The sequence below is a fragment of the Eubalaena glacialis genome, chromosome 4, assembly GCF_028564815.1.
Source record: "Eubalaena glacialis isolate mEubGla1 chromosome 4, mEubGla1.1.hap2.+ XY, whole genome shotgun sequence".
In the NCBI taxonomy this organism is placed as follows: Eukaryota; Metazoa; Chordata; class Mammalia; order Artiodactyla; family Balaenidae; genus Eubalaena; species Eubalaena glacialis.
In genome coordinates, this window is record NC_083719.1 from 80,769,339 (window position 1) to 80,841,427 (window position 72,089).

General features: G+C 36.4%; 1 pseudogene; it reads left to right on the top strand.

Annotated features, from left to right (window-relative positions):
- The first annotated feature begins 32,396 nt into the window (after positions 1–32,396).
- On the top strand, positions 32,397–41,858 carry LOC133089519 (large ribosomal subunit protein eL19-like; annotated as a pseudogene).
- Positions 41,859–72,089: the final 30,231 nt, after the last annotated feature.

Sequence of the window (72,089 nt, forward strand, 5' to 3'; positions counted from 1 at the left end):
TTCTGAGTGTGGATATCCAGTTTTCCCAGGATCGTTTGTTGAAAAGACTGTCCTTTGTGTGTTCTTGGCACCATTGTCAAAGATGAGTTCACCATATATGCATGGATTGTTTTCTGGGCACTCTATTCTGTTCCATTGGTCTGTATGCTGGATTCTTTGCCCATTGCATATGGTTTTAATTACTGTAGCTTTATTGTTTTGTTGTACTATTGTACTAACACCACAGCCGTGACATTGCACAAAAATGTCAGAATTGCTCAGAAGGAATCATTGAACCATAAAAGAACTGATGACAATGGTATTGTAAATACTACAACTCTGGAAAAAAAAATACTACAACTCAGAATAACAGTTATAGTGAAAATAATGAACAGAGTTCTTTGGATGTAAAGATGTGAGTCTTTTTGCTAGGGGATTCAAATACAGTGTGAATATTTTGGTGTTATTTTTGCACAAACAGCCAAAAAGGAAAATGTCAGGTAGTTAATAAAATAATACATTTTTGACTATTAGGTTTTGTTAGCTTGCAGTCTACTTGTTCTAAGTCCTGAGAACACTGTACAAAATATTGTTTTAAAAAACCACCTTATGAGTTATTAAAACTTTGTATAATAGAAAGCACAGTGAGTTTTCTGGTAAACCCATTAACTTGTCATCTAGAACAAATACAAAATATTGCTTTCCTGTTCTAGACCTAAGCTGCCTTTCAAAGATTCACTCTATGTAAACACAGTCACAAGTTATACTATTTTCAAGAAGATTGTAAATATAGTTGCCAATAAATAAAATGACAAGCATTTTGGTCAGAGAGAAAGTAGAATGTTCTGGTTAATAAGAGAGCATATATTTATATAACTATCACGTGTCTCCTAGTTAGATATTTCACATTTAAGTTGACCACAATTGGTAGTGTGCAGAATGTGATTTTGTTCTTGGCATTTGATGAAAAAGAGCTTGTGACTCAACTAAGGGCTCTTTTCATGTTAAAGGAAAAGAGTATAATGGATTTTTTTGTTTTGTTTTTGTTTTTGGCTGTGTTGGGTCTTTGTTGTTGAACGCGGGCTTTCTCTAGTTGCAGCAAGCAGGGGGTTACTCTTTGCTGCGGTGTGCGGGCTTCTCATTGCAGTGGCTTCTCTTGTTGAGGAGCATGGGCTCTAGGCGCACGGGCTTCAGTAGTTGTGGTGCATGCACTCAGTAGTTGTGGCTCGCAGGCTGTAGAGCGCAGGCTCAGTAGTTGTGGCACACAGGCTTAGTTGCTCTGCAGCATGTGGCATCATCCTGGACCCGCGTCCCCTGCATTGGCAGGCAGATTCTTATCCACTGCGCCACCAGGGAACCCCGGTATAACGGATTTTGAGTAGACTTGAAGAAATACTATTGGGATTAGTGTTGATGGAGTGCAACTACATAGTTAATAGGAAAGTATAATGTTACAAAAATTAGGTTGTCAAACAATACTTTTTCCTTTTCTTTATAGAATGTAGTAGTCACCAGGTGTGAGAGCTATAGTTTATTTTGTGGGATGTATTTCTAGCCCACCAACCTGAAAAACAGACATGGTCAGCTTTGGTGGTCCAAATGTCTGAATGCCTTTTTCTCACAAACTTCCATTATTTCTCCACTGTTATAAAACAGAGAAAATGATGTGATAAAAATAATGTACTTCATGAACACAATTTTTAGGCCGTTTGTATTCACCCAAAGATAAAAGGATACTGTCATACTATCATACTATATGATAATATCATATTATTTATCTTTCACCTTGTATTTTGGAGTCTGCATCAAAGATTGGGGTCAGGTAGTGGGCCAGAAGACAGCTGTTAAGGTGTATAGTGTTGGGTGCAAAATGGGGCTACATGGCTTCTAAAAGCCATACATGATAGAATAGGTGTCATTCACAATATGTCTCTTGCTGATGATTCATTTTGGAAACAAATAGTGAAATTTGGATGTATGATTAGACTGCAATCCTTGAGTGGGTGTCCGTTCAGTATGTTTGTGGAGGAATGAGTACTGAGCGCATGGGCACTTTCCCATCTAGAAGAACACGGCCAAAGGTCAAGGTGTTCATGGAGTCGGTGGATTGGCAGATGATGTCTGATTTGCCAGACCTCAGAGCCATTAACCTTAACCACTATGCATTGGGGTAACAGCAATAAGACAAAAAAGGAGCAACAGAATAATTGTCATCTTGCCAGGGATACCAGAATTTAATTTTGGAGAAAAATAGAGGTTCACAACGTTTTAAAAATTGGTAAAGTTGTAGAATAACTTCTGCATCCAGCCTGGATTGTAATGATAAATACTAAGCCAAAGTAGAGCCTGGTCCGGCTATATGAAGAAAACTGACTATGCAACACTTCCCTTCTGATCCATCACTTATATTCCTTTTAATAGACTTTTTATAACAATGGAGATGTTACATATTACCTTGACATTTTCTGAGTTGCTTGTGAGTTTTCTCAATTGAATATGAATATTATTAATATGCAGCATTATGGTGATCTAGTAAAATAGTAACATTTAAATTACAATATTCTTTCAAGCAATGAAATAGTTTTGATTTTTTTCTATTTTTATTAAATAAACTTTTTTTTGCAATACTTAAGAAAGTAAATTCTAATTCCTAGGCATTTAATCAGGAAGTTGCATCCCATCAGATCCTTTATCAAAACTGCACATCTCAACCCTCTTACTCCCACCCTGGGAATCCTGATTTGATAGGTTTGGGGTAGGGCGTAAGCTGTTGTACATAGAAAAAAAATTCACTAAGATCTGTTTGCAGTTGTGAACGACTAGACAAGATGATTCCAAAATTTCATTATTGTTTTAGTACTATAATGCTCTCATTTTCAGACTAGATACAATTGTATAACTTCTCATCTTTTTGTGTTGGTAATGTATATTCAAACCTGTTCTTACTTCCTGTATCTATCCTCCAATTTTTCCATCTTTTTACCTAATGCTTCTACTTCTAATTGAATCATTTATTTATAGCCACGTGTATATATGAGAGCTTTTATAACAAGTATGTGTATATATCCACATATATACACATCAATATGAGTAGAATACACACATATGCACACACACACGTACTTGTGCAAGAAACCTTGCTTCTATCATCCACATTATCATATTATTTATCTTTGTCTCTTTTGAACAAAAATAACAAGGGGAAATGCTTATATGTTATGCTAGGCTGCTGTGGAATACACCAAAGTATTCCAAGTTACCAGTTGGGTAAACACAACCTTTTTTTTTTTTAACATCTTTATTGGAATATAATTGCTTTACAATGTTGTGTTAGTTTCTGCTGTATAACAAATTGAATCAGATATATGTATACATATATCCCCATATCCCCTCCCTCTTGCATCTCCCTCCCACCCTATTTCTCCAAAGAAGATATACAGATTGCCAACAAACACATGAAAGGTTGCTCAAAGTCACTAATCATAAGAGAAATGCAAATCAAAACTACAATGAGGTATCATAACACAACTTTTTAAGCACACATTCGAAACAGAAAATGTTATCAATGTCGAGGCTTAAATAGTGTGTACCTGAATTGAAATATGCCATCTTTATTAAGATCATTATTAAAATATTTTTCAACTGCCACACAGAATAGTATAGTTATTTCTTATTTTAGGACTATATTGTAAAAATTCTTTCATCACCAGTTTTTAATATTTGCTCTATTTTTTATTTTTTTAACTTTTTATGTTATATTTGAGTATAGCCGATTAACAATGTATTTGCTCTATTATTGACGCACTCTTTGAGTAAGGCATTGGTTGTACTTTCCCCAAATAATCTAGAATTCTAATAATACTCCAGAAGCATACTACTTTACTTCTATAATTTACTGCTGGTAGCTCAGTTCTTTACCCGTACATTTAAATGCAAAAATTACTCATTTTAGTGCTGTGTAGTAAAGCAGCTTAATAATGGCATAACTGGATATTTTTCATACAAAGCACTCGGGATCCTGAAGATTAGTTTATATTTTTCACCTTCTTCCTTGTGTATGTTCACCAGCAATGTTAAGTGTTTTCGAACAACTCTCTCTTATACAGTTTTCCTCTAATAATATCTTAAATGAAGATTTTGTAGAATAGTAGGCTATGGTGCAATTTTATCAGACATCTTAAAGACAACACCCTCACTAATAACTTTGTTTCTCATATTCCTCTTGGAATCCCAGAAGAAGAGGGAGAGAAGTTTGTGTAATCAAACGCATCCCATTTTCATATCATTAAACAATTTTAAGTCTCCATGAAATCTTGGTTGATAAAGTGAGAATGGGAGAAAAAGACAATTACATGCTATTTACAGGATATAAAAAGAACTTGAATTTATATTACTTCTTTCAAATGAGTTGCAGATTTTCTATTCAAAGTCATATCTGGCATTTTTAAAGGATGAATAAAATGTTGCATTTTAAAATAATATTAAAAAACTTAATTCATTTTGCTGAAATCTAATATAAATAATAATTTAGGTTGATAGTCTTTTTATTTGATAATAAATGGAACCAGTTTTATTTCATCTTAACCTCATCTAACTCAGAATTCTGTTCAAGGATAGTCAAGTATCATTTGTCATGTCCAGTTCGCTTATGTTCCCCAACTAGCTTAAATGATCAGTTTTAGAAACATTGTCAGAGGTTGCTTAAAACTTGCTGACTCACTTTTCAGTGCCTGATGATGCCTGAATTGTTGGTATTTTTATTCATTGTTTCACCTCTTCATGCATCACTATGTAAATCCTTATCATTGGAAGTTAAAACACTGAAATCAATGAAGTGTTTCTACTATCTCTTTTCTCTTACTATTAATAATATCTTTGTTTTCTAATGGACTTAAAATTATGTGTGGGACCATGTCCAAGAAGGCTTTTTCACTGTCATGTGTTTTTACCTTAGTAAATGGTTGTGTAAAATGAGTACAGTCTGCCTGGATTTGAATCCTGGTTCTCCCAGTTCCTTACTATGTAATGTTGGACAGGCATTTCCACCTCATTCTTTCTTTTTAAAAAAAATTTTTTTAATTGAAATATAGTTGATTAACAATGTTGTGTTAGTTTCAGGTGTACAGCAAAGTGATTTAGTTATATATATATGTGTGTGTTCTTTTTTATATCCTCTTCCATTATAGGTTATTATAAGATTGAGTATAGTTCCCTGTGCTATACAGTAGGAACTTGTTGGTTATCTGTTTTATATATAGTAGTGTGTCTCTTTTTATCCCAAATTCCTAATTTATCTCCCCCCTCCCCACTATCCCCTTTGGTAACCATAAGCTTGTTTTCCATGTCTGTGAGTCTATTTCTGTTTTGTAAATAAGTTCATTTGCATCATTTTTTTTAGATTCCACATAAGTGATATCATATGGTATTTATCTTTCTAGGTCTGACTTACTTCACTTAGTATGATAATCTCTAGATCCATCCATGTTACTGCAAATGCATTTTATTTCTTTCTTTTTCATGGCTGAGTAGTATTCCATTGTAGATATGTACCACATCTTCTTTATCCATTCATCTGTCGATGGACACTTACGTTGTTTTCATGTCTTGGCTATTGTAAATAGTGCTGCTATGAACATTGGGGTGCATATATCTTTTTGAATTATGTAACATAGAATAATGGGAATAATAGTGATACTAATCTCAAAGTGGGATTGTGAGAATTAAATGAATTATTATGTTTAGCAGTCTTAGAATAGTGCCTGACATAGCTCTCATGGTATACGCCTTTAAAATGGTTTACAAAACAAAACGAGATTTCTTTTTCCTTATTCAACAACATTTATGAAGCACCAAATGTGAGTGCTTCACAAGCACTGGCTAGTACTGGGAATGCAGCTGGAATGTAACACACATGGCCTTTGCAATATTAATATTTAGAGTCCAGTGAGAGGGCACAAACAACACAATAACCACCCAGCTGTGTGGTAAGTCTTCTAAAGGGGGAGGTATGAAGTGCTAGCTGGAGGGAATGGGATAGAGTGACAACTCCTTAATATTTTTGTTCTAAATGATCCAGTGATGTTTTTGAATAATTGTTAATATATTCAGTAAAATTTTTTATCACATTTTTTGGGTGATGAATATCATCCAGATTCCTGGAAAATGTAGTTTTTATTCTTGCATCATCAGATCAAATCACTCTCTACCCATTATTACCGCAGTTATCTGCCAACACTTGGGGCACTCTCCAATTTCTTGAAGATTATGATCCTTAACTCACTCTTTGTATATCTAATTCTATTTCTGTTATGTCGTATTGATCTTGATATTCCCCTATTCTGTCCTGGTCTCTCAGTTCCTTGGTGTCCTCTCCTTTAATGATCTTGTCTTTCACCATATCCCAGCCACTAACTTCCATGGTCAAAATATATGCCTTGCCATTACTAATGCAACCCCTAAATAATCTCATTCTAAAACTGTTTAAAGCAACAAACATTAATGATACCATAAGCTCTGATGGTCAGAAATCTGGGTGTCCTTTAGCTGGATGCCTCTGGCTAGAAGTCCCTCACAAAGCTGCACACAAGGTGTTGGTGACGGCTTCAATCTCCTGAGGTTTCAACAGGGAAGGATCTGTATCTAAGCTCACTCACACAATTGTTAGTAGGTCCAGATCCTTGCTGGCTGTTGGTGAGAGGTATCAGTGCCTTGCCATGTGGACCCTTCAAAGGCAGCTCAAAACATGGCAGCTTGTTTCTCCCAGAGTGAGGGCTGAGAGAGAGTCATTAAAATTACAGTCTTTTCAGACCCTAATTTCAGAAGTGACACCCTTTCACTTTTGCCATGTTCTCTTCGTTAGCACTAACTAGGTCCAGCTCACATTTAAAAGAAGGGGATTCCACAAACACATGGATAACAGGAAGCAGAGACCTTTGGCAGATACCTTAGAGGCAGTCTCCCACACCTTTCTTTCTCTCCTCAAATTTCAAAACCTTCCTTTTTCCATTCCCTGTTTCATCTGATGACCTTCAAGACCTCCACAGGTTGCCACCACTTTATATACCTATATTTATGTTATATTTTCTTTCTTCTTCCTATCACTATGGTCAAGTTGTCCTTCCACACCTAAGCTAAGGCCAGCCTCCCCACTTGTGCTCCAGAGCCTAAGCTATACTGCATAGTCAAGGATATTGCTCCAACAATTCTCACCTGTTTTCTGCATCATCAAATTTTCTTTCTTGGTTGGATTTCACATCATCATGTAATTTCTTATGTCTTCAAACCTCTCTTGATTTCATATCCCTTTATAGCCACTGCCCCATTTCTACGCTTGTCTATTTGAACATTACTTGAAAAATGCGTTTCTATTCTTTATCCCAATCCCTCTATTTCTGTACCTTCTACGATAATTGTATTGCACTAGGAATTTTACTTTCTTCTCGGTGGTATCCGTAATAGCAGAAACTCTTACGTCTTTATACAGGATAGAGAAAGCAGATGGATGTGGGCAGATTAAATAATTTTGAAGTAAATAATCAAGAGACCAGAGGTGTGTAATCTTCCTTCAGTGTGTATGGTTTCTGTAGAACAGTAAGTTTAGTTCCTGAACTGGAACATTTTTGGTTTACCAGTGACAGAATATTCTTTGGGTAGCAGTCAACCCTGCTCACTGGTAAATGCAGTAATTGTGTTCGATGACGTAATGACAGTTTCCTTTTTGAAATTTTCCTTATTCTCTTATTTCTAAAAAAGATTTAAAATTTCCAGCTGAAATTAGTTGGGGAAAAAGTCAGACCCCTTTCCACCCTGAAGTGATAAATGTGTGTTCATTCTTAAATAAAACTCTCTTATCAAGGGTGCTGCTGAATAATACATGCATAAAGCATCTATGTCCTGTTCTTTTTCACGTTGTGTTTACTAGGGATTGCCTGTAGGTTATATGAAGCTGGGAATTGGTCTGTTATGTTTTAAAGATGTTCAGATGGTTTCAATCCTCACAAGGCCAAAGCAGTCTTTCTATGGGTCAGACTGATGCTGTTTAGTCAATGTGTATAACCTCCTGGCATTTATATACCCCAAATGACCTTATAAATTATCATTTAAATAGGGTTCCAAGGCAGCAAAGGCAATTCCCATTACTGTCCTAGCTGCTAAATCTGGGTATTAACAATATAAATTTTGATTTATTACCCACTGTAAAATCAGAGTTCTTATTGTTTAACTTGCCAAAACATCCCTTATTTCCAAAAGGAACAAAACACACCTGAGAGAGTAAAATGGACAGTTGAAAAGGGGTGTTACTAACTCATCATTCACAATGATCCTCACTTTATAGCATTCCTCCATGCCAAATAATATCTTTCTAGAATTCTGATGCCTCACTGCAGCACTTTCAATCTTGACCCATATGCTATGGCTTGTGTTGCAGAACTGCTCAAGACTGCTGAGCTTTCAGTATCAAGAATTTAATCATTTTGAAAGGCTTAGGAGGATCTGTTCTCCATGGAGAGAAATACACACTGGAAGGAAAATCAAAATGCATGAAAATGTGGCAAATAGATGTAAAAAAAAGGCAGTAAAATAAATCTAGAATTTACTACCCTTTACAATGTCCTTTCAACTGATCTCTGAGGATTAGTAACATTGTCTGCATCTTGAAGGAATACTCTCTGTTTTTAGTGGAATTCCCAAAACATGAGGATTTGTTTACTGTACAATGACTCCAGGTAAGTGCACTTGTCCTGGTGCTTTTGGTGAATATTGATTTGCTCAGACATGGCTTCTAAACTCAACTGCCCTATTATATCCACTACGCGATTACTTAACGACCAGTCACTTTTAGTTTTTGGCATTGGAAACATTAATGCTGCAGTAACAGAAAAGGGCCGAGACAGGGCTGAATTAAAATCTTGTACTGTTAGTAGTTTGGTTACTTTTCCAGCTAAGCATTCAAATAAATTGAAAATGTTAGCAGGATTAATTTGAGTCTTCTTAAGAAAAGGGAGTTAATATGTTTTTCCTTCTGGTGTTCCATATTATTAAAGCAATAGTGCATTCCATAATTGTGATGGTCAGAAAAGAATTGCCTGTGTTGTCTGTATCAGACTGGTTTAACGTGACTAGTTTCTTAACAGGGTAAGGTTGAAAATATTGACTTAATAAACATTTGTTAAAAAGTCGTATTTTTTTTTTTTTTTAAACATCTTTATTGAAGTATAATTGCTTTACAATGGTGTGCTAGCTTCTGCTTTACAACAAAGTGAATCAGTTACACATATACATATGTTGCCATATCTCTTCCCTCTTGCATCTCCCTCCCTCCCACCCTCCCTATCCCACCCCTCTAGGTGGTCACAAAGCACCAAGCTGATCTCCCTGTGCTATGCGGCTGCTTCCCACTAGTTATCTATTTTACATTTGGTAGTGTATATATGTCCATGACACTCTCTCACCCTGTCACATCTCACCCCTCCCCCTCCCCATATCCTCAAGTCCATTCTCTAGTAGGTCTGTGTCTTTATTCCCATCTTGCCACTAGGTTCTTCATGACCTCTTTTTTTTTTTTCCCTTAGATTCCATATATATGTGTTAGCATACTGTATTTGTTTTTCTCTTTCTGACTTACTTCACTCTGTATGACAGACTCTAACTCCATCCACCTCATTACAAACACCTCCATTTCGTTTCTTTTTATGGCTGAGTAATATTCCATTGTATATATGTGCCACATCTTCTTTATCCATTCATCCGATGATGGACACCTAGGTTGCTTCCATGTCCTGGCTATTGTAAACAGAGCTGCAATGAATATTTTGGTACATGACTCTTTCTGAATTATGGTTTTCTCAGGGTATATGCCCAGTAGTGGGATTGCTGGGTCATATGGTAGTTCTATTTTTAGTTTTTTAAGGAACCTCCATACTGTTCTCCATAGTGGCTGTATCAATTTACATTCCCACCAACAGTGCAAGAGGGTTCCCTTTTCTCCACACCCTCTCCAGCATTTATTGTTTCTAGATTTTTTGATGATGGCCATTCTGACCGGTGTGAGATGATACCTCATTGTAGTTTTGACTTGCATTTCTCTGATGATTAATGATGTTGAGCATTCTTTCATGTGTCTGTTGGCAATCTGTATCTCTTCTTTGGAGAAATGTCTATTTAGGTCTTCTGCCCATTTTTGGATTGGGTTGTTTGTTTTTTTGTTATTGAGCTGCATGAGCTGCTTGTAAATCTTGGAGATTAATCCTTTGTCCGTTGCTTCATTTGCAAATATTTTCTCCCATTCTGAGGGTTGTCTTTTGGTCTTGTTTATGGTTTCCTTTGCTGTGCAAAAGCTTTTAAGTTTCATTAGGTCCCATTTGTTTATTTGTGTTTTTATTTCCATTTCTCTAGGACCTGGGTCAAAAAGGATCTTGCTGTGACTTATGTCATACAGTGTTCTGCCTATGTTTTCCTCTAAGAGTTTGATAGTGTCTGGCCTTACACTTAGGTCTTTAATCCATTTTGAGCTTACTTTTGTGTATGGTGTTAGGGAGTGTTCTAATTTCATACTTTTACATGTACCTGTCCAATTTTCCCAGCACCACTTATTGAAGAGGCTGTCTTTTCTCCACTGTATATGCTTGCCTCCTTTATCAAAGATAAGGTGACCATATGTGCGTGGGCTTATCTCTGGGCTTTCTATCCTGTTCCATTGATCTATATTTCTGTTTTTGTGCCAGTACCAAACTGTCTTGATTACTGTAGCTTTGTAATATAGTCTGAAGTCAGGGAGCCTGATTCCTCCAGCTCCATTTTTCGTTCTCAAGATTGCTTTGGCTATTCGGGGTCTTTTGTGTTTCCATACAAATTGTGAAATTTTTTGTTCTAGTTCTGTGAAAAATGCCAGTGGTAGTTTGATAGGGATTGCATTGAATCTGTAGATTGCTTTGGGTAGCAGAGTCATTTTCACAATGTTTATTCTTCCAATCCAAGAACATGGTATATCTCTCCATCTATTTGTATCATCTTTAATTTCTTTCATCAGTGTCCTATAATTTTCTGCATACAGGTCTTTTGTCTCCTTAGGTAGGTTTATTCCTAGGTATTTTATTCTTTTTGTTGCAATGGTAAACGGGAGTGTTTTCTTAATTTCACTTTCAGATTTTTCATCATTAGTATACAGGAATGCAAGAGATTTCTGTGCATTAATTTTGTATACTGCTACTTTACCAAATTCATTGATTAGCTCTAGTAGTTTTCTGGTAGCATCTTTTGGATTCTCTATGTATAGTATCATGTCATCTGCAAACAGTGACAGCTTTACTTCTTCTTTTCCGATTTGGATTCCTTTTATTTCTTTTTCGTCTCTGATTGCTGTGGCTAACACTTCCAAAACTATGTTGAATAATAGTGGTGAGAGTGGGCAACCTTGTCTTGTTCCTGATCTTAGTGGAAATGGTTTCAGTTTTTCACCATTGAGGACAATGTTGGCTGTGGGTTTGTCATATACGGCCTTTATTATGTTGAGGAAAGTTCCCTCTATGCCTACTTTCTGCAGGACTTTTATCATAAATGGGTGTTGAATTTTGTCAAAAGCTTTCTCTGCATCTATTGAGATGATCATATGGTTTTTCTCCTTCAATTTGTTAATATGATGTATCACGTTGATTGATTTGCGTATATTGAAGAATCCTTGCATTCCTGGAATAAACCCCACTTGATCATGGTGTATGATCCTTTTAATGTGCTGTTGGATTCTGTTTGCTAGTATTTTGTTGAGGATTTTTGCATCTATGTTCATCAGTGATATTGGCCTGTAGTTTTCTTTCTTTGTGACATCTTTGCCTGGTTTTGGTATCAGGGTGATGGTGGCCTCGTAGAATGAGTTGGGGAGTGATCCTCCCTCTGCAATATTTTGGAAGAGTTTGAGAAGGATAGGTGTTAGCTCTTCTCTAAATGTTTGATAGAATTCGCCTGTGAAGCCATCTGGTCCTGGGCTTTTGTGTGTTGGAAGATTTTTAATCACAGTTTCAATTTCAGTGCTTGTGATTGGTCTGTTCATATTTTCTATTTCTTCCTGGTTCAGTCTCGGCAGGTTGTGCATTTCTAAGAATCTGTCCATTTCTTCCAGGTTGTCCATTTTATTAGCATAGAGTTGCTTGTAGTAATCTCTTATGATCGTTTGTATTTCTGCAGTGTCAGTGGTTACTTCTCCTTTTTCATTTCTAATTCTATTAATTTGAGTCTTCTCCTTTTTTCTCTTGATGAGTCTGGCTAATGGTTTATCAATTTTGTTTATCTTCTCAAAGAACCAGCTTTTAGTTTCATTGATTTTTGCTATTGTTTCCTTCATTTCTTTTTCATTTATTTCTGATCTGATCTTTATGATTTCTTTCCTTCTGCTAGCTTTGGGGTTTTTTTGTTCTTCTTTCTCTAATTGCTTTAGGTGCAAGGTTAGGTTGTTTATTCGAGATGTTTCCTGTTTCTTGATGTAGGCTTGTATTGCTATAAACTTCCCTCTTAGAACTGCTTTTGCTGCATCCCATAGGTTTTGGATCGTCGTGTCTCCATTGTCATTTGTTTCTAGGTATTTTTTGATTTCCCCTTTGATTTCTTCAGTGATCACTTCGTTATTAAGTAGTGTATTGTGTAGCCTCCATGTGTTTGTATTTTTTACAGATCTTTTCCTGTAATTGATATCTAGTCTCATAGCGTTGTGGTCGGAAAAGATACTTGATACGATTTCAATTTTTTTAAATTTACCAAGGCTTGATTTGTGACCCAAGATATGATCTATCCTGGAGAATGTTCCATGAGCACTTGAGAAAAATGTGTATTCTGTTGTTTTTGGGTGGAATGTCCTATAAATATCAATTAAGTCCATCTTGTTTAATGTATCATTTAAAGCTTGTGTTTCCTTATTTATTTTCATTTTGGATGATCTGTCCATTGGTGAAAGTGGGGTGTTAAAGTCCCCTACTATGATTGTGTTACTGTCGATTTCCCCTTTTATGGCTGTTAGTATTTGCCTTATGTATTGAGGTGCTCCTATGTTGGGTGCATAAATATTTACAATTGTTATACCTTCCTCTTGGATCGATCCCTTGATCATTATATAGTGTCCGTCTTTGTCTCTTGTAATTGTCTTTATTTTAAAGTCTATTTTGTCTGATATGAGAATTGCTACTCCAGCTTTCTTTTGATTTCCATTTGCATGGAATATCTTTTTCCATCCCCTCACTTTCAGTCTGTATGTGTCTCTAGGTCTGAAGTGGGTCTCTTGTAGACAGCATATATATGGGTCTTGTTTTTGTATCCATTCAGCCAGTCTGTGTCTTTTGGTGGGAGCATTTAATCCATTTACATTTAAGGTAATTATCGATATGTATGTTCCTATTCCCATTTTCTTAAATGTTTTGGGTTTGTTATTGTAGGTGTTTTCCTTCTCTTGTGTTTCTTGCCTAGAGAAGTTCTTTTAGCATTTGTTGTAAAGCTGGTTTGGTGGTGCTGAACTCTCTCAGCTTTTGCTTGTCTGTAAAGGTTTTAATTTCTCCATCAAATCTGAATGAGATCCTTGCTGGGTAGAGTAATCTTGGTTGTAGGTTTTTCTCCTTCATCACTTTAAGTATATCCTGCCACTCCCTTCTGGCTTGCAGCGTTTCTGCTGAAAGATCAGCTGTTAACCTTATGGGGATGCCCTTGTGTGTTGTCTGTTGTTTTTCCCTTGCTGCTTTTAATATGTTTTCTTTATATTTAATTTTTGATAGTTTGATTAATATGTGTCTTGGTGTGTTTCTCCTTGGATTTATCCTGTATGGGACTCTCTGTGCTTCCAGGACTTGATTAACTATTTCCTTTCCCATATTAGGGAAGTTTTCAACTATAATCTCTTCAAATATTTTCTCAGTCCCTTTCTTTTTCTCTTCTTCTTCTGGGACCCCTATAATTCGAATGTTGGTGTGTTTAATGTTGTCCCAGAGGTCTCTGAGACTGTCCTCAGTTCTTTTCATTCTTTTTTCTTTATTCTGGTCTGCAGTAGTTATTTCCACCATTTTATCTTCCAGGTCACTTATCCGTTCTTCTGCCTCAGTTATTCTGCTATTGATCCCATCTAGAGTATTTTTAATTTCATTTATTGTGCTTGTCATCGTTTCTTGGTTCCTCTTTAGTTCTTCTACGTCCTTGTTAAATGTTTCTTGCATTTTGTCTATTCTATTTCCAAGACTTTGGATCATCCTTACTATCATTATTCTGAATTCTTTTTCAGGTAGACTACCTATTTCCTCTTCATTTGTTAGGTCTGGTGTGTTTTGACCCTGCTCCTTCATCTGCTGTGTGTTTTTCTGTCTTCTCATTTTGCTTATCTTACTGTGTTTGGGGTCTCCTTTTCACAGGCTGCAGGTTCGTAGTTCCCGTTGTTTTTGGTATCTGTCCCCAGTGGCTAAGGTTGGTTCAGTGGGTTGTGTAGGTTTCCTGGTGGAGGGAACTAGTGCCTGTGTTCTGGTGGATGAGGCTGGATGTTGTCTTTCTGGTGGGTTCGTCCACGTCTGGTGGTGTGTTTTGGGGTGTCTGTGGCCTTATTATGATTTTATGCAGCCTCTCTGTTAATGGATGGGGCTGTGTTCCTCTCTTGCTAGTTGTTTGGCATAGGGTGTCCAGCACTGTAGCTTGCTGGTCGTTGAGTGAAGCTGGGTCTTGATGTTGAGATGGAGATCTGTGAGAGATTTTCGCCGTTTGGTATTACTTGGAGCTGGGAGGTCTCTTGTGGACCAGTGTCCTGAAGTTGGCTCTCCCACCTCAGAGGCACAGCCCTGATGCCTGGCTGGAGCACCAAGAGCCTTTCATCCACACGGCTCAGAATAAAAGGGAGAAAAAATGGAAAGAAAGAAAAAAAGAGGATAAAATAAAATAAAATAAAGCAATTATAATAAAAAATAAGAAAAAAAATTATTAAGAGTAAATTTATTAAGAAAAAAAATTTTTTTTAATTTTTAAAAATAGATTTATTAATTTTTTATACTAAAAATAAGACAAAAATTATTTAGAAAAAATTTATTAAGAAAAAAAATTTTTTAAAATAAAAAATATGAAAAAACTTATTAAAAATTTTTTTAAAAATGGAAAATAAGGAAAAAATTATTAAGAAAACATTTATTAGGGAAAAGAAAAAAAAATTTTTTAAGCCAAAAAAAAAAACAAACAAACAAAAAAAAAAACGGACGGACCTAACCCTAGGACTAACGGTGAGAGCAAAGCTATACAGACAAAATCTCACCCAGAAGCATACACATATACACTCACAAAAAAAAGGAAAAGGGGAAAAGTTAATATATCCTGCTCCCAAAGTCCATCTCCTAAATTTGGGATGATTCGTTGTCTATTCAGGTATTCAACAGATGCAGGCACATCAAGTTGTTTGTGGAGCTTTAATCCGCTGCTTCTGAGGCTGCTGGGAGAGATTTCCCTTTCTCTTCTTTGTTCGTACAGCTCCCGTGGTTCATCTTTGGATTTGGACCCGCCTCTGCGTGTAGGTCCCCTGAGGGCGTCTGTTCCCCGCCCAGACAGAACGGGGTTAAAGGAGCAGCTGATTCGGGGGCTCCGGCTCAGTCAGGCCGGGGGGAGGGAGCGGTACGGAGGAGGCGGGGCGAGCCTGCGGCGGCAGAAGCCGGCGTGACGTTGCAGCAGCCTGAGGCGCGCCGTGCGCTCTCCCGGGGAAATTGTCCCCGGATTACGGGAGCCTGGCCGTGGCGGGCTGCACAGGCTCCCGGGAGGGGCGGTGTGGAGAATGACCTGTGCTCGCCCACAGGCTGTTTGGTGGCGGCAGCAGCAGCCTTAGCGTCTCATGCCCGTCTCTGGGGTCCGCGCTGATAGCCGCGGCTCGCGCCCGTCTCTGGAGTTCGTTTAAGTGGCGCTCTGAATCCCCTCTCCTTGCACGCCGCGAAACAAAGAGGCAAGAAAAAGTCTCCTGCCTCTTCGGCAGCTGCAGACTTTTTCTCGTGCACCCTCCCGGCTAGTTGTGGTGCGCTAGACCCTTCAGGCTGTGTTCACGCAGCCAACCCCAGTCCTCTCCCTGGGATCCGACCGAAGCCCGCGCCTCAGCTCCCAGCCCCCGCCCGCCCCGGAGGGTGAGCAGACAAGCCTCTCGGGCTGGTGAGTGCTGCTCGGCGCCGAGCCTCTGTGCGGGAATCTCTCCGTTTTTCCCTCTGCGTCCCTGTTGCTGTGGGATCCGCGCTGATAGCCGCGGCTCGCGCCCGTCTCTGGAGCTCGTTTAGGCGGCGCTCTGAATCCCCTCTCCTTGTGCGCCGCGAAACAAAGAGGCAAGAAAAATTCTCTTGCCTCTTTGGCAGCTGCAGTCTTTTTCCCGGACTCCCTCCCGGCTAGCACCGAAGCCCGAGCCCCAGCTCCCAGGCCCCGCCCGCCCCGGCGGCTGAGCAGACAAGCCTCTCGGGCTGGTGAGTGCTGGTCGGCACCGCTCCTCTGTGCGGGAATCTCCGCTTTGCTCTCCGCACCAATGTGGCTGCGCTCTCCTCCGTGGCTCCGAAGCTTCCCCCCTCTGCTACCCGCAGTCTCTGCCCACGAAGGGGCTTCCTAGTGTGTGGAAACCTTTCCTCCTTCACAGCTCCCTCCCACTGGTGCAGGTCCCGTCCCTATTCTTTTGTCTCTGTTATTTCTTTTTTCTTTTGCCCTACCCAAGTATGTGGGGATTTTCTTGCCTTTTGGGAGGTCTGACGTCTTCTGCCAGCGTTCAGTGGGTGTTCTGTAGGAGCAGTTCCACGTGTAGATGTATTTCTCATGTATCTGTGGGGAGGAAGGTGATCTCCGTGTCTTACTCTTCCGCCATCTTGCCCCTCCCCCCAAAAAGTCGTATTTTTGTGAAGGTGTATGTGAAGCACCATGGGGCATATACAGATAATCATGGGATCTTTCCTCAAAATGGTACAGACTTAAAAGGGTGACAAGAAATGTAAATTGATTTAAAAAAAAATTATACCAGGCAGGAAGTGATGTGTCATAGTGCATAAAAAAGGCTATTTCCTAAAGTGGTGCTCAGCGCAGGTTGTAAGGAGAGCAGTGGATAATTTTGAGCAGGGATAGATTTGTTTTGAACACATGGTTAGGAGGATGGGGAGGTGTGGGAAGACATTTCAGACATGGAGAGATATAAGAGAAAAAGCACAGGAGATACTAAGATGTAAACTTTGTGGCATACCTTCTTTATCTGGTTAGATTGTAAGGTGAGAAAAATTTTGAATAGTAGAAGATAATTTTGAAAAGATGAATTGAAGCTATATTTGGCCAGGCCCCGAATGCTAGACCAAGGTCTTGGATTTTAATTTTGAGCATTGAGGTCCTTGCCTTTCCCAGCTTCCCAAGGAAGTATCAATCGGTGGGCCTAACCTCGATCCAGATTCCACCCTGCTCAGAGCAGGAGGTATATGAGCTCTCTCTGCCCCACGGTTTGATAGGACTTGGGATCATAGTATGTTGCCCACTAGATGTGGTGTTTGACACGGAGTGTGTGTTCTGGGCCCCGTGGAGCCCCAGAGTTGTAGCAATTCCTATCTTTCCAGATTGGTCTTGTCCAGCTGAAGAGATAGAAGTGTGGGACAAAGCCTTAAGCCTCATCTGGAAGTCTTTTCAACTATATGGATAACTATTTCACTTTGCAATCAACACTGACATTCTTTTTTGCATTGCACTAGGCTTTTCTGGTATCCTCAAGCGCTCCTGAGTGCTGAAAAGTCCCCTCCTTTGGAGGAGTGGGTTACTGCATCCTGAACTTTGGGTAAGAGGCGGGAGACCTGCTATAAAAGCAAAGATTGCTAGAATCTGACTCCACCTTTTCACATCAAGGTGGAGTTAGATTATATTCCCATCCACCCCAGCCTGTCACATCCACCTAAACCTTGCTTGAGATTGACACACTAGGCCATTCTGCCTGGCACTTCCCAGGTATCTACGCTGTGGGCAGTTTCTGGAATTACCTTTCCCAGGTTCAGCTTTTGCTCTCTCCTAGGGTCTTGTGGCCCCAGCACACATCATGCTCAAGAGGGTGGGCGCTCCTAATCTGCATATCTGATTGTACCATGGTATCTGTACATGATTTTAAGCAAGATTTTTTTAGACTACTACTGAGAGATTTTAAGTATATAAACTGCAAAGATACACATATATAAATAAGTAAAGGAAACATATTTACAGATCTGAGAAAAAGGGATGGTTCTGGGCAAAGAGTAGCACCTGAAAATTGTCAACTACAGCAAGTCGTATGTAGCCTTCTAGGGTTTATATATCCCAGTGAGAAATACATTTTTAAAATTATGTGTAAGTGGGAAGAATTAAGCAAAAGATAGTTCAGCAGTTTTTATATGAGGCATAATTTACTTTGTGTGACAGGTTTCCTGACAGATGTGTCTATTGTTTGTATCTCTCTGCATTTTAATTATTTAGAATTTCCTATGGTGAATGCACATAATATTATAGTTTTACTTTTTATCAAGTAGGAATGTTTCATTTCACGGCAATGATCATTTTTCATATGCTTGTTGAGCAATTTCCGTAGAAATAATAGATCAGTCTAGGTAAAAATTTCATATGAAAAAATTACCTTTAAGTGAGATTCATTCATAAGATGTTAAAATCCCTTACATATTCTTTACCTTTAAAAAAAAAAAAATTATTTATTTATTTATTTTGGCTGCTCTGGGTCTTATTTGCGGCATGCAGGATCTAGTTCCCTGACCAGGGATCGAACCCTGGGCCCACTGCACTGGGAGCACGGAGTCTTACCCACTGGACCACCAGGGAAGTCCCTCTTTACCTTTTTTTTTTAACCTAAGATTCTTTATGGGCATCTGCAAATTATGAGATAATCTCTCTTTAACAGTCCTCAAAATTTTAAGTAATTGCTATTCCTAAGGTCTCCTGAGTAAATAAGGAGAACACAGATGAAATTTACATTGCTTTATTAGAAATCATTTAGGCTCTAGGTGAAAAATAGTTGATGCTTTGACATACAGCTTTTTTTTTTTTGGTTGTAGAGCCTTTATTACTACCTCCAGTGAAATAAACTGCTATAGTGCCACATCACTGTATAGGAGTGTCAACTTGATTTAATGCTGTCACTGAAATTCTCATTATTAATCAACTTGTAGTTGAGTTCTAGAAAAATAATCCATTTTGCTTAGGCAGTTTTAGAGCATTTGTTTTGTGTGTCTATGTACATTACAGTATATAGTGAACCACTGTCGTTTTAGTGGAATTGCTTTCTCACTACCACAACAGTTACATACTGGAACAAGAATTGGTAATAGCTGTGTGAATACAGCCTTATGGTGAGAATCTACCAAACAGTAAACCTGTAAAATGTGGGGTACATGAGAAACATAGTAGCTCCTGATTGGTGAGTAATGAGTGAATGACAAGTTCTAAAAAAAAAAAGTAATAATGTAGTAGATTCATAAACATATACTACATAAAAGTTATTTTTCAGACATGTAATCGTGTTCCATATTAGTGTATATGTTGTTGTATATGTTATATACAACATGTAATTGTTGTATATGTTTAACTGTCCTAAAGCTATTGTATAAATTAAAGGTTATACTGTTTTCTGTTATAGATTGAAAGTTTATGTCAACCCCCCGCCAAAAAATATTTGTATGTGAGAGCCTAATGCCTAATGTGATGGTCTTTGGAAGTGGAATCTTTGAGAGATGATTAGGTCATGAAGGGTAGAGCCCCCATGAATGGGATGAGTGCTTTTGTTAGAGATAACCCCAGAGAGCTCCCTTGCCCCGTCTACCATGTGAGGACATAGCTAGAAGATGGCCACCTCTGAACAAAGAAGCACATCCTCACCAGACAATCTGCTGGACTTGGACTTATCAGTCTCCAGACCTATAAGAAATAAATTTCTGTTGTTTATAAGCCGTGTAGTTGATGGTAGTTTGTTAGAGCAGCCCAAATGGACTAAGTTTGTGATGTACTCTGTCATTGTCTATTTTTTTTAAATCACAGTTTGAGATAGCAATTTGCTTATTAGGCTTTTTTTAAAAAATCAATTAATTAATTAATTTTATTTTTTTGGCTGTGTTGGGTCTTCATTTCTATGCGAGGGCTTTCTCTAGTTGTGGCAAGCGGGGGCCACTCTTCATCGCGGTGCGCGGGCCTCTCACTATCGTGGCCTCTCTTGTTGCGGAGCACAGGCTCCAGACGCTCAGGCTCAGTACTTGTGGCTCACGGGCCTAGTTGCTCCGCGGCATGTGGGATCTTCCCAGACCAGGGCTCGAACCCGTGTCCCCTGCATTGGCAGGCAGATTCTCAACCACTGCGCCACCAGGGAAGCCCCTGCTAATTAGGCTTTTAATGTGATTGCTATAGTCATCCAGCCAATATAATTTAGAACACGTAGAGGATTTGTTGGCGTAATTTATTTGTTCTGGCCATCCTCATAGAGCAAATTCAATATGTATTTTGATCGCTAATCTAATACAATATTGTCATGAGGGCATTTCAGCTTTTTGCACAAAATGAACAATGTTGCCTCAATGCTTAACATTTTTAATTATTTCTATGAAAATAACAGTGCACATAATAAAAATTTTAAGCAGCACAGACAAAAATGAGTCTGTCTCATTCTCAAAACATCCATCCTATTCCCCAGAAGTAATTCTGTGTATCCTTCCAGAATGTTTTCAGGCATATACACAAACATATGGATCCACCCTGTTTTATACCAGTGAGATAATATGTACAAGCTGTTCTGTTATTTGCTTTATATCTGGGAGAGTTTACCAGATTATCATAACAAATCTACTTTATTTTTAACAGATGTATATAGTTGCCCTTTCTATGGATGTTCTTATTTTATTTAACCAATTGCCTCCGAGAAACATTAAAGTTGTTTACAGGTCTTTCCCACACCCCTAATACAAATAATGCTGTAAAAATAATATTTTGTACGTATATGAGTTACACACAAATATATTTGTAGGGTAAGTATCTCAGAGCAGAATTACCGAGTCAAAGGGTTTGCACCTTTTATGTTTGGGTAAATTACTATCCAAAAGATTGTACCAATGAATACTCTCACCAACAGCATATGGAAATACATTTTTCTTCATATCCTCGATAATACTGCCTACTCTGACTACTTCATTTATTCAACAAATATTTGTTACTACCACTTTTTCTGTGCTTAATTTTCTCTCATAGCACTTATTACCATCTGGCATGATATGTTCACTAACTTATTTGTTTATGTGTTTTCTACTCATTGAAAAACTACATGGGGCAGAAGATTTTGTCTAATCTGTTCACTGCTGTATCCCTTACGTTTAGAAAAGTACCTGGAACATATTGTGTGCTCCATGCATACTTATTCAATGAAGGAATGAATGAATGAACGATCTGTTTCTAAGACATAAGGCCCATATAAGATGAAATGTTGCTGAAATGTATCAGAGCTTTCTTTTGTGACTGAGATTTATGCCTTCTTAGGAGGTAACTTGACTCCAGAATTACTTTTTACAACCAGTATTTTTTCTTTTAGTACTTTCACATTATTTTATAATAACACTTTTATGTTTATGTTTTAAATTTTTTGAAAATAAGAAATGAGGCAGATATCCAGCTTTATTTTCCCTTGGAGTTCTCTATAGTAATTTTAAAAGTATCTATTTTTTTGATTTAATTGCTATCTTTAGTATATACCAAATTTCTGTATGTCCTGAATCTATTTGGGCCTTCTATTTTGGCCCATTGATCTCTCAGTTTTGTGTCATGCCATATTATTCTACTTACTGGTACTCAACGATACATTTTATTACTAATTAAGTCTGTTTCTTCCTAAATGGTATACTTTCTTTGGGCCTTTGTTGACTAAATTTGCTGACTTCTTTCAGATTGAGTATCAAATTCCTTGTTGTGTTTTGACAAAAGTTATATTTTGACTGGGCTTGTAATTTGTGGGATAATTTTCAGGAAATTCAAATGGTATATACAATATTGAGTCTTCCCAGTCAAGAAAACTTTCCACTTATTAAAGTATTTTTAAAATTTTAAGTTTTTTACATATTTCTTAACTTTATTAGGAGGTGTTTAATGTTGCTTTTGTATATGAAGTTAGTTGTCACTATATTTTCTGACAGCTGCTTTCTGTGTGTACTCCTCTTACAGAACTCTCCCAGTTTCTTAGATGGTTTTTTTAGATTTATCATGTATAAAATCACTTCATCTGAAAACGGTGATGACTTTATCTCCTCTGCAATTATTTTATTTCTTTTAAAAAGTATTTTATTGTAGTGTATAGAAGTACTTAAAAAACTGAACCAGAAATTATATGAAAATCAAATTATCAGTTTTATCTGGACTCTAAGACAGATAATATTTGTGAAAAATCAGGATTGATATCATACCTTTTAACACTAAAACTATTCAAATATTTTTTAAGTCGGCGATAAAATTTCTGAATTTTCAGTAATCAAGAAAACATAATTAAAACTTCAAAGAAAATATTTGGAATTCTTGTAAAACAATAGCAGAAATAATCTCTAATAAAGATAGGATTTATAGTAGAAGCGTATCTTAATTTTAATAGCCAGGTGACTAAAAAAAAAATCTAAAAATAAAAAACAACTACAAAAGACATTTAATACACAATTATCTAAAAATCAAGTGCTAGTTACTATGCTTGTCTTTAGTATTTTCTACAAGAGATTCTTTGGTATAAAGGTTAGATCAATGGTGAGTACAAACCATATGCAAATTCTGGAATTTCAATTTGGAATTGGGAAAAATAACTCAAATTCTAATAATTTTGTAATCATTTATTTTGATAAAAATTGTCATTATAAAAGTGGTGGCGCAGTGGTTAAGAATCCGCCTGCCAATGCAGGGGACACGGGTTCGATCCGTGGCCCAGGAAGATCCCACATGCCGTGGAGCAACTAAGCCCGTGCGCCATAACTACTGAGCCTGCGCTCTAGACCCCGTGTGCCCCAACTACTGAAGCCCGTGCCCCTAGAGCCCGTGCTCCGCAACAAGAGAAGCCACCGCAGTGAGAAGCCCGCGCACCACAATGAAGAGTAGCCGCCGCTCACCGCAACTAGAGAAATCCCGTGCGCAGCCACAAAGACCCAACACAGCCAAAAAATTAAAAAAAAATAAATTAATTAATTTAAAAAAAAAAAGTAAGAAGGTAAACATTTCTGCAAGTAACATTTAGTTGTAGTAGTTTTTCTCGAATATTAATATCATTTACAATAGTTTTAACACAGGTCATTTAATTGTTCTGCATCTGAATTTTCATTTTCAAAGTTAGAATATTAAGTTCAAGTAACATTTTGATGAAACATTCAGAAGGTTTAATGCGTATATAAAAGTACAATCTGTACAAACTATAATTTTATCCAAATTAAAGTTTTTATATTCCATCAGTGTAAGGTCAAACAGATAACTGCAGGCCCATGAGGAGTTAAAACTCTTAGACTCTGGGCCATTTTACCAACTGAGAATACTGTGATGCACATTTTATATGTTATTTTAGCAATAAATGTAAAAGAAGACATGTTGCAAACAGATGGATCTCTATAGTAGATGTAATCAGAAAGCTTCAGTTTATTGATCCAATAGCAGGCACTTAAATTGTTTTTTACTTAAATATAACAAGTAAAATACTTACCTCACTTAACTGGCTGGAAACCTCATTTCCTATGCATGGGCGCAAGAAGAAGAAAATTTCATTTAAAATTGTTTAGATTTATTTGCAATATTGTAGATAGACTGTGGGGTGTGTGTGTATAGCAATTTTATTAAGAGACAAAGTCTTAATAGTTAATATCTTCAAATTTGGAGTCAAGTGGTTTTTCACACCTAAAATCTGTGTGGCTTTAGATAAATGACTCAGCTTCTTGAAGCCTTAGTTTTATCATATATAAATTAGATAAGAAAACCAGAATCTCTTTCTAGGGTTATTACCAAGGTCCAGAAAGGTAATACTTGCAAAATTTTGATCATTGTGTCTCAAATCCAATATATTATTCTTAGTGATAATAGTAGTAAGTATAGTTTTCACTTTGTACACAGTTGGCTTGTCAGTTACAACACAGAAGGAACTAGGTATATTTGCATGTGAAATACAGCTCTCTGTTGTATAAAATGAGAATTCTCATGGGAACTCTTTGTTCTCTCTCACACAGATGCACCTAGAGACACAACACACTCACTTTAAATGTGCAACAGAGTGGTTAGCAGAATGGGATTTCCTTAATAGCAGACATGACTTTCTATTACAGACGGTAATTGTAATTCTTAGTGTCAGTACAGTAAGAAGGAAAGCTGCTATTAATCTGTTTCCTGATATGGCTAAGCAACTTCTCCGTCTTAATCCAGGAAGTTGTAGCTAGACTGAGCACCAAATCTCTTAGGTTCTCTGATTTCACTAACACTTGCCTTTGTGTTCAGATATGTTGGAAACTGAAAAGAATAGGGCTCATTAGTTAATGAGGGTCAGACAGAGAAATGGGTTGAAGCCTGACAATGAATTGGGGAATCAATATAAAAACATTATTGCTCACAGGCAAAAAGAAAAAAGAGGGGCGGGATTAAAGGTTAAAGGAGTTAAGTGCAGAAACAAAAAGTTAGAAATTAGATAAGGTGTAAAGGGAAAGAGTGATAGTGACTTAAAAAGTTGCAAGAAAAGGAAAAAAAAAAAGTACAGGGTAAAAGTAAAAGACAGTAACAGAAAATGAGCTAAGGGAGCAGAACAAAGCAAACGAACAGATTCCTGGCAGAAGGATATTATTAATGGTTACGAGCCCTCACTTCACTGGTTATGATAGAAGTTCAAGCTTTTTTTTTTTCCCCCTACAGTTTTCATACTATAAACCGTGCTTTGATTTCATTTCTTCAAATCCCAGTTGAGGCCAGATGCATCCAGCAGTGACCACAGAGATGGTACAATGCAATCAAAAATTGTTAAGTGGACTCTGGGAATTGTAGATGTTTAGGATTAGAGTACATTGAAAAGGCAAGTTATTTTGCAGTCTTCAGATGCCTTTAGTTTAGAGCATTTCTTTTGTACTCAAGTAAACAAAGACTACTCTGCTTAGTATATAGAATTCCAAATTCTATATTCCAAATTCTATATTCTTAGTATATAGAATTCCAAATTCCAGACATAGGGTTTACTAAAATGATGTTTCATGCTAGAAATTGGAAAGCTTAGCATTCAACCAGTTAACCTTAGCAAGCAGAACTGCAGATGACTTCAGTGCTAGTACACTGCATTACATTTACTCTGCCCCCTGAGCATTGACTTTGGATATAAATTGAGTATGTTTGATCTTGAAGTCACTTAATTTTTCTGTTAAGAAATGGTCCTTTAGGTAATATTTCACTTAGTATCTGTTCTATAAAAATGTGTCATTAAAGAATTGGTGACATAGGTTTTTGAACCAAAGTCCCATCTTCTCACTTCCTGAAAAATCTTAGTTTTTAGCTTCAAACTGGAACCTTGAATAGGTTCTTGCCTGTGCTTTGTTGGTGCTTAACAGTTCTACTGGGTGTAATAGCTTCATAATTACAGCTCATGTTCCAACTCATCAGAAGTGTTATCTATGAGTAAAATGATATAAAGGGTAAGTAATGCTTCAATAAATAAACTATTCCCAAGTTTAAAATATAGATTATAATTAATAATAGTATTTTGATCTTTATGTCTATTCACATAAACCATTTTTTTGGTCATTTCCTAGTTCCTGAGTAATTTACAAGTATTCTTCATCATATATATTTGGTGTTTCTTCTGTGTAATGATTTAAAAAGCTTAAATTTTCTTTGAGTTCCTATAGAGTAGAAAACAATCATGTTTTTCTTTATGGATCTGTGAGGTTTTTTTAAAAATTGTTTTTATTGAAGTAGAGTTGATTTACAATGTTGTGTTAATTTCTGCTGTACAGCAAAGTAATTCAGATATATATATATATATATACACATTCTTTTTTTAAAATTCTTTTCCATTATGGTTTATCACAGGATACTGAATATAGTTCTCTGTGCTATACAGTAGGACTTGTTGTTTCTTCATTGCATATATAAAAGCTCACATCTGCTCACCCCAACCTCCCACTTCATCTCTCCCCCACTCACCTCCCCCTTGGCAACCACAAGTCTGTTCTCTATGTCTGTGAGTCTGTTTCTGTTTTGTAGATAGGTCCATTTGTGTCATATTTCAGATTCCACATATAAGTGACATCATATGGTATTTGTCTTTTTCTTTCTGACTTAACTTCACTTAGTATGATAATCTCTAGTTGCATCCATGTTGCTGCAAATGGCATTATTTTGTTCTTTTTTACTGCTGAGTAGTATTCCATTGTATATATGTACCACATCTTTTTTATCCATTCATCTGTCGATGGACATTTAAGTTGTTTCCATGTCTTGGCTATTGTGAATAGTGCTGCTATGAACATAGGGGTGCATGTCTTTTTGGATTAGAGTTTTGTCTGGATATATGCCCAGGAGTGGGATTGCTGGATCATATGGTAATTCTATTTTTAGTTTTCTGAGGAACCTCCATGCTGTTTTCCACAGTGGCTGTAACAACTTACATTCTCACCAACAGTGTAGGAGGGTTCCCTTTTCTCCACATCCTCTCCAGCATTTGTTATTTGTAGAGTTTTTTTTTTTTAAACATCTTTATTGGAGTATAATTGCTTTACAATGGTGTGTTAGTTTCTGCTGTATAACAAAGTGAATCAGTTATACATATACATATGTCCCCATATCTCTTCCCTCTTGTGTCTCCTTCCCTCCCACCCTCCCTATCCCACCCCTCTAGGTGGTCACAAAGCACCGAGCTGATCTCCCTGTGCTATGCGGCTGCTTCCCACTAGCTAGCTATTTTACATTTGGTAGTGTATATATGTCCATGCCACTCTCTCACTTTGTCACATTTTACCCTTCCCCCTCCCCGTATCCTCAAGTCCATTCTCTAGTAGGTCTGTGTCTTTATTCCCATCTTGCCCCTAGGTTCTTCATGACCATTTTTTTTGTTTTGTTTTTTAGATTCCATATATATGTGTTAGCATACAGTATTTGTTTTTCTCTTTCTGACTTACTTCACTCTGTATGACAGACTCTAGCTCCATCCACCTCACTACACATAACTCAATTTCGTTTCTTTTTATGGCTGAGTAATATTCCACTGTATATATGTGCCACGTCTTCTTTATCCATTCATCTGTCAATGGACACTTAGGTTGCTTCCATGTCCTGGCTATTGTAAATAGAGCTGTAATGAACATTGTGGTACATGACTCTTTTTGAATTATGGTTTTCTCAGGGTATATGCCCAGTAGTGGGATTGCTGGGTCGTATGGTAGTTCTATTTTTAGTTTTTTAAGGAACCTCCATACTGTTCTCCACAGTGGCTGTATCAATTTACATTCCCACCAACAGTGCAAGAGGGTTCCCTTTTCTCCACACCCTCTCCAGGACTTATTGTTTGTAGATTTTTTGATGATGCCATTCTGACTGGTGTGAGATGATACCTCATTGTAGTTTTGATTTGCATTTCTCTAATAGTTAGTGATGTTGAGCATCTTTTCCTGTGCCTATTGGCCATCTGTATTTCTTCTTGGATAAATGTCTATTCAGGTCTTCTGCCCATTTTTCAATTGTTTTGTTGTTGTTGTTGGGTAGTATGAGCTGTTTGTATATCTTGGAAATTAAGCCCTTTTCCGTCAGATCATTTGCAAATATTTTCTCCCATTCCATAGGCTGTCTTTTCGTTTTGTTTATGGTTTCCATTGCTGTGCAAAAGTTTATAAGTTTGATTAGGGCCCATTTGTTTTTATTTCTATTGCCTTGGGAGACCTAAGAAAACATTGGTACAATGTATGTCAGAGAACGTTTTGCCTATGATCTCTTCTAGCATTTTTATGGTGTCATGTCTTATGTTTAAGTCTTTGATCCTGTGTGAGTTTTAAATAAAAGAAAAATGGAAAAAATTTGAAACAAGTTCTAGTAATCTGATGTGTCTCATGGTTTAATCAAATTTGTTCAGTGCAGTTTTTTTTGTTTGTTTTTTTCAATGCAGTTTTTAATCGGAACATTTGTTTTGAGTGACCATATTCTTGTGTGGGACTAACCAGACAAATGTTTGTTTAGTAAAGAATAAACAAACATTTAATAATTAGAAATGAAGTGATCTGTCAGGACTGCTGCTTGTCCCTGGTTCTGTGCATGCCTGGCTCGTATGTGGATCAAGTGCTGTTCTGGTGACAGGTGTTAGTGTCCACTGTCTGCTCTACCATCTCTCAAATACCGTGTGTCTACAGGGACAAGTGAATTTCTGAATGGGTAATTAGAAAAAAACTGAGTTGCCCAACATCCTACAGAATTTTCGAGATACTAACATGATTTTATATGCAATTCTAACAAAAATTACAGTGAAATTTTTAGGACACATGATTATGAAACGTTTGAGTTCCTGAGAGAGAAGAATTTCCAAAAAAGCCACCAGAAGTTATCGTAGAAGATGGGGATGGGAAGATGAGGGGAGATGCGTAGAAGACTAAAAACTCTGCTTCTCTCTTGCTTTGGATTTCACCATATAATTTAAGACATTCTTGCAGGGTTGTTAGACTTAAAGTACTCCTGGAAATTCAATCTAATCTCAACGATTCATATTCTAAAAATTACTAATGAAATATCTTCAAATTTATTAGCATTTATTACATACTGGGTGTAGAACTGTTTTACATGTATTTTCTCATTCAGTCTTTTTAAAAGTCCAACAATATTGACCCCATTTTGCACATTAGGAAACCAGCAAAGAGAGGGGTGAGTATTTTGGCCAAGATCATCCAGCTAGTAATAATGGAAAAGAAATTTTAACCTAGATGTGCCTAGCTCCACTCAGACATAGATGCATGAAATTTACTGTGCAACTGATAAATTAAACCTAACCTTCCAAAACATTTCTCTCTTATTCAGTCCCACAGCCATGACTGGTATTATTATTAACCTGAGGGCTCTGCTTTCTAGAAATTTAATTGTGGATAATCATGGAAAATATAGCTGCCAAATATCTAATTCAAAACACTTGTTTATCCCACATAATTCTTCTTTTATTTTTCATGAATCATTGAAAATAGATGCTCCACATTCTAGAACCCCAAGTCTTTACCCAACAGTGTAAAAAGTGTCAGACACAGCTACCTTTTTTTCCCCCACATGACTATAGCTTCTTTCCCCTCAACTTTAGCCTACTGGTAATTGTATTATTTTATGCTGTCAAAAGTCTCCATGCTTCCTTTTCTAATGTGCCATGGTCACTTTCTCAATTATTTTTCTCAGTGGATCATGATTTAGCAAGCTCTACTCATATCATATGCAGCTAAAGTAATAGAAGGCCCTAATCCCCATTTATTCTAATTATATACAAATTTGGCTAGCTATAATGCTAAATGTGCCCTTTGACCTGAAGAAAATATTTCTGAGCTGTTTCGTTCACCTAGAACGATAAATGAGATGCATCAAAGTTCCTTAACTAATTGAGAAATGCTTGAATGATCTTGTCTATTTGACTTCTACCTACTGGGACACATTTTACTGATGGCTTGAAAGAAACTTTAGACTCTAATCAGTAAGGTGGAGCATTTTTAAGCAGAGTATTTTAAGATTAAAGAATAGCGTCATTGAAATGAACTTCAAAAAAGGAAGAACACAACATGATCAAAGATTTAAGCAAAAAGATACTTTTTAAAGCACAGAGATAAAATTTATTTAATTAGACCATGTTACTGAGGGAGATAAAATCTCTAGTCTGAAGCCAGAAGAAGGTAGGCTATTACTTTATCTTAGTTAAGCATTAAAGCATACATATTACAGATAATGGATGTTCTTTTGCCTGGTGACAGGGCAGGAAGAGGGCTTTGATTTCATGAAGTACATGTGGTACAAGTTTATAAGCGAGTTCATTTCAGCCATGTCCATAAAAAGCACTCTAACAACAATTCATGTGATCACTTCATTCTGGGGGCTCAGTGAGATGCGGAAGATCTAGGTTTTATAGGATGGTTAGTTAACTTAAATGGTTGCACTATCCTCTAAATAATGTCAGGGCCCATTTAGCTATGAATAGAGGACCCTGATCCATGGAAATAAATGCACCCATGACCTTGGCTAGCCATCTTACGGTGTCGGGTCATAATTACAGCTGGGCCCTTGAGTAAAACAACTCCAGAAGCAGCGACGGCTAGCAGTTCTCTTTAGCAACATTAAATGTTGTAGAACTTTATGTTGATTTATTTTGTATGCAAAGGGGAGCAAATAATTGGGGGCACCCAAACTTTGTTTTCCATAAATGCCTTGAGACTGGACTTTTTTCACTAAATCCTGAGTCAGGTCAAATAAAGACAAGCCCCAAACTTGTCAGGCATATGAATAATAGTCACATAAAGAATATTTGTGAACATAAAATAAAGATGCAACAGATAACTAAAATTAACAAATAATCTCCAATCATTTGATGCTCAAATCTTTCAGTGAGTCCTTATAAAGGAGAGAAGTGCTATGAGAGAAGGGGGAGGGGAGAGGGTGTCCCATCCTATCAAGTCAAGTGAGAGAGGTCTCTAAGAGAAATGTTCTTAGGGGCTCAGATAGCTAGCAGAATCTTGTTCTTCTGTTACACTACTGAGCTGCAATCCATGGGCTCTCTTGGTGCCATCCCTGGAGTGTAGCAAAGTGAGAAGTCCCTTTGGAGAACCTGAATTGTGTACCTGTGATTTTGGAGGCATGATAGAGGATGACAGTTCCAAATGCAGAGGACTGCAGATGGAGCACATGGGATGGCAAGCAGAATGGGGAGGTTTTGCACCACTCTGCCAAACTAGGTAAGGAGAGTATCAAGAAAATCACCCATAGAAATGAACGCATTCACGAAGGGGAGATTGGTATACCGTTTCTGGGTCCAATATCGTTTTATGGATCAGATTGCTGATAGCCTCTGTACAGATCTGAGCTGGGAGGAAGGTAATGCAACGTGATATCAGGGCAGAGAGAACTACTGTTGCAGCTTATTTTTTTCAGAAGGGGAATCTAAGATGCAGATTAGTATGCTGGCCACTTAGTAGGGATCATTCTTGGGAGTAACACTTACGGAAGAAAGAGGAAGGAGGCAGGGTTGGGCATTGCAAACCCGACAAAGGCCTCATCTCTAGAGCTGGGACAGATCATCAGAGTTGTCCTGAGTTGAGTTGAAGGGGCTGAGTCTTTATACCCCTGCACTGATCCATCATTGGGCAGGCTGCTCCTGGAAGGAGGTGAGAACTTGGGCAAGATAATTTTTTTCTCAAGTGAGTTAATCCCAAAAGACAGCTGACAGCTGAGGGCTGCTTTCTGGCTTTTTGCAGCTGCTGGGAGCATAAATTGTTGATTTTAGAACTGAGATCTGGACAGCACATTATGGTGTTCATCATAAAAAGCTTTTCTTTTTACAGCTTAGTAGTCCTCAGAGCTAAGGAGGGGTGTATTAGTCAGGGTCCTTCAGAGGAACAGAACAAACCAAATGTGTATATGTACACATATAACAGGATATAATTTATATAATATGTAATTATATATTAATATATGTTAGTATAATATATATTTTATATAATGTATGTTTTATATTATAAATGTATATATTGTGTTATATAATTATATATATTATTATATTATTTATATTATATATGTATTATATGCTATATATAACATACTTTATATCATATATATATAATATATATAGAGAGAGGGGTTGAGGAAGGATTGATTTTAAGGAACTGGCTTATGCAATTATTTAAGATCCATTAGCATAACATCTGATCTACAAGCTTAACGTTGGTTAGGATTCACCAACAGACTGTAGACTCAGGAAGAGTTTCAGTTCAAGTCCAAAGGCAACTTGCTGGCAGTATTCCTTCTTGTTCAAGAGAGATCAATCTTTATGCTAGTAAGGCTGTTGACTGATTAGGTGAGGCCCACCCATATCAGAGGATCATCTGCCTTACTCCAAGTCTGCAGATTTAAATGTTAATCTGACCCAAAAAACATCTTCACAGAAATATCCAGAATAATGTTTAAGCAAATATATGGTCACCATGTCCCAACCAAGCTGACATTTAAAATTAACCATTACAAGTGCTCTGTTTGTGGATCATGGTACATTAATTCTAATAATGTGGAACCTTTGACCTTAATAATGTAGTACAAGAGGTAAACATTTAAAATTAGTCATACTTAATATAAAATTCTTCAACATAACAAAAAAGTAGCCAAAATTAAGCCATATATTTGTCTGAAGTAAATCTTCATATTAATACATATACCACACCTACATATAATCTTTTAGAATATGGGAAAGAGGCTTTCTTTTTGCTGCTGCTGCAGCCATGAGTATACTCAGGCTTCAGAAGAGGTTTGCCTCCAATGTCTTGTGCTCTGGTAAAAATGTTGGTTGGGTCTCAGTAAGACCAATGAAATCTCCAGTGCCAACTCCCATCAGCAGATCTGGATGCTGATTAAGGGTGTGCTGAGCATCTGCAAGCATCTCCACTCCCAGGCTTGATGCAGAAAAACACCTTGGCCACCGGGAGAGCAGGCATATGGTCATGGATAGAGAAATGGTCCTGCCAGTGCTAGGATGCCTGAGAAGGTTCCCTGGATGAGGGGAATGAGAATTCTGCTGCTCAGAAGATACCGTGAATCTAAGATTTATCACTACCTGTGTCACAGTCTGTACTTAAAGGTGAAGGGAAATGCATTCAAAAACAAGTGAATTCTCTTGAACAACATGTCCAGAAGCTGAAGGCAGTAAAGGTCCAAAAGAAGCTCCTGGCTGACCAGGCTGAGGCCCTCAGGTCTCAGACCAAGGAAGCATACAAGTTCTGGGAAGAATAGCTCTAGACCAAGAAGGAAGAAATCATCAAAACTCTATTCAGGGCTTCCCTGGTGGCGCAGTGGTTGAGAATCTGCCTGCCAATGCAGGGGACACGGGTTCGAGCCCTGGTCTGGGAAGATCCCACATGCCGCGGAGCAACTAGGCCCGTGAGCCACAAGTACTGAGCCTGAGCGTCTGGAGCCTGTGCTCCGCAACAAGAGAGGCCACGATAGTGAGAGGCCCGCGCACCGCGATGAAGAGTGGCCCCCGCTTGCCGCAACTAGAGAAAGCCCTTGCACAGAAACGAAGACCCAACACAGCCGAAAATAAATAAATAAATAAATTAAAAAAAAAAAAACTCTATTCAATGAAGCAATGCCATTTGCAGCAGCATGGATGGACTTAGAGATTATCATACTAAGTGAAGTAAGCCAGACAGAGAAATATCATATGATATCACTTATATGTGGAATTTAAAAAACTGATACAAATGAACTTATTTATAAAACAGACTCACAGACATAGAAAACAGACTTATGGTTACCAAAGCGGAAAGAGGGGGGCGGGGATAAATTAGGAGTTTGGGATTAATAGATACACACTACTATATATAAACTAGATAATCAACAAGGACATACTGTATAGCACAGGGAATTATACTCAATAGCTTGTAATAACCTATAATGGAAAAGAATCTGGAAAAGAATATTTATACACATATATGTGTATATATATTTATAAATAATGTATAATTGAATCACTTTGCTGTACACCTGAAAGTAACACAACATTGTAAATCAACTATACTTCAATAAAAAAAAATCTATTCAAGGCAGAAAAGACCAAGAAATAAAGCTCCCCATCTTTCAGCAATTACTTAGATCAGTCATTCAACTAAAAATAAAACCCTTATCTACCCTTCCCACCAAAAAAAAAAAAAAATTAAAAGAAAGAAAATGCGGAAAGAAGGCCATAATGCTTTAACCTTAGAGGTTGTTTATAACAGTCCATTAGTTGCCTTACAGGTACTAATTCTTTCTCTCTGTGACAGATGCTTAGGCCATCACTGTGGATTGAATCCAGTATGAGAGCTCCAAAGAGAGCAAGGTCCAGGGCTTCTAGCCAGAGACTCATAGATATTATTAGTACACATGCTGTCTCTGCTATCCACACCCTTTTGGCTAAGGTTTCATGTATATGCAAATCGCACACCTCTAATATGTTGACACTGATGGAGCGCAGTGGTCCTCATTAGGAGCTCAGCAGCCCCCATGTGTAGGTGCTGATAAGGTGCTGTTGCCAAATGTGGGATTTTGAGTTCTAATTTACACACACATGAGCACATAGTAACTTTTTGAGTTTTCTGTATAGAAAGAACACAGGTAAAAGGGAACCAATTTTGAGCCATCTTGGTGATTTCAAGCCATTTTGAGACTCACTCAAGAAAGCTGTCTGCCAGCAAGGGCATTCTCGTAGCAAAAGGCAGAAGTTGTGAAGGGAATTAGAAGGGATCATTTGGAAGCTATCTTCTACATGAGGAAAATATGCATTTTTCAGAACCTGGCATGCATTTCATAAGGAAACACCCTATTTCCTAAATACCACTGAAAATATTAAGAAATATGGTAGGGAATGAACTCTTAATAGCCAAATCCAGGTCTAAACCCAAATTAGAGGGATTAATAAAGGACATTTTCAAGAAGAAAGAAGATTTTAGATAATACTTGATATGATCAAGAGGATACTTAATCTTAGTGTTCTGGTAAAGTCTTTACCAATAAAAATTTTTAAAAGGAGAAAAAACCCCCAACTCTTTACAAGAAAATTGTGATCAAAGTATAAAACAAAACGATAGTATGGTATTGCAAGATTATTTCAATACAAATAGTCTCTAAAAGGTCATTAGTTTGACATTTTCTTTTGAAGTAAACTGTTTTGACTCAGGCTTCCATTCCTCTCTGTGTTGAATTATACTAAACAGTTATGTGGAGAAAAATAATTGTGTAACCATAACTAAAATCACTGTTAAGTTTTTAAATTATCTAAGTAAAACTACTGAAAAAGTATAGAAGGTTTAATGAATGTTATGAAAATAATAAAAGGAGTTAGCTTATTTCTTGATTGTCCTTTTAGTCATTCATCTGCATCACTGAATCTGAGAGATCCCATGACTTAGGTATTTATAAATAGGAATATTGAACTAATCTTAAATTACATATTCTATAGAAAAATTATCCCCTTCCAATTCTGATATTTAGTGTTGTTTTCATCAGGAAAGTAACATTTCGAAGTTATTGAGGACGACTTTTTGTGTCCTGATTAGCTGAAAGAGTGAGAGAAAGGTATTGAAGATTTTATATCCTTTCGTTCTGGTACTGATGGAAAGCTAGAGGAGTAGTGTTTCCTTATTTTTGGTGAAATAGTTGAAATTGTAATATGTTGAGTCTTTAACCTTCAAATATTTATAGAGTGGAATGAATTTTTTTTTAAGATATCATCTTATTTTTTATTTTTATTTTTTAAACATCTTTATTGGAGTATAATTGCTTTACAGTGGTGTGTTAGTTTCTGCTGTATAACAAAGTGAATCAGTTATACATATACATATATCACCATATCTCCTCCCTCTTGCATTTCCCTCCCACCCTCCCTATCTCACCCCTCTAGGTGGTCACAAAGCACCGAGCTCATCTCCCTGTGCTATGTGGCTGCTTCCCACTAGCTATCTATTTTATGTTTGGTAGTGTATGTATGTCCATGACACTCTCTCACTTTGTCCCAGCTTACCCTTTCCCCTCCCCATATGGAATCTAAAAAAAAAAAGTCATGAAGAACCTAGGGGCAAGATGGGAATAAAGACACAGACCTACTAAAGATATCATTTTAAATGTATGATTCCTTCTCAATTTAGGTGACAAACGCCAGAGCCCTTGATTGCCTGGTCACTTGCCAAGGGATTCTAGAGTATTACCAGGTCCCAGTCTTTGGAGTAAAAGATAGCAATACGTTCCCTGGGTCAAGGAATTTTAGGTGGGGGAGATATTAGAATAATGGAAATAGATGAATCCCTTAAGCTCCTATTTATCAGCTCATTATTTTGAAAAACTAATTGTGCAGCGGCTGCAAATATTTCCCACATGATTAGGCATTAGCATAGGGTTTTGTTTACTTTGGGTAATACTAATCACATTTTCTTCATGGCCAGTGAAGTTGATTTACATACAGACTATGTAAACCTTGCCACCCTCTTCACAGTAAAACAAAGAAATCAAGTTAAAATGTCTTTATTTTTCAATTAAATAAGGTATGATTGATAACTTGAATCAATATTGGAATCAAAGTATAAAGAGTCCCAGACCTGTCAAATAGCATTGAAAGCAAGGAAATTTATGGGTACCATTCTAACTCACTATCAGGGTGGATTGCCAGTCTCTATTATAGAAGTAAATTAACAAGGATGTTTTGGCTGAAACAGTGAAGAGGGATGTTGAATTCTGTTGCGCAAAAAGTATCCCATTTAGTTGCAGTTGGATGTGTTTGGCAACTTCTCCTATGTGTGTTGGTTTAATACACTATACCACACATACCCATCTGATCTCTACCATGAGGAAAGAGAAAATTACCTACAATCTAAATAGGTTCATTCTTTGTTGTCAGCGAGAGATCTTTCTGGACTCCGATGACTCGAAATTCCTTTGCCCTTCTTTTTACCCTGAATCTCACATCCCCTCTTACAATTCAAGCTGTGTAAATGTGTATGTGTGTAAGTGTGTGTGTGTGCACGTGCTTTTTTGTGTATCTGTGAAGGACACTTGGGCTTATCTTTTTTAAGAAATGGAAATTTTATTTTGAAAGACCTAAGATTTTTCCAGTATAATATTGTCACACAGTGTTATGCACAAAATGTTTAAGTGAATTTTGCTTTTAACTGAGTGAATTTCAGACACTTTTCAATTTCCTCTTAAAATCCATCCTGTTTCAAAAAGAAACATTTCTGTAAAGCTTTTTATTTTTCATATTATATTATTTGGTTTATTAGACTTTTATCCTCCTTTCCTTCAGAATCAGAATTTCAAGGTTGGTTACAGAATTTTAGAATTTTAGATTTTACAAATGAGTAAAATCAAAGGCTTTGATTTTTTTTTTTTCAAATTTGGCCAGTTGAAGCTTTGCCTTGATGGTTTTAGGACAAATTGTGAGGGGCAACTTAAGACTCAAGGAGATACCACAGCTCTTGAATTGTTTACAGCTTTAGAAATGTAGGGCCTCAAATGGTTAACTGAATCATCTTTATACTTTATACTCCAAACTAGTAGAGTGGGTTGTGTAGGTCACGTTCAAAATTAAGGGTGAACTTTCCTAAGAAAAACAATTTGGTAATGTAATTGTATTGTATTTGTGATCTCACAAATACACTTTTTTTTAATATTTTAATTTTATTGGGGGTATAGTTGATTTACAATGTTGTTAGTTTCAAGTATACAGCAAAATGATTCAGTTGTACAAACACATATATTCATTCTTTTTTTAGATTCTTTTCTCATATAGATTATCACAGAATACTGAGTGGAGTTCTCTGTGCTATATGGTAGGTCCTTGTTAGTTATCTATCTTATATACAGTAGTGTGTGTGTGTTCATCCCAAGCTCCTGATTTATCCCTCCCTCCACATTTCCCCTTTGGTAACCATAAGTTTGTTTTTGATATCTGTAAGTCTGTTTCTGTTTGGTAAATAAGTTAATTTGTATCTCTTTTTTTGTAGAATTAGATTCCACATATGCTTGATATCATATGATCTCTGTCTTTCTCTGACTTACTTCACTTAGTGTGATAATCTCTAGGTCCATCCATGTTGCTGTAAATGGCATTATTTCATTCATTTTTTTATGGCTGAGTAATATGCCATTGTATACATGTACCGCATCTTCTTTATCCATTCCTCTGTCAGTGGACACTTAGGTTGCTTCCATGTCTTGGCTATTGTAAGTAGTGCTGCAGTGAATATTGGGGTGCATGTATCCTTTGGAATTATGGTTTTCTCCTGATGTATGCCCAGGAGTGGGATTGCTGGATCATATGGTAGCTCTATTTTTAGTTTTTTAAGGCATCTCCATACTGTTCTTCATAGTGGTTGTACCAATTTAGATTCCCACCAACAGTGTAGGAGGGTTCCCTTTTCTCCACACCCTCTCCAGCATTTATTGTTAGCAGATATTTTGATGATGGCCATTTCTGACCGGTGTGAGGTGATACCTCATTGTAGTTTTGATTTGCATTTCTCTGATAACTAGTGTTGTTGAGCATCTTTTCATGTACTTTTTGGCCACCTGTATGTCTTCTTTGGAGAAATGTCTATTTAGATCTTCTGCCAATTTTTTGATTGGGTTACTTGTTTCTTTTATTAACATAGAGCTGCATGAACTGTTTGTGTATTTTGGAGATTAATCCCTTGTCAGTCGCTTATTTTGCAACTATTTTCCCCCATTCCATGGGTTGTCTTTTCATTTGTTTATGGTTTCCTTTGCTGTGCAAAAGCTTTTAAGTTTAATTAGGTCCCATTTGTTTATTTTTGTTTTTGTTTTCATGACTCTAGGAGGTGGATCTAAAAAAATATTGCTGTAATTTATGTCAGAGTGTTTTGCCTATGTTTTCCTCTAAGGGTTTTATAGCATCTGGCCTTATATTTAGGTCTTTGATTCATTTTGAGTTTATTTTAGTGTATGGTGTTAGAGAATGTTCTAATTTCATTCTTTTATGTGTAGCTGTCCAGTTTTCCAAGCACCACTTAATGAAGAGACTGCCTTTTCTCCATTGTATATTCTTGCCTCCTTTGTCATAGATTAATTGACTGTAGGTGCATGGGTTTATTTCTGGGCTTTCCATTATGTTCCATTGAGCTATATTTCTGTTTCTGTGTCCGTACATACTGTTTTCTGTTTGTTTGTTTGTTTGCTTTTTTTTTTTTGGCCACACTGCACAGCATGTGGATCTTAGTTCCTGGACCAGGGATCGAACTCATGCCGCCTGTAGTGGAAGCACAGAGTCTTAACCACTGGACTGCCAGGGAAGTCCCAGTACCATACTGTTTTGATGACTGTAGCTTTGTAGTGTAATCTGAAGTCAGGAAGCCTGATTCCTCCAGCTTTGTTTTTCTTTCTCAGGATTGCTTTGACTGTTCGGGTCTTTTGTGTTTCCATATAAATTAAAAAAATTTTTTTCTCATTCTGTGAAAAACACCATTGGTAACTTGATAGGGATTGTATTGAATCTGTAGATTGACTTGAGTAGTATAATCATTTGATGTTGATTTTTCCACTCCAAGAACATGGTATATCCTTCCATCTGTTTATGTCATCTCTGATTTCTTTCTTCAGTGTCTTAAAGTTTTCAGAGTAGAGGTCTTTTGTCTCCTTAGGTAAGTTTATTCCTAGGTATTTTTATTCTTTTTGATACGATGGTAAATAGGATTGTTTCCTTAATTTCTCTTTCTGATCTTTTGTTGTTAGTGTATAGGAATGCAAGAGATTTCTGTGTATTAATTTTGTGTCCTGCAACTTTACCAAATTCATTGATGAGCTCTAGTAGTTTTCTGGTAGCATTTAAGATTTTCTATGTATAGTATCATGTCATCTGCAAACAGTGTCAATTTTACTTCTTCTTTTCCAATTTGGATTCCTTTTATTTGTTTTTCTTCTCTGATTGCCAAGGCTAGTACTTCCAAAACTTTGTTGAATAAAAGTGGTGAAAATGGACATCCTTGCCTTCTTCCTGATCTTAGAGGAAATGCTTTTAGCTTTTCACCATTGAAAATCATGTTAGCTATGGGTTTGTCATATATGGCCTCTTTATGTTGAGGTAAGTTCCTTCTATTCCCACTTTCTGGAGAGCTTTTATCATAAATGGGTGTTGAATTTTGTCAAAAGCTTTTTCTGCATCTTTTGAGATAATCATATGGTTTTTATTCTTCAGTTTGTTAATGTGGTGTATCACACTGATTTGCAGATATCAAAGAATCATTGTACCACTGGGATAAATCCCACTTGATCATGGTGTAGGATCCTTTTAATGTATTTTTGGATTTGGTTGGCTAGTATCTTGTTGAGTATTTTTGTGTCTATGTTCAGTAAAGCTTTTAAACTTAAAAATAAGTTTCTCATAATGTATGTCTAACACAAAATGACAAAAAGTTAAATATCAAAAGCTATAGAAAAATACATTTTTTTGATGGGTTAAATAGTTTTATATATTTTTGGTTTTACATATTCAAAGTGAGTTCTTGAGTTTTATGAGAAAAACTGAGAGGACAAGTCTTTCATATTTACCCACATATTTACCTTTACTGACACTCCTCATTCCTTTTGTGTGGATCCAGAGTTTTAATCATGTGTTATTTTCCTTCTACCTGAAGAACTTCCTTTAACATTTCCTACGGTGCAGGTCTGCTGATACCACCTAGTCTGAATACATCATTATTAACGTTACTTTTTTCAATGACTTGGAAAAATGTTTAATAAAAATTCATATACAGTGTATAATTCCATTTTCTTATTAAATCTATAAAGGTACAGAAAAATTTTTATGTCAAAACGTAACTAGTTTTCTTTAGATGAGGAGATTATAACTTATTTTTTGACTACTTTTGTTTATCAAAATTGTTTCATTTTGTCTTATTCTTCTTTTTATTATTGTGGTAAAATATATATAATGTAATATTTATCATTTTTGCTTTTTGTAAGTGTACAATTCATTGGCATTAAATACATTCACAGTGTTGTGTAACCCCCAGGACTATTTATATCCAAACCATTTTCATCATCTCCAACTAAAACTCTGTACTTAACAGACAGTAGCTCACCCTTCCTGCTTGCTGTTCTACTTTCTATATTTATGAATTTGCCTATTCTAGGAACTTCATATAAATGGAATCATATGATATTTGTCCTTCTGTGTTGGGCTTATTTCACTAAGAATAAAGTTCTCAAGTTCTATCCATATTATAGCATATATCAAAATTTCATTCTTTTTTATGACTAAGAAAATATTTTTATATTTTAATTTTTGAAACTTATATTCATAGACACTGCACTAATAAATGAAGGCTAAAATAACTAAAGATATTTTATTAGTAAAGGCTTTGCCTCTGAACACTATCAGTCATCATTCAATTTAAGGTGAATGCTTATGTATTTTTATGATTTAGTAAACAGTGTTCTATTTATGTGACTTTGTACAAAACAGACTCTGTCCTTGTATTCTCCTCCACCTTGAATGTATGCAATCTGAGGTAGCCATATGCTGGGAAATAGCTTTTTAAAATGCTGCGGTATTCTTACTAAATTCAGTAAATATGGGATTGTTTTTGCTTTCAACAAAAGGTTATTGTATTGCTGCTATATACTAGGCACTGACAGGTAAAAAGTATTATAAGGCTCAAGCCATACGCTCCACATGCTCACCGTAGAGGAGAGGGGGTAAATAAGCAATGTTAATATGAAGGAAAACCAGGGCTACAGAGGATTCAGAAAGTGCTGTGGAAATAGACAGTAGGGTCTACATTTTTCTGACTAAGGAAGAGAAACTATTTCCCAGAGAGGCAACCCACAAACTACATCAAGAAGGATAAATAGTATTTCTGAAGTTGAAGGAAACAGCAGAGCCATTCTAAGCAGAGAATCACACATACAAAGCTATAATGAAGAAATAATGGTCAGAAATTTAGCATATCAGGAGACAGAAGTATGTAGAAGAAAGGAATAATAGAGATGAGGCACCAATTTTCAAATTCAAAGGTTGAAAGTAACCATAAACAATGACAATTTATTTTTCCTCAAAAATTAAACAATATCAAGTGATTTAAGTTTAAATAGTGATGCTTTATTTTAACCATGCTCGACTCTAATAAAAGTAGATCTTTTTCCTTTTTTTTTTTTTTTAAATCCCTTTGAAGGCGGTGTGCTCCAATTGAAAGATCTTAACCTTTGGAGTTTTTGCCTTTAATTATATTACTAATTAGCTTGATGTCTTGGGCAAGTAACTGAAAACTTAGTAAGATGACAATAAGTGAACTCCTGGCTTGGGGGGTCTTCCCTCCACTGTCACTGAACTGCCCCGGAGCCCGAGGGGAGGGCGGCCTCACTGAAGCTGCTGGCTCTGCAGGGACCCCAGCAGCCGAAGCAGCGACAGTCCTGGGGACCACGGGCCGGATCACTCATCCTGAGGTAAGCCAGCTGCCATGTCATGAGGACACTCAAGCAGCCCTAAGAGAGATCCATGTGGCAAGGAACTGAGGCCTCCTACCTAGAGCCACATGACCATGTGGATGACAGGCTCTTAGTGCTCCAGCCAGGCATCAGGGCTGTGCCTCTGAGGTGGGAGAGCCAAGTCCAGGAAACTAGTCCACAAGAGACCTCCCAGCTGCACATAATATCAAATGGTGAAAATCTCCCAGAGATCTCCATCTCAACGCCAAGACCCAGCTCCACTCAACGACCAGCAAGCTACAGTGCTGGACACCCTATGCCAAACAACTAGCAAGACAGGAACACAACCACATCCATTAGCAGAGAGGCTGCCTAAAATCATAAAAAGGCCACAGACACCCCCAAAACACACCACCAGATGTGGACCTGCCCACCAGAAAGACAAGATCCAGCCTCATCCACCAGAACACAGGCACTAGTCCCCTCCACCAGGAAGCCTACACAACCCACTGAACCAACCTTAGTCACTGGGGACACAAACCAAAAACAACGGGAACTACGAACCTGCAGCCTGTGAAAAGGAGACCCCAAACACAGTAAGTTAAGCAAAATGAGAAGATAGACAAACACACAGCAGATGAAGGAGCCAGGCAAAAACCCACCAGACCTAACAAATGAAGAGGAAATAGGCAGTCTACCTGAAAAAGAATTCAGAATAATGATAGTAAATATGATCCAAAATCTTGGAAATAGAATGGAGAAAATACAAGAAATGTTTAACAAGGACCGAGAAGACCTAAAGAGCAAACAAACAGTGATGAACAACACAATAAATGAAACTAAAAATTCTCTAGAAGGGATAAATAGCAGAATAACTAAGGCAGAAGAATGGATAAGTGACCTGGCAGATAAAATAGTGGAAATAACTACTGCAGAGCAGAATAAAGAAAAAAGAATAGAAAGAATTGAGGACAGTCTCAGAGACCTCTGACACAACATTAAATGCATGAACATTTGAATTATAGGGGTCCCAGAAGAAGAAGAGAAAAAGAAAGGGACTGAGAAAATATTTGAAGAGATTATAGTTGAAAACTTCCCTAATATGGGAAAGGAAATAGTTAATCAAGTCGAGGAAGCACAGAGAGTCCCATACAGGATAAATCCAAGGAGAAACATGCCAGGACACATATTAATCAAACTATCAAAAATTAAATACAAAGAAAAAATATTAAAAGCAGCAAGGGAAAAACAACAAATAACACACAAGGGAATCCCCATAAGGTTAACAGCTGATCTTTCAGTAGAAACTCTACAAGCCAGAAGGGAGTGGCAGGATATATTTAAAGTGATGAAGGAGAAAAACATACAACCAAGATTACTCTACTCAGCAAGGATCGCATTCAGATTTGACGGAGAAATTAAAACCCTAACAGGCAAGCAAAATCTAAGAGAATTCAGCACCACCAAACCAGCTTTACAACAAATCCTAAAGGAACTTCTCTAGGCAGGAAACACAAGAGAAGCAAAAGACCTACAATAACAAACCCAAAACAATTAAGAAAATGGTAATAGGAACATACATATTGATAATTACCTTAAATGTAAATGGATTAAATGCTCCAACCAAAACACATAGACTGGCTGAATGGATACAAAAACAAGACCCATATATATGCTATCTACAAGAGACCCACTTCAGACCTAGGGACACATACAGACTGAAAGTGAGGGGATGGAAAAAGATATTCCATGCAAGTAGAAGTCAAAAGAAACCCAGAGTAACAATTCTCATATCAGACAAAATGGACTTTCAAACAAAGACTATTACAAGAGACAAAGAGGGACACTACATAATGATCAAGGGATCAATCCAGAAGAAGATATGACAATTGTAAATATTTATGCACCCAACATAGGAGCACCTCAATACATAAGGCAAATACTAACAGCCATAAAAGGGGAAATTGACAGTAACACAATCATAGTAGGGGACTTTAACACCCCACTTTCACCAATGGACAGATCATCCAAAATGAAAATAAATAAGAAAACACAAGCTTTAAATGATACATTAAACGAGATGGACTTAATTGATATTTATAGGATATTCCATCCAAAAACAACAGAATACACATTCTTCTCAAGTGCTCATGGAACATTCTCCAGGATAGATCATATCTTGGGTCACAAATCAAGCCTTGGTAAATTTAAGAAAATTGAAATCGTATCAAGTATCTTTTCCGACCACAAAGCTATGAGACTAGATATCAATTACAGGAAAAAATCTGTAAAAAATACAAACACATGGAGACTAAGCTATACACTACTTAATAGCCAAGAGGTCACTGAAGAAATTAAAGAGGAAATCAAAAAATACCTAGAAAAAAATGACAATGAAAACACAAAGACCCAAAACCTCTGGGACGCAGCAAAAACAGTTCTAAGAGGGAAGTTTATAGCTATACAAGCCTACCTCAAGAAACAAGAAACATCTCAAATAAACAACCTAACCATACACCTAAGGCAATTAGAGAAAGAAGAACAAAAAAACCCCAAAGTTAGCAGAAGGAAAGAAATCATAAAAATCAGATCAGAAATAAATGAAAAAGAAATGAAGGAAACTATAGCAAAAATCAATGAAACTAAAAGCTGTATCTTTGAGAAGATAAACAAAATTGATAAACCATTAGCCAGACTCATCAAGAAAAAAAGGGAGAAGACTCAAATCAATAGATTTATAAATGAAAAAGGAGAAGTAACAACTGACACTGCAGAAATATAAAGGATCATGACAGATGAATACAAGCAACTATATGTCAATAAAATGGAAAACCCGAAAGAAATGGACAAATTCTTAGAAATGCACAACCTTCCGAGACTAAACCAGGAAGAAATAGAAAATATGAACAGACCAATCACAAGCACTGAAATTGAAACTGTGATTAAAAATCTTCCAACACACAACAGCCCAGGACCAGATGGCTTCACAGGCGAATTCTATCAGACATTTAGAGAAGAGCTAGCACCTATCCTTCTCAAACTCTTCCAAAATATAGCAGAGGGGGGAACACTCCCAAACTCATTCTACGAGGCCACCATCACCCTGATACCAAAAGTAGACAAAGATGTAACAAAGAAAGAAAACTACAGGCCAATATCACTGATGAACATAGATGCAAAAATCCTCAACAAAATACTAGCAAACAGAATCCAACAGCACATTAAAAGGATCATACACCATGGTCAAGTGGGGTTTATCCCAGGAATGCAAGAATTCTTCAATATACGCAAATCAATCAATGTGATACACCATATTAACAAATTGAAGGAGAAAAACCATATGATCATCTCAATAGATGCAGAGAAAGCTTTCAACAAAATTCAGCACTCATTTATGATAAAAACCCTCCAGAAAGTAGGCATAGAGGGAACTTTCCTCAACATAATAAAGGCCATATATGACAAACCCACAGCCAACATAATCCTCAATGGTGAAAAACTGAAACCATTTCCACTAAGATCAGGAACAAGACAAGGTTGCTCACTTTCACCACTGTTATTCAATATAGTTTTGGAAGTTTTAGCCACAGAAATCAGAGAAGAAAAAGAAATAAAAGGAGTCAAAATCGGAAAAGAAGCAGTAAAGCTGTCACTGTTTGCAGATGACATGATACTACACATAGAGAATCCTAAAGATGCTACCAGAAAACTACTAGAGCTAATCAATGCATTTGGTAAAGTAGCAGGATACAAAATTAATGCACAGAAATGCCTTGCATTCCTTTACACTAATGATGAAAAATCTGAAAGTGAAATTAAGAAAACACTCCCATTTACCATTGCAACAAAAAGAATAAAATATGTAGGAATAAACCTACCTAAGGAGACAAAAGACCTGTATGCAGAAAATTATAAGACACTGATGAAAGAAATTAAAGACGATATCAACAGATGGAGCGATATACCATGTTCTTGGATTGGAAGAATCAACATTGTGAAAATGACTCTGCTACCCAAAGCAATCTACAGATTCAATGCAATCCCTATCAAACTACCACTGGCATTTTTCACAGAACTAGAACAAAACATTTCACAATTTGTATGGAAACACAAAAGACCCCTGAATAGCCAAAGCAATCTTGAGAAAGAAAAACGGAGCTGGAGGAATCAGGCTCCCTGACTTCAGACCATACTACAAAGCTACAGTAATCAAGACAGTCTGGTACTGGCACTAAAACAGAAATATAGATCAATGGAACAGGACAGAAAGCCCAGAGATAAACCCACACGCATGTGGTCACCTTATCTTTGATAAAGGAGGCAAGAATATACAGTGGAGAAAAGACAGCCTCTTGAATAAGTGGTGCTAGGAAAACTGGACAGGTACATGTAAAAGAATGAAATTAGAACACTCCCTAACACCATACACAAAAATAAACTCAAAATGGATTAAATACCTAAATATAAGGCCAGGCACTATAAAACCCTTAGAGGAAAACATAGGCAGAACACTCCAAGACATAAATCACAGCAAGATCCTTTTTGACCCACCTCCTAGAGAAATGGAAAGAAAAACAAAAATAGACAAATGGGACCTAATGAAACTTAAAAGCTTTTGCACAGCAAAGGAAACCATAAACAAGACAAAAAGACAACCCTCAGAATGGGAGAAAATATTTGCAAATGAAGCAACTGACAAAGGATTAATCTCCAAAATTTACAAGCAGCTCATACAGCTGAATATCAAAAAAACAAGCAACCCAATCCAAAAATGGGCAGAAGACCTAAATAGATATTTCTCCAAAGAAGATATACAGATTGCCAACAAACACATGGCAGAATGCTCAACATCATTAATCATTAGAGAAATGCAAATCAAAACTACAGTGAGGTATCATCTCACACCAGTCAGAATGGCCATCATCAAAAAATCTAGAAACAATAAATGCTGGAGATGGTGTGGAGAAAAGGGAACCTTCTTGCACTGTTGGTGGGAAAGTAAATTGATACAGCCACTATGGAGAACAGTGTGGAGGTTCCTTAAAAAAGTAAAAATAGAACTACCATACAACACAGCAATTCTACTACTGGTCATATACCCTGAGAAAACCATAATTCAAAAAGAGTCATGTACCAAAATGTTCATTTCAGCTCTATTTACAATAGCCAGGACATGGAAGCAACCTAAGTGTCCATTGACAGATGAATGGATAAAGAAGACGTGGCACATATATACAATGGAATATTACTCAGCCATAAAAAGAAACGAAATTGAGTTCTTTGTAGTGAGATGGGTGGACCTAGAGTCTGTCATACAGAGTGAAGTAAGTCAGAAAGAGAAAAACAAATACTGTATGCTAACACATATTTATGGAATCTAAAAAAAAAAAAAAAAAAAAATATATATATATATATATATATATATGGTTATGAAGAACCTAAGGGCAAGACGGGAATAAAAATGCAGACCTACTAGAGAATGGACTTGAGGCTACGGGGAGGGGGAAGGGTAAGCTGGGACAAAGTGAGAGAGTGGCATGGACATATATACCTACCAAACATAAAATAGCTAGCTAGTGGGAAGCAGTCACATAGCACGTGGAGATCAGCTCTGTGCTGTGTGACCACCTAGAGAGGTGGGATACGGACGGTGGGAGGGAGGGTGATGCAAGAGGGAAGAGATATGGGAACATATGTATATGTATAACTGATTCACTTTGTTATAAAGCAGAAACTAACACACCATTGTAAAGCAATTATACTCCAATAAAGATGTTAAGAAAAAAAAAAGATGACAGTAAGTGTCTCTGAAGATTAGTCACAGTCATAAAGATTTACTTGTTTTCTTTTAAGAATTTTATAGTTCAAGCTTTTATATTTATGTCTATGAACCACTTTTAGTTAATGTCTATATATGGTGTGAAATAGGGGTCCACCTTCATTCTTGTACATGTGAATATTTCTTTGTCCCAACACAGTTGTTAAAGACTATTCTTTCCTTTATTTAATTGATTTGGCAACCTTGTTGACAATCAGTTGACCATAAATATAAGGGCTCTGGATTCTCAATTCTATCCCATTGGTCTATCCCATTGGTCTGTATATTTATTTATATGTGAATACTATATACTTTTTTTTTAATTTTAATTTTAATTTAATTTTATTTTATTTTTTATTGGAGTATAATTGCTTTACAATGGTGTGTTAGTTTCTGCTTTATAACAAGGTGAATCAGTTATACATATACCTATGCCCCATACCTCTTCCCTCTTGCGTCTCCCTCCCTCCCACCCTCCCTGTCCCACCCCTCTAGGTGGTCACAAAGCACCGAGCTGATCTCCCTGTGCTATGCAGCTGCTTCCCACTAGCTATCTATTTTACGTTTGGTAGTGTATATATGTTCATGCCACTCTCTCACTTTGTCCCAGCTTACCCTTCCCCCTCCCCGTATCCTCAAGTCCATTCTCTAGTAGGTCTTCATCTTTATTCCCGTCTTGCCCCTAGGTTCTTCATGACCACTTTTTTTTTTCTTTGAGATTCCATATATATGTGTTAGCATACGGTATTTGTTTTTCTCTTTCTGACTTATACTTTCTTGATGACTGTAACTTTGTAGTAAGTTTTGACATCAGATAGGTTGTTTCACTTTTTGTTTCCTTGATTATCTCCATTGATTTTCCTGTTTTTTTAAAAATTTCATTTATTTGTGTTCTAATCTCAATTATTTCCTTCTTTCTACTTTGGGTTTCGTTTTCCTTTCTTTTTGTTTAGTCTTCTAACATGGAAGATCAGGGATTTGAGATCTTTTTTAATATAGGCATTTACAGCTGGAGATGTTAACATAGATTTAGCTGCATCCAGTAGGTTTTGGTGTGTTGTATTTTCATTTTAATTAACCTCAAAATATTTTCTAATTTCTTTTCTGATTATTCTTTGATCCATTGGGTTTTTGGGAATACATTGTTTAATTTCCATATATTCATGGAATTTCTCAAATTTCTTGTATTATTGATTTTGTTATAATTATGTTGTGGTTTGGAGAACATACTGTTTATGATTTAAACCTTTTAAATTTAAGTTAGTTTTATGACCTATTCTGGAGGACACTCCATGTGCACTGGAGGAGAAGAATGTGTATTGTTTTTTGGGTTTTTTTTTTTTTTTAGGTAGAGTGTTCTCTAGATGTGTATTAAGTCTAATTGGTTCTTAATGTTGTTCAAGTGTTCTATTTCCATGCTGATCTTCTGTCTAGTTCTTTTTATTATTGTAGGTAGAATTTTGAAGCCTCTATTAATTTTTTATTTCTCCCTTCAAATCTGTCAGATTTTGCTTCATGTATTTTGGGGTTCTATTATCAAAAGCGTGCTGCTATATTTTATAAAAATATAAAAGCAAATTTTAAAAAATATTTATTTACGTTTTGGTTGTGTCGGGTCTTAGTTGCTGCATGCAGGATCTTTTGTTGTGGCGCATGGGCTTCTCTCTAGTTGTGACGCAGACTCCAGAGCACCTGGACTCATCAGTTGCGGTGTAGGTTGCCCCGCGGCATATGGGATCTTAGCTCCCTGATCAGGGATCGAACCGGCGTCCCCCACATTGCAAGACGGATTCTCAACCACTGGACCACTAGGGAAGTCCCCAAAACACATTTTTATAATTGTTATGCTCTGATGGGACTTCTATCATCATAAAATGTTCTTTTTATTGCAAAAAACCTTTTTGTCTTCAGGTCTATTTTGCATAATATTAGTATTCAGCTCTCTTTTGGTTACTGTTTGCAAAGAGTATCTTTTTTTATCCTTTTACTTTCAACCTATTTTGTGTCTTTGAACAGGTGCTAATATTACCGAGAATCCCTTTTATGTGTGGAGTCACATTCCTCTTGATGCTTTCAAGATTCTCTTTTTTTGTCTTTGTCTTTTAATAGTTTAATTATCATGTGCCTAGGTTTGGATCTCTCTAAGGTTATCCTAATTGGAGTGCATTGAACTTCTTAAGTGTGTAGATTAATTTGAATCATATTTGGGAAGTTTTGGTCATTATTTCTTAAATAATTCTTTCTGTCCCTTTCTTCCTCCCCTCGCATTTTGGAATTCCCATTATGTATATGTTGGTATGCTTGACGGTATACCACTAGTCTTAGGCTCTGGTAATTTGTCTTCATTCTTTTTCTCTTTAGACTGGATAATCTCAATTGACGCAGTTTTAAATTAATTGTTTTTTTGTGCAACTCAAGCTTTTTTATTAAATTTTGTATTATATTAATTGTATTTTTGCCATCAGAATTTCTATTTTGTTCTTTTACATACTTCCTACTCTTAATTGATACTACTTCATGATATTTTTCTCATACTTTCCTTTAATTCTTTATACATTTTTTCTTTACTTTTGAATATATTTGGAATATACTTAATTTTGAATCTATTTACGATAGCTAATTTAAAGTTTTTGCCTGTCTAGTCCACATCTGGGCTTATTCAGGGACAGTTTCTATTGACTGCATTTTTTCCTGTGTATGAGCCACATTTTCCTGTTTGTGTGCGTCTTGTAATTTTGTTGTTTTTGAAAACTGCACATTTAAAATAACAGAACTCCAGAATTTTCTCATTGCTGCTCCTTGTTATTATTGCTCTTTGTTTAGTTAATTGCCTGGACTAATTTCTTAAAGTTTGTGTTCTTTGTCATGTGTGGACACCACAGCCTGCTAAGTTAACTTTGTGTTTCCTAACGATTGGACAGAGGTCTCCTTAAATGGATTGAATCAATAAGTCGCTTCTCCTTTGCTGAAAGGCTTTGTGGGTGTGCTGGGGCATGCTTCAGTGCCACTGAGAGCTGCTTGTGGCAAGCCTTCTCAGCTGAGACAGTGGATGAGCAGGTCACCTGGTAAAAGTGGATGTGGGAGTAGGGTACCAGATTGGTCTGGAACTTCTCGAGGTCCACTTTGAGGGCACCATCAAAACGCAGGGAGACAGTGATGAAGGACACAGTCTGGCCAATGAGCCAGCTAAAGTTTGTGTAGGTAGGACGCTGTGTCCAGGTTGCAGTGGCAGATATCAAAGATGGCCTCCTTGTCTACCATGTAGTGATAATCAAATGCTCCTGGATGGTGTGGTTGGTCAAGATGGAGTTATAAGATGATCTACAACTGCTGTAGATAGTTGGGGAGCTGAAGAAATGGCAAACTCCAACTTGCTTCTCTTGCCATAGTCAACAGAAAGCTGCTCCATAAGCAGTGAGTTGAAGCCTGAGCCAGTACAATCTGTCAAAGCTATGGAAGATCCGGAGACTCTGAAGCCCGGTGCACTAGTCAGCTGTGCCTTAACTTGCAATTTCTGCTTTCACAGACCCTCAGTGTCAGTCAGTGGTCAGAGATTACAGCCTTTTCTGGTCTTTCTTATGTATGTTCACTGCCCTGCACATTTATGTGGTCTTCTATTTTTTTGGGGGGTGGGGCAACCTCTTGTTTGCCCCAGTTGGTTTTGCTGCCTCATTAGCTGTGTTATGAAATGGTGTTTATTGATTGTTTTCCACAAATGCCTTGTGACTGGACTTTTCCTCACTGAGTAAGCCCTGAGTCTGGTCAAATGACGACAAGCCCTATGAATGGAGCTTTTCCAAAATGTTTCCAGCCAGGTCAAAAAAATAATTCTCTGTGGATGGGATTTTTAGGGCAAGAACTTTTAGCCCATTCTGTCCCCTCCATTTGCTTCTAGAATGCGTTTTTTCATATCTACTGTGATTCCAAGGCTGCCGCTGCTTTTTGAGGATCTATGGGGCTGGGGAGAGAGAGAAGGGAACAGTGCAATTTACAACTCTATAGAGCATGTTCTTACTGCGATTTAGGCATTTTTCTAGAGTAAGCACTCCTGGGATTGTTGGTTAATTTCCATATGTCTGAAAAAGTCAATTATGACTTTTTTTTTTGCCAGTTTTATCACTGCTTTTATAGACAGCTGATTTTTGGAGGTCCTTACTCCATTATCCTGGAAGTGCTCCTTTTAACATAGTTTTTAAACATCTACTGTGTTCCAAGTTCTGCACTATGCATTGGGGATACAGTGGTAAACAAAACAATGTCCCTGTCCTTACATTCAAATTGAATCAAATTATTTTGTGCTCTGAAAACTGATATTTAACTCATTTATTCCTCTTGATCCTGCAGGAGAATAAGACACATTCTGAAGAAAATAAATACATCAGTTTGGTTGCATCTTACTTTTTCTAGATTTATTCCCTTTCAACGGTACATGGCTTTGTTCCCCCCATGGGCAAGGAAGCTGTGCAGTATTCATTTAATGTCTATTTAATGTCAGGAGTATATCTGCTTTGTTTATGATTCGTCTCTTATGTCTAGCACAGTGCCTGGCACATAGGAGGAAATAAGTTCACTGAATGATGCAAAAACTGTATATTTTCGATAGAAAAAGAAGAGCTGTGGAGCTGATAATAATTCCTAGTAGACCAGTCCAAAGATGTTGAGACAGCAATGTGCTTGATTATGGTTTATCTCCACATAATAAGTCTTGAAGTGCATGCTATCCTGTCAGCGAGGGTTATCCTTTTCCCCTTGAGATCCCTTGAGTGGTAGCAGGTGCAGCAGAACTGAAGGGACACCATGCTGTCTGTTCCTGGTCATAGCTTGATTGAGAAGTTAATTTGAGGTTATGAATTAACTAGACAATTTTCCTCTGCCATGAAGAAGGAAACCACTGAACATGACCAAATATAGTTCTATTTCCTTTTATGTCACACAGATTAGAAATGCATTCTATCATGTCATTTTCCTAAATGTGTTAAATGAGTCATCTAACTCTTGTCTAACTTTATTTAGCTCAATGAGAAGTCTCACATCTCTTTTCATTTGCATGTGCTTTTCAGAGGAATGAGAAGTACACTTTTAAAATGCCAGGTTTAATAACATTCCATATCAGTTATGCATATAATTAACAGTTTTGTAGCTGTTCCTCAATTGGTGGGGACAGAGCGAGCAAAGTGCACAGACTAATACCATATTATACTTTATTATACTCATTCCCAAGTTACTTTCTTTCACTTCTGAGAGATCATAAGTGTATCAGTTTTCTTTCCTGCTTTATACCTTACCTTAAAGGTAACGTATCTTATAACTGCTATCCTGAGAGAGCCATTTGCCTCCTGGGACTCTTGTATCTACCATCGATAAAGGCACTGCTAAATGATGAATAGACTCATGACATTCAAGGAGGAACATATATTTAGGTCAGATATTTCCACAGAAAATGAGTCCAAGTGCATTCTTGACTTAAATGAAATTGCCCTTTGATTTTCTTTGAATAATCAATTACGATTAAGATGTTTTACCAGCTAAAATTACTCATACTTAAATGAGGCATAACTCCAAATATGTTGAAATATTTGATTTTCACTCTGCTATGTATAAAACATGATCCTGTGTACTGCAACAAAGAGAAGGGGAGGAAAAGATGTAAAAGACACAGTTTTTACCCTGAGGTGATTACAACAGAGCAGTTTGATTATTGGAAAGAACCACAATTGGAAATTGGGAAATTCTAGTCTTAGATTATGTAACTAAATTGATACGGTTTGTAAACCATATCTGGTCATTTAATTGCTTTGGGTTTCAATGACTTATTTGTAAAATGTCAGGATTTGACCAAGGGGTCACTTAAAACCATTTTGTTCTGTTCTCTGTAAGTCTGTTTAATTCTTATTTGGAGCCTTGGTTTAGAGATTTTAGATTTATGTTTAAATGATATAATAAAAAAATATGGGCAGAAGACCTAAATAGACATTTCTCCGAAGAAGACATACAGATGGCCAAGAGGAATATGAAAAGCTGGTCAACATCACTAATTATTAGAGAAATGCAAATCAAAACTACAATGAGATGTATCACCTCACACCGGTTAGAATGGGCATCATCAGAAAATCTACAAACAAATGCTGGAGAGGGTGTGGAGAAAAGGGAGGCATCTTGCACTGTTGGTGGGAATGTAAATGGATGCAACCACTATGGAGAATAGTATGGAGGGTCCTTAAAAAACTAAAAATAGAACTACCATATGACCCAGCCATCCCACTATTGGGCATATACCCAGAGAAAACCATAATTCAAAAAGACACATGCACCCCAGTGTTCATTGCAGCACTATTTACAATAGCCAGGTCATGGGAGCAACCTAAATGCCCATTGACAGATGAATGGATAAAGAAGTTGTGGTACATATATACAATGGAATATTACTCAGCCATAAAAAGGAATGAAATTGGGTCATTTGTAGAGACGTGAATGGACTTAGAGACTGTCATACACAGTGAAGTAAGTCAGAAAGAGAAAAATATTGTATATTAATGCATATATGTGGAATCTAGAAAAATGGTACAGATGAACGGGTTTGCAAGGCAGAAATAGAGACACAGAGGTAGAGGACAAAGGTATGGACACCAAGGGGGGAAAGTGAGGGTGCGGTGGTGGTGGTGGGATGAATTGGGAGATTGGGATTGACATATATACACTAATATGTATAAAATAGATAACTAATAAGAACCTGCTGTATAAAAAAAAATAAAATTCAAAAGAAAAACTCTAACCCATATAGAAAAAATTTCTCAATAGAAATAGTCTTATTGAGAAACTATGTTTATGTACCTATCACTTTAATGTCTAGATTAGAGATCTAACTAATAGATCTAATTTCTAGATTAAAGGCTTATATAACTTAATATTACTGAAAACTGATAATCTTAAATGTATGTGTGTATGGTAGATTAAACCTTAGAAAAAGATAAGTGTTCTAATAGGCTTACTTTTATGCTGCTTTTTATGATTACATTTGTATTGAATATTTACAACATTTAATAATCATCTATCTGCTTTTAGGAATCCAAGTATAAGCTTTTTCAGCTATTTGAGAATTCGCTACAAATGGGGTTTTGTAAACTATTACAGAGCAATCCTTTGGCGAATGAGATTACTTGCCTATTTTTTATTTGTATGACAAAAAAAAATGAGCAACTTTCCATAGTCAAATAGCTAGTTTTTTAGAGTTTCTCTAGATATGGTTATATGAATAGTTTAAAATGTCATGTAAACAGCATTGTAACAGTGAAACATTTTTTTTAAATAACATAACCTGAAATTTTTTCTCCTCAACAAATCTAGCTATTTTAATATTTTCTGAACTTTCTTCTAATCCTTATCTATATGCTTACAATATTTTAAATAGTTTCAATTATATAACATGCATTTGTAAGGTATATGTACATTCTATAGATCACATTTAAAGTATTCTTATTTTTACTTACACCGCTGGCTATTGTGTTTCAGCTTTGGTTTTTATGAAGTGCCTTAATCTGTGCTTATTGGAGATCTACATTTGTAACTATGGAAAGTAAATGTGGGTCTTGGGTTATTAGAAAATTGAAAAGTGTTTAAAAAAATAAATGATAAGTCAGGTTGAATTTTTATCTTATTAGTATTCTAGAGACCATAATACAAAAGGTTTGTAATTGTATATTTTACCTGTGAATGGATTACAGTTATCTGAATGAGCATTGATAAAATTCAAAATTATAATGATGAACCAAAATCATGAGGTTGAACAAACACAAAATAACCAACTTATAGAAATATGATTTCATGTGTGTAAAACTGAAAAGTATATGAAAACATGAAAAACAACATCATATTTAGATGTGTGCTTATATGTGGTGTGAGAAGAAAAGGAATAATAAATAAACGAATCAAGACAGTGGTTACCTCTGCTGGAAAGAGAAGTGAGGAAGAGAAGGGTAGCTTCAGGATAGGGACATGTGGGCTTCTAAGATATTTTGATGTTCTGTTTCTTAAACCAAGTTGAGAATACATGGTGTTAATTTTTATTGCCATCTTACATCTGCATTATAACTATTATTTGTATATTAGAAACATTTCATAATAAAAGTCTAGGAATGGATCATCTACTGACTGCAAAGAAAATTGCTACAGTTATTTTGTAGGACAATTTGGCAATATTTAGTAAAACTGAAGATATGTATAGTCTATAAAATAACAATGAGACTTAAACGTGTACAGTTTAGAGCAGTGGTTTTTTATTCAGGGATGATTTTGTCTCCCAGGGGACAGTTGGCAATGTCTGGAGACATTTTTGTTAATCATAAAATAGGGACCACCATTGGCTTCTAATGGGTGGAGACCAGGGATGCTACTAAATATCCTACAGTGCACAGGGTAGTTCCTCACTTCTGACTGCAACAACAAAGAATTATCCCGCCCAAAATGTCAATAGCGCCAAGGTTGAGAAACCCTGCCCTGGAGAATTTCACATCCATGTATATAAAAAGGCAGTTGTAGGAATGCTCATCACAATATTGTTTGTAGTAATGCATACATTAAAATAATAGAAATATCTACCAATTTGAGCATGCATCAATAGATTTTGCTATATTCAATCAATGGAACTGGACAATAATGAAAATAATCAAACTAGAGCAATTTGGACAATACTTGTTTGTTGAATAAAAATATATAGAGGAATATATATATTTTCTATAAAGTATAAAAACTTTCAACAGAAATGTAACTATCAAATATGCATAGAAGTAATAAATACTGAATTATATTAATGGTTAATTCTTGGGTGTGGGTGGGAGAGGCATAGTAAAAGAGAAGGGAAGTGGATTAGGGAATATTATGTACTTAATTTAAATTCTCCCTGGAACATTATAATTCTAAAAAGTTAATGTGAATATTGTGAAATATTATTAAGTTGGGAAAACTCACTTTCTAGTGGAAATTTGTTGTATTATCTTCAAAAAGTATCATAATAATCTAAGCTATGTGCATTATTGCAAAGTTTCTCATGAAGGAAACTTCCACATTTTTACGAATACCAATTTTTTTAAACACCATTTTCTTTCAACTTATATCAAGATATCTGAAGTCTGCTTCTTAGAAATCATATTCAGTTTCTTCAGGCAAAAACCTAAAAATAGTCTTAAGAAATTGAGATTTATGGCTGTTTACTGATCTAAATGATTTTGATTCTTCTGTTTGTCAGGTGGACAATGATCATCTTCATTTAATACATCCATTTCTATTATTTCTTCACTATCCAAATTCGCTTCCAGACTGTTCCAAGCCATTCCCTTGCCCTATGAGGCTTTGGTTGAAGAAATAATTTTTCAGGAAAAGAATGTACAGAAACCAAATCATGCCAATTCATATCTTTTAGTTTTCACATTCCTGAATGAGAAGTCTCAAGATTGTTAATCTTTTCATTCTCTCAATCACTTTAACGCAATCCCAGACAAAATCCCAAATGATTATTTTTGGAATGTTTTAAGTTGCATCTGTTTGTGTGATGACATAATACAAATATCTTTAGATTTTGGTGTGGAATAAGTCAATGGATTATATAATTTATGCTAAAAATTATTGGCAAGACTTTTTCTTCAAAACCATTCTGTGTGCTTTCCCAATATATTCTGGTCTGATATTCATACTAATATCAGGTGTGTTTCGAAAACAGCTACATTCTCTGTGATCCTTTTCCAGAAGATCCTGGGGAGGAAGCCATGTTCTCACTGGAGTCCCTGCCCCAGGGGGGCTCTGAGCAGAGGGGCTTGCCTGGACTCCTGGTGCGGGGAGGCAGAGCCCTGAAGTATTTTTCTATTTTTTTTCTATTTTTTTTCTATTTTTTTTTGAAGTATACTTATTTACAATGTTGTGCTAATTTCTGCTGTACAGCAAAGTGACTCAGTTATACACATATATACATTCCTTTTTTTAATCTTTTCCATTATGGTTTATCCCAGGAGATTGGATATATTTCCCTCTGTGCTACAGTAGGACCTTGCTGTTTATCCATTCTAAATGTAATAGTTTGCATCCATTAACCCCAAACTCCCAGTCCATCTTTCTCCCTCCCCTCCACCCCCTGCCTTGGCTCCCACAAGTCTGTTTTCTATGTCTGGGAGTTTGTTTCTGTTAGGTTCATTTGTGCCATATTTTAGATTCCATATATAAGTGATATCATATGGTATTTGTCTTTCTCTTTGTGACTTACTTCACTTAGTTTGATAATCTCTAGTTGCATCCATGTTGCTGCAAATGGCATTATTTTGTTCTTTTTTATTGCTGAGTAATATTCTGTTGTATATATGTACCATATTTTCTTTATCCATTCATCTGTTGATGGATATTTAGATTGTTTCCATGTCTTGGCTATTGTGAATAGTGCTGCTATGCACTTAGGGGTGCATGTGTCTTTTTGAATTATGGTTTTCTCTGGGTATATGCCCAGGAGTGGGATTGCTGGGTCATATGGTAGCTCTGTTTTTAGTTTTTTAAGGAACCTCCATACTGTTCTCCATAGTGGCTGCACCAACTTACATTCCCACCAACAGTGTAGGAGGGTTCCCTTTACTCCACACCCTCTCCAGCATTTGTTATTTGTAGAGTTTTTAATGATAGCCATTCTGACTGGTGTGAGGTGGTGCCTCATTGTAGTTTTGATTTACCCTTCTCTAATAATTTAATTAGTGATGTTGAGCCTCTCTCTTCTTGTGTCTAGTGGCCATCTGTATGTCTTCTTTGGAGAAATGTCTATTCAGGTCTTCTGCCCATTCTTCAAATGGGTTGTTTGTTTTTTTTTTGCTGTTGAGTTGTATGAGCTGTTTGTATATTTTGGAGATTAAGCCCTTGTCAGTCACATCATTTGCAAATATTTTCTCCCACTCCATAGGTTGTCCTGAAATATTGACGGGGGAAGGGAGAAGCTGCCCAACAATACTCTGCCTTTCTTCAGGCTTTAGTGGACTTTTCCCCAGTCAGGTCCACTCCCTCAACCACCACAGCTTTGCCCTTGAGACTAGAACATTCCAAATTCCAACCTTTGACCTGTTTTCAGTAGCTTTTTTCTATCCTTGTCACCTTTTATTATTTTAGCATCTGTAAGTATAGATATGGTCAGTACAAAATTTATTGATAATCTTGTATCTCTTTTTCTATTGTGTGTATGGTGGTGATGTACTACCTCATTTAACAGGCAATTAATACTTTAGGTTAATGTTGAGTTTGAGATCAAAGAAATTTTTAGGTCAGAAACAAATGAATTAGTTTGAAGTCAAGTATTTCTCATTAGTTTTGATGTGATTTGACATGTTGAATGATAACTATATGCAGTACCACCAGATTTTAAATATGAAGGTAGCCTATCTTTAAAATATTCTTAAAGAATTTAAATTAAATTCGGATTTCTGATTAAACATGGTGGAATTGAACAATACAGAGATAAATGGGTAAAAACTCATAAGGTTAAGAGTAACTTATAGAAAGAGTCTGCCCCTTTTTGTTGTTTATAAATGTGGAGAAAGGGTGCCTATGAGCAATTTTAGCGTAGCTAAATCACATCCACTAAGAGTCTGTTAGAGCAGGGGTGAAGAATCTGGATTCCAGAGCCAACTGAGTGAGATTTTAATCCTGGGTTTGCATTTAGTAGCGTTGTGAACTTGGGCAATTTACTTAACCTTTTCTTAGTATCAGTTTCTTCATCTGTAAAATGCCTATCCCATAGGATTGTTTCAGGTACAATATAATTCAATATTTGTAAAGTACTTATAACAATGTCTGGTTCAAAGTAAGCGCTGTTCATTAAAAAAAATAGAGAATATTAATCTGGGAGGAGCAATATCAATAACGTTTGGACACTGGAAAGAAGATAAAAATGGCAACCAAATTAACAAAATTAAAACAGCTGAAGATAGTTTGTATATCAGAATATACAACAGGCTCAAAAACTGGGGGCACCAAATACCAATGAAAGCAAGTGTAAAGGGTGTCTTACAGATAGAGGAATTGGCAGAAGGTCTATATGAGAATACTCACCACCCACAACCATCCATAGTCAGATAAGTCCTCCTCCCCAACCCAGAAGAAGATTACTCGCTGGGGAGGCTGAACCAGGGGGACTCCTGGACAAAAAGCACAATGGAGGTCAGGGGTGCCATATGGAATACAGGAATTAACTCCACATACAAAGGAGGGAGAAGAACATTTGCCGTCTTCTACTGTTCCCAAAGCTATAGCAGCCAGTTTCATAGTTTCTGGGCAGTAGAGTACAGGTTTTATCTCTGAGGAAATGGACTGTTAAAGAGAAAGGGTGACTGAGAACTGTTGATGCCCTAACAGAACAGGGAACTCCTTCCCCAAGCACCCTACACTGAAGCCCATTCCTCAAGTCATACCTAAGCCACAGAGGGCTCACACTCAACCTCATCCTTAACTGTTAATGGATAGCCAAGTGTCACCAAATAATCAGGGAAAGCTTCAACAGTAAAAGATACACACACACACACACACACAGAAATAGAAAAACATCCTGGAAGAACAGACAATGTAAATGCAGAAGAAACCAGAAAAAAATTAACCTTATAATTAATGTCACCTGATAGTAATCTTGAAAAGATTAGATAGTGTATGAAGTCAGAATAAAGTTTGCAATATAAAGTTATAGAAATCTCCCAGAAAATAGAATAAAAAAAAAGAAAGAAATAGTAAAAAACAAAAAACAAAAAAACCCCAGAGAATTTGTTCAGAAATTCCAATTCATATAACAAGAATTTCAAAGAAAGAATAGAGAGGGGGTAAAATTAACAAAGATATAAAAATATTAACCAGAATTAAGGGCATGTTGTTTCATATTGCAGGAGCCAAATAAGTGTCCAGCATTATGGACAAAGGAAGACTTTGACCAAGACTCATTAATAGGAAAATTCAAAACATTGGTGATGATGAAGATTCTTAGGTGTTCCATATGGTTGAAAAAGAAAAAAAAGATCTCATAGGAAAGAAAAGAGAAACTAGTATTTGTATCAACAGCAATACGGGAAGCTCAGAGACAGTGAGGCAATGCCTTCATGGTTCTGAGAAAAAGTGATTTCCAATTTAGAATGCTTTAGTAGCTTATCAGTCAAGTGCAAGGATAGAGTAAATGTGTCTTCAGACATACATTTTAAAAACATATATATATGTTTTTATATATGTTACTATGTATATAGTATATATCCTTTCTACTATATATCCTTTCTTCAGAAAAATACTGGATGAGGTGTTCTGCCAAAATAATAAGGTAAATCAAGAAATTAAATGCAAAAGATCAAAAAAGCACAAACTTAAAGTTATAGATAACTTCAAGTGTTTTTTTTTTAAATTTATTTATTATTTATTTATTATTTATTTTTGGCTGTGTTGGGTCTTCGTTTCTGTGCGAGGGCTTTCTCCAGTTGCGGCGAGCGGGGGCCACTCTTCATCGCGGTGCGAGGGCCTCTCACCATCGTGGCCTCTCTTGTTGCGGAGCACAGGCTCCAGACGCGCAGGCTCAGTAGTTGTGGCTCATGGACTGAGTTGCTCCGCGGCATGTAGGATCCTCCCAGACCAGGGCTCGAACCCGTGTCACCTGCATTGGCAGGCAGATTCTCAACCACTGCGCCACCAGGGAAGCCCACTTCAAGTGTTTTTAACTTTAATTTTATTTATAGATAAATTCTGGGGTTGGGGGATGTAATGTACAGCATGGTGACTATAATTAACAATGCTCTACTGTAAGTTGAAAGTTGCTAAGAAAGTTCTAGAAGTTCTCATCACAAGAAAAAGTTGTAACTATGTGAGGTGATGGATGTTAACTAAATTTATGATTGCAATCATACTGCAATCTATACATGTATCAAATCATTATGTTCTATACCTAAAACCAGTAAAATGCTATGTCAATTATATCTCAGTAAAACTGGAAAAAAGTGAGGAAACATAGAATTCAGAAAAGAGGCAAAATTCCCAAGATGCTGATAAAGTGATTTCTACAGAAAGAGTTATGGTATAATGGTTACACTATTGTTTAGTATATTAGAAAGCCTCTGGTCCATCTTGAAGATTGAGAACTGTGGACTCAAAAATGGTTATCCCCAAGAGAAAATGTACCTTTCTTGATGACTTTGCATGAATCCATACGAGTTTACTCCTGCCAGAAATTTTGAGGGACAATTAGTCCTAAGATTATAAAAGATTAAGCAAATGATGAGAAAAATGTAAACAAATACATTTTCAACTGCCTCAGAATATGCATGGAATGCCCTGACTTTTTTGGTCTCTTTAAGCTCAAGCAACATCTTTGCTACATTTGTTTCAATCTGCTACAATATTTACCTCTAAGACTCTAAAAACCGTAACACAGAAATTTTTAATTTTTATGGCTTCACCAAGAATAATTCCCAAATTCATGGCAAGAGGGTAAACTTAATTTCCATTTGTTTTGAGTCTATCATCTTTCTTCTCAGATAAGTATGCTCATTGAGTTGAACAAAGACCCATTTTCCTTAATTTTCTATCCTACCTTATTAGTGCACACATTATTGTTTTAGCTCCATTTATTTTATATTTTTGCAGCTTTTACTCCATCCAGAAAGTTCTTTAGGAGGCACAGCAATCTTATATGGAATCTCCTAATCAGTCTTTCTTGCTGGCTTATCTTTTGGTGCAGACTCTAGATACTTTTCTCAGTATTCCATTCTAGATCCTTTTCTCTTCATGTTCATTGTGTTGTTTGCCATCTACATGCAAATTATCCCAGTTTATATTTGTAGCTCAAATTTATCTTCTAAGCTTCAGATTTATATATTTAAATACATCTCCTCTTGGATGTCTCAAAGGAACTTAAATATCAATATGATCAAAATTGAGTTCACCATGTTAACACAGAACTGTATTCTGCTCGTATGTTTTTTATTTCAGCAAATGGTACCACATCTATCCAGTTGCACAAGACAAAAGCCTAATTGTTTCTTCTAAAACTTTTACTCATCCTTTGTTAAATCCTGTCCACATTACCTCTTGACTATTTCTTAAGTCTGTCTGTGTCTCTCCAGTTTCAGATTGCCATTAAAGTTGAAGCTACAATCCCTTCTTCTGGACTAATACAATAATTAAAAAATTAATTTTCCTACTTTGACTCTGATTCAATTTCCATCCATTCTCCTTGCTAGGGCCAGGATGGTGTTAACATGGATAGGTGCTCATGCTATGTCCTAATTAAAACATTTTCATCATTTTGCAGTGCCTTTAGGATGAAACACAAAATCTCTAGCATGGTGTAATAGGTCCTCCATGATTTGCTTTCTGCCTGTATTTTCATCCTCATGTTTCACAATTTTCTCCAGTCATCGTCATCATCTTTCACTGCCACGCTTCCTATTTGGGTCTCTTCCCATAGTGCTCTCCTTCTGATTTTTAACTCACCATGTAGCTGCCAAGCGTCTTTCAGAACTTGATCAGATAATACTTCCTCACGGAGATCTTTCCTGATCTTCCAGACTACATTAGTATCTCTTGTGACATGCTCTCAAAGTACCTTTTAATTTTCCTTCATGGCACTAAATATACATTATAATTATATTTTTATTCATGAGACTTTGTTATTAAACTCTTTTGATTATCTAAATAGTAAAGTTCGAAGGAGCTCACTGTCTTATCCGTAGAACTTAGCAGTGTTTGGCCCACATAAGTGCAAATGTTCAATACGTGAAAAAATAATCAGTTAAATCAGACCATTTCAAAGCATTTCCTTCACCAAAACTACTTAGACATTTCATACACACATCAAATTTTAATACTAGAGTTTAACAACTCTAAATCATATTCTATTACCCAATTTAGGGAATTCTAAATTACAAAATATAGAAAAGCTTTTTTATTAGCAATGAAGACCAGAAAGTCATACAATATAATAGGTTTTGTTTTTGTAACATGTATTTCTGATTCAGTAATTCCTCTATATTTTCTCTAAAACAGAAAGACTAAAACGGAGCCCACCAATCTGAACACCATTACATCTACTAACGTGTTTTATCATATTGAGTGGGATTTCAACTGATCTATGTGACTCCAGGTTCCACTGTCATAAAATACTGAAGTGAGTTTTCTATGAAAGGCTTCATTATTTATATAAAAAAAATACCTTATGCAATGTGACTTAAGACAGTTTTTACCTCACTGGTATTTTAGGAGAAACCCAAAGAATAGGGTAGAATCGTACAACATGGCAGTAATTAAAACACGTAAAAAAAATTGTTGTTGTTAAAAGACATACAGGAAAGTTTGAAAGAGAAAACTGCTTTCCATTAAAATCTCCTCCTCCGTCTCTCCCACTCACCCTATTACCACTTCAGGGACACATCGTGTGTATCCAGGCCAGTTTAAATTAAACACGTCAATCATCTTAAAGCTCAAGAATTACGTAATGCTATGATGAACGACTCTTGTGACTTAGCTCTTAGGGTTTGCTCTTTGAAGATTTGCTATCCATGTGCATTTATTTACTAGGCTAAGGCAGTCAGTCTGATGCTAAGTTGAAAAAGGCAGTTGCCTATGTTTTGTTCGGAATATCTCCAGAGTGGCCTGCTATAGTGCTTGGCATTCCCACAGTCAGGATTATTTCTTTGAACAAAGACACTACCAACAGAAGGTCCCTGTTCTGATTTAAAGACATTTTCTTAGAGGGGTGATAAGATAAACAGCCAATCATAATAAATCAGTCAATCTGAGGACTAAGGTGACTTTCAGAGAGAAAAGTTCTGAAGAATTTAAAGCCAAGGGCAGGTGCATTTTGATGGTAGGATGGATAAGAGCCATCTGAAGCATGTGGTCATGGCTTCTGATTATTAACATCCCGAAAGCTGAGAGGAAATTGGAGGTCACTAAGAACCTAATGGTCGGTGCGTACAGAAAACAGAAAGTTGGTTTTAAGCAGAGATCAGGGGGATCTCAGGCAAAAACCTTCCCCTTAAGCCTGGTCTTATTTTAGTATGCTGAACTGCTGCAAAAATATTAAACAACCACATTTTTTTCGAATTAAAGTGCAGGTAATACATTTTTTTTTTTAAGTGAGAGGATCTGAGACTAAATAAAAACTTAATGTTGCTTTTTGAAATAATTTCACTTGCAGAAAGCATTTAAAGGGATTTTTAGAATTAGAATAGACATGGTAATTATATGTTTTCTGCAATCTGACTGGTTCAGCTTTCATACACAGCTGAACAAAGGATGAAGTGAACTCGTTTAAATGAATGGCTTGAAATTCATACCCCAACCTCAATGGATGCATGGAGCATCTGAACATGTCTCTTTTTATTTATTTGTTGTTGGTGAGGAAAAATTAATACATAATTTTCTTTGTCACTGTCCATCATGCTTTGTCTGGAATAAAAAAAAAAAAGTACACTAAAATGCCACCTAGGAAAATGGTGGCTGCTTTAATGCAACTGAAAAGAGAGAAAGCCCATGAAAGGAGCTTGGGCTGTGCCTGTAAGTGTTGAATACAGTTATTTTGTAAACATTTGGAATCTTTCCCAGTTTGGTTAATGAGGTAGCCATTTGCTTGACTGAATGGTCTTTGAAAAACCTTCTTTTTAATGAAAGATATTTTTTGTTGCTGCCAGGTAATTCCTATCACCAGGTGTGTTTGGAAACAACAGATTCAGTCTGGATGGCTGGAAGGAGAGAGTTTCTTTAATCATCTAAATTGACTTTCTTTTCTTTTCTCATCAATCTATATAAAAGATGGACACAAAAGAGGACCAAAGACCAGTCTTGAAGTATCCATTTTTTTCTACTGTAAACATTTTCCAATCAGCTTTTTAGCATCACGTGGACTTTGATCAATCATTTTTGTAACCAGCATATCAGCTGCCAAGCCTCAGAGCCAGCATCTTCCACCTGGCCTGGTTTTATATCTTTTCACTCACAGACTTCAGTCCTGCCTGACTCCAGTAATTTCTTAAATTTGCTGTTAAATCAATTTGACCTCTGCTTTAACCTTGCCACCTGCCTCTTTTGCACTGTATAGTGACTTTCCAAACGTCTTCCAAATTTGGACCAAGATTCTACTTTAAATCTCTTTATCCAAATCTGTGTTTCTTCTAATCTTTTTGTTGTTTGCTTTCAATTATCTCAGTCAAATTTCTTGCTTTCCTCCTGGACCACTGCTTGTTAAGCTTGCCAAACTCTTTGCCTTCTATTATTTAAACATCTATTATCTCAGCCTCAAAGTTTTCTCCAACCAATTAAAGGTATAATAGTCATTTCCTAAGACGTAACTTACAAATTTTTAAATGATCAATTGTACATGTATGCACACAATAAGCATTATTCTGATTATATTTGCATATATCAGGTTCAGATTTCTATGTTTATGAATTCACTTAGCCAAGTATTGTACCTTTATTTTTTTCTATACCTTAATTTAATTACTATTTTACTTTTCCATTGTCAACTAAAAAAAAAAAAGTACAACTAAACAAACAAAAAAACATGAGCAAGCATAAAAGCCATGAGTCGAGTTTATTCAGTGTCTTAGACTATCGCCCAGGAGACAGCCTCTCAGGGAGCTCTGAGAACTGTTCTGAAGAGGTAAGGGGAGAGGTCAGTATATGTGGTTTTGGCAAAGGGAATACGTTCAATCAAGTACACATCTCAGTAGAAGGTTGCTGCTAGTCACGAGGAACAGACAACTAAGTTAGTGGTTTTAGTGCTTTTCTAAGTATGGGAAGATGCAAGAATTTGGGTTTGTAAACATTTCTCCCAAAAATATCTATCTAAAGGCCTGTTCTACCAGTTTTCCCAGAATACAGAGTGCCTCGTTCTGCTCTGAATTCCTCTCAGGGTGTGTTGAAGGTCAGCGACTGCAGTGACTAATGATTCAATTCTTGTAGAACTGGGTTAGAATGTTAGAATGTTAGTTACCTTATGATCCAGCAATTCCCCTCCTAGGTATATCTTCAAGAAAAATAAAAACTTATATCCACACATAAAACTTACACATGAATGTTCACAGCAGCATTACTTATATAGACAAAAATGTGGAAACAACCCAAATGTCCATCAACAGATGAATGGATAAACAAAATGTGGCATTCGTGCAATGCAATACTCTTCAGTTATAAAAGGAATAAAATATCAATAACCTGCTAAATGTGGATGAACCTTGAAAGCTTTTAAGGGAAAGAAGCCAGATACAAAAGGCCACATATTGTATGATTCCATTTATATAGAATGTCCAGAATACACAAATTCATAGACACAGAAAATAGATTAGTAGCTGTCTAGGGTTGAAAAATGCCTGCTAATGGGTTGGGGAAATGTTCTAAAATTAGATTATGATGATGGTTGCAAAACTCTGTGCATATAAAAAACCACTGTACTGTGTACTTCAGTGGCTGAATTTTATGGTATGTAAATTATATCTCAATAAAACAAAAAATGAGAGAATGAGTGGTTGAAGATCCAGAAAGTTAAGAAATAATTCTTGAGAAAGCAAGGGGGATGAAGTCAAAGCACATGCACGGGTGCTGTCTGACATTTTACTTAAGTGAAGTTCACACAATATAAAATTAATCATAGTGAACACTTCAGAGGCATTTAGTACATTCACAGTGTTGTGCAACTACCACCTCTATCTAGTTTCAAAACATTTTCTTCACAAAAGGAAATATATCACATCACTCAGTTACTCCCCATTCCTTTCTCCCCCCAAAGGCCCTGACAACCATTAATCTGCTTTCTGACTTTATAGATTTACTTATTCTGGATAGTTTATATATGTAAAATATATTTTAGATGTTATAAAATATATTTGTGGAATCATACAATATGTGACCTTTTGTGTCTGGTTTTTGGCTGTGCATTCATCTGTTGATGGACACTTGGGTTGTTACCAGCTCTTGGCTATTGTAAATATTGTTTCTATGGACACTTAGATATATGCATTTGGTTGAGTACCTGTTTTCAGTTCTGTTGGGTATATACCTAGGAGTGGAATTGTGGGATCACATATTCTATGTTTAAGCTTTTTAAGGAACTACCAAACTTTTCACATAGTGGCTGAACCATTTTACATTCTCAACAGCAGTTTATGAGTTCAGATTTCTCTGCATCTTAACCAACACATTATTTTTCATTTTGTAAGTTATATCCATCCTAGTGAGTAAGAAGTAGTATTTCATTGTGGTTTGATTTTCATTTACCTAATTACTAGTGATGTTGAACATATTTTTATGTTTTATTGGCCATTAGTATACGTTCTTTGGAGAAATGTCTATTGAAGTCTTTTGCTATTTTTTAATTATTTCTTTCTGTTGAATTTTAAGAGTTCTTTTAATATCCTAGATACTAGACCCTTATGTGATACATTATTCGCAAATATTTTCTCTGCTATTTGTCTTTTGATAGAGAAGGCATACTTTATCTGTTTTAGTGAGAATAGAGATGAAGAATGGGTTAGAGAAAATTTTTATTTGAAAACCACATTATTGTTTGTTTTCCAGATATAAGCATATACTGGATAAGTATAACTATATATACTTATTCAGAATATCATGTGTCCTATGGGGTTAGGGATTTGTTCCATAAACATGAAAAGACACTAAGTGCCCCATCTTTTTTTTTTCATGATATTAAAATATATTTATATGTTATTAGGTGTCAGTGCCCCATCTTAAGATGGAAATTGTGGTTCATTGGCCCTTGATTCAAACCGATGGAATTATTTACAAAACCATGTTCCATTTCAGTTGGCAATTTTCATTAGCAGTAATCAGGAACCTTTGAATTAACTTATATTTAACAATCATTAGACCATAGCTTTGACAAGCATCAAGAAAAGTGAATTCTTTCTCAAGGTGTTCAGCTCTTCTCCATCACCCCTGGATCTCCATTAGTTTTCTGAATCTGAATTCCTAATCTCATTGTAGTATGATAATTCTGAGATATTGTGTGGAGAAAAGATTAAAAAGTAATCAGATTGCAGATATTGTACAAAGTACCATTTTTTCCATTTTTAAAAAGGCAGATAATCTATAATTTATGACTGCGTGTCTGTTTCTCCTTGAGGAATGTATGAAAGAAAGGCAACTTTTATTTATTCTTGTTTTAGAACAAGAATTTTAGATCAGTGAAGGTTAAAAATTCAACAGGATAAGGAATTCAGTGAATCCCTGAAACACTGCACTGACATTGCAAGACAGAGCTAGTAAAGGTCTCCTTTTCTTGATGTCTCTTTCAAAAGAATGTATTATCAAAATGTCACCTATTTGGAATATGCATCTTTACTTTGTATCCATCTATAGGTCTCATAGGGCTCCATGGAGATTCGTAACTGAATTTCTGTATTTCCAGTGCTGTTTCCCTCAGAGGAGGTCAGCCAGATGCACTGTGAACTGTCAGTGACTGACTTTAATAACAGGTACCTGCTGTTCAGATTTCTTTAAGTAGTATTTGCCATCACACACACACACACAGACACACACACACACACAACAAATCTAAGTTGATTTTCCAGGTTAAGCTGATCTTGGTCAAGCAGGTGGTCTAGAGGTTTTGGATTTACTTATTGCTTGCCTTGGGTCAAATAAATAGTGCTGCATATTTTCCTGTCTTTAACATGAAGATTATAAAAATCTCAAAATCCTAGAGTTTTAATGAATTGTAGCAAATATCCAGTTTGATAATTTTTCTTTTAGCTGATTCTTGAATATTTGTGAGGAAACTCATTAAGTCCTGGGAGAAATAAATGTCTTAGCCACTCCAATTGCATCTTTAGCCACTCCAAATGCATTAACACACACACAAACACACACACACACTCTGAAACCTCTTAATTATTTTATGATGTGAATAATACTATTATTATTACTGTTATTCATCGCTCTGTTTCAGAGGAAGGCACTGAGACTTAGATTAAGTAATTTGCTCAAGAAAAGGGATTCAGTCCTAGGCAGTCTAGTTTCAGAATCCACTTCCTTAACTACTTTGATCAGCTGCTTGTCCGTGATATGATTCAAGCATTTATAAACCCACTTGTACATATTTCAGTCATTTGCCTTATTTTTTTGAGAACCACATAACCGCTAAACTCTTAAACGAACAAACAAAACTAAGCAACCTCACCCCTCCAAAAAAACCAAGCTCCTCCTCCCTTATAGAGATTAAAGATACGGAAACTCTTCTTTTAAAACCATTTTTCTTTATGAGAGACTTAGAATTTTCTCTTCACAAATGAAATGACCTTCCCTAATTATTCTGCTGCTGATGGTATTGTAGGGGAATGACTTACATACTAATTCTTAAAGCAGGATCACTATTCAAACAGCATCCTGAAGGAATAACTCTTCCATATCCAAACTCTTCCAAGTATTGCCTTAGATACTAAAAGCTATTTTTTCAATTGTGCAAGAGGACTTCAGTTATTATTACACAGCAAATTACTGAGAGCTATACTATTGCAATCTGTAAATTATCACCTCTCATTTATTTCAGTCCTCTGAATTTTCCAACTCTGAAACAGGAGATAAAGAGACAAGGCTTCCAGTAATGTAAGAAGATTACTTTTTTCTGCTCAGTGCTATTTCCTTTTGTTTGGATTGCTATCACTCCCTAGCTATTCTGAGACCTCTATCAGTATCTATTTCTCCCCACCTCTTTCTTTATCTCTTTCTTCTTCGTACCTTCCTCCATCATATAAATATGTTTAGTTTGATCCCATCTTAAGAATAATACCTCCCTTAACACAGTAATTTCCTTAGCTCTTGCTTTACATCATTCCTTCTTTATACATTCATTTAGCAAGAGTGTGGTCTAAATTTGCTATTTCATTTTCCTTTCCACCTTTTCTTTTCTCAACTCATAAATAGGCTATGCTACCACTGCTTCAGTGAGAGTCCTCCCACTTTCCTTCCTAATGGCTTTCTTATTACCAAATACCATCGATTCTTTTAGGTTCTATCTTGATTAACTTATTCTGACTACATACACTTTAAAAATCTTTCTTAGTTTCTTCAAAAATTCATTCTTTTAGTTCTACAATTCAGACCCACTCCTTAGTTTTCCTACAAGGTGCCTCTTTTTCCATTTGTTCTATAGATGTGTTAGTGTCTTATGGGATTTTGTCCTCAGTTCTCTTAATTCTACAAACTCTTAATCGTCAAACCATCTAGAATAATGGAATTATCTTTTTTTTTAATTTTATTATTATTTTTTTAAACAGCAGGTTCTTATTAGTCATCAATTTTATACACATCAGTGTATACATGTCAATCCCAATCACCCAATGCATCACACCACCACCCCCCACGCCCCCGCCGCTTTCGCCCCTTAGTGTCCATACGTTTTTCTCTACATCTATGTCTCAAATTCTGCCCTGCAAACCAGTTCATCTGTACCATTTGGAATAATGGAATTATCTTTTAGACAAAGACTCTTAAGCCTATAAATCCCACAGTTTCTTAAATATTATATCTGTATTTTACCCAGGGTTTCCTGAAGTTTTCCTTTACCTCCTATTTAATATCCTTCATCCTGTCTGACTTCAGGAAGCCCATACCTCCCCAAGTTATTCTAAATATCCTCAAAAGAACCTTACATTGGTACTCATTATTTGTTATTTTGAACTTCTGCTTTGTTAACTTTGGCTACCAGATCACTGCTTCTGTATTTCATAGCTGTGTCCATCCAGGTCCCTTCCCTGCACACTTGACATTTATGCTGCTTTTCCCTGGTACCATCCTCCTGGCTATTCCTTTATTCAGGTCTGGTCAGCTACCATATTGCTGGGACCCACTCATACTTTTAAAGTTCTTGCTTCATTGATTCTTAGAAAAGGCTAAAAATCTCCTGGTATCAAAATATCTATTTAGGACAATGTCTTCTCTCCAATATATTAGAAACTCTTTTGCTTTATTATTTAAAGCATTTTATTTTTCTTTCTCTTCAACCTCTGCCTTCCAGACTAGGCCCTGAGCCTGAGACTTACCTTGCATAAATAAAATACCATTATAGTGCTTCATTCAAAAGAACGTTCTCCACCAAAGATATATTCTGCCTCTACACCTTAAAGTATGGAAAGAACTACAGATTTTTGAATTGTGCTGTCTATTTCCTAACTTCACTGAGG